Source organism: Calidris pugnax, unplaced genomic scaffold (assembly GCF_001431845.1).
Source record: "Calidris pugnax isolate Ruff unplaced genomic scaffold, ASM143184v1 scaffold252, whole genome shotgun sequence".
NCBI classification, from domain to species: domain Eukaryota; kingdom Metazoa; phylum Chordata; class Aves; order Charadriiformes; family Scolopacidae; genus Calidris; species Calidris pugnax.
This window is the reverse complement of record NW_015091118.1, coordinates 2,280,996-2,353,084: the sequence shown is the minus strand read 5'-3', so window position 1 is coordinate 2,353,084 and position 72,089 is coordinate 2,280,996. Positions and strand designations below refer to the sequence as shown.

The window sequence follows — 72,089 nt, the reverse complement described above, 5'->3', positions numbered from 1 at the left end:
TAACCTGTTTGGAAGCTCTGTTGCACCATGTGTTGCCGTGACAGTATTTTGTTGACCCTTTCATGCTTTCAGAAGAGACCCCAGTGCCTCGTGTTTGTGAACAGCACTTGATGGCATGGCTTATGGGACAAGCATTAGGTTACGTGACAGCTGAATGCAGGAAGCTCTTGACATGCTGATATATGAGCATTGCTTGGCTGCAAGTGGCAGATGAGGGCAAGCAACATTCACTAGTTCTTTGACAGTCACAGCAAAAACTTGCTCCAGTGGCAAGTGGGACTGCAGTTATTGAAGTGTTGATGGAAGCCATCTCTGTGTCTGCAATTAAACAGTCTGTAGTTGCTGTTGGTGCATGCTACCAAAGTGAGGTGCCTTCTACAGTCAGATATTCTACACACCTCATGATTGCAGAGGAATAAAATAGCTGTTGCAGAGCTGCATTGATACAGTGACTGAGAGTTACCTCAACACTTCACATTCGTTCAAAAGTATTTGACCTCACTGGCTTGTTCACAATACAGTTCCCTCAGGGAGGGATTTGAGTAGGTCTTGCTTCCTCCTGAAACTAATCTCCTGAGATTGACACCCACTCAGCTTAGATGGAGACTATTTCAAATTGCTTAGCGTGAAGTAAATACAACTAGTAGGAGCCAGAAGACAACAGCTGAGTGTTACGTGATTGTTTCCTTGCCTAGAGTGTGATATGTTACTCAGAAATATTTTTCTTTTCTTCAGACCAAAGACTGCACCTCTAACACCTGAGTTACTCAAAAAAGTTTCAGGCTTGCCAGAATCCTGGGACTGGAGAAATGTGAATGGTGTCAACTACGTCAGCCCCGTTAGGAATCAAGGTAAAAAAAGCACAAAACTCTGAAAGAAATGCTGAAGAGCTCCTTTGATGTACTTTGTAATTTGCTATTAACAAGAAGGTTTTGTCTAGTGTCTTGCAGTTGACAGATTGCACCTTTACTATGAATAACCTGTGGAAACCGGGTGGAGTCCTGGCTGACAAGACTGTGCCAAAATAGAAGGTGGTACTGGCTTATCCAAACAGCAGTGTCTCTTGCTGGAATGAAAGCCAATTAACCACAGTGCCCTGCATAAAGACAGCTGTCAAGTTTTGTCCAAACAGGCTCAGTCATGGTTTTCTGCATGCTGACAGAACTGATGTACATTTAATTCTTTTCCTCATTGCTGCGGATGGAAAATTATCATGCAGCTTTAATGAATAAACCCATGAGAACTGTTTATCCTAACTCCAAATCTTATCACTCTGATAACTTTAGGAGTTACTTAAATGGCTAGTTGCAAGAAGAGGTGTCAGTCGCTATGAAAAGTGTGGGCACTGGTAAATATAGTACACTTGAAAAAATTATTTTTTTTTTCTGCCCCTGTGAATAGGCAGTATTTAGCTCAAAGTAGACTTAAAAGGACACTATTCTGGTATATGTTTATTTTATAGGGACTGCTTTTATAGCACTGTAGTGCGAGATATGAGTTGGATAGTTACATATTGGAGGCCAGGAGTGGACTCAGTTAAGTTTCCCTTCCCTTCCCTTCCAAATAAATTTGCATCTGCTGGTAACTGTCTGGTTGTAACTTTGAGGGGAAGGGAACATAACATTAACATGGTGGGGAGGGGATCACATAAATCACTGGTCCCTCATTTATGGCTTAGTTTTTATGCCAAACTGGACTCCTGGTAGCAGAAGAATCACAGAATTGTAGGGGTTGGAAGGGACATTTGGAGATCATCCTGTCCAACCCCCCTGCCAAAGCCAGTTCACCCAGAGCAGGCTGGACTGGAATGCATCCAGGTGGGTTTTGAATGTCTCCAGAGAAGGAGACTCCACCACTTCCCTGGGCACCCTGTTCCAGTGCTCTGGCACCCTCAAAGTAAGGAGGTTTTCCTCATGTTGAGATGTAATTTCCTGTGTTCCAGCTTGTGTCCATTGCCCCTTTTCCTGTCACCAGGCACCACTGAGAAGCCTGGCCCCATCCTCTTGACACTTGCCCTTTAGATATTGATAAGCATTGATGAAATTCCCTTTCAGTCTTCTTCAGCCTAAACAGACCCCGGTGTCTCAGCTTTTCCTCATAAGAGAGGTGGTTCATTCCCTTGATCATCTATGTAGCCTTCTGCTCAGCTGAATGCAGGAAGCTCTTGACATGCTGATATATGAGCATTGCTTGGCTGCAAGTGGCAGATGAGGGCAAGCAACATTCACTAGTTCTTTGACAGTCACAGCAAAAACTTGCTCCAGTGGCAAGTGGGACTGCAGTTATTGAAGTGTTGATGGAAGCCATCTCTGTGTCTGCAATTAAACAGTCTGTAGTTGCTGTTGGTGCATGCTACCAAAGTGAGGTGCCTTCTACAGTCAGATATTCTACACACCTCATGATTGCAGAGGAATAAAATAGCTGTTGCAGAGCTGCATTGATACAGTGACTGAGAGTTACCTCAACACTTCACATTCGTTCAAAAGTATTTGACCTCACTGGCTTGTTCACAATACAGTTCCCTCAGGGAGGGATTTGAGTAGGTCTTGCTTCCTCCTGAAACTAATCTCCTGAGATTGACACCCACTCAGCTTAGATGGAGACTATTTCAAATTGCTTAGCGTGAAGTAAATACAACTAGTAGGAGCCAGAAGACAACAGCTGAGTGTTACGTGATTGTTTCCTTGCCTAGAGTGTGATATGTTACTCAGAAATATTTTTCTTTTCTTCAGACCAAAGACTGCACCTCTAACACCTGAGTTACTCAAAAAAGTTTCAGGCTTGCCAGAATCCTGGGACTGGAGAAATGTGAATGGTGTCAACTACGTCAGCCCCGTTAGGAATCAAGGTAAAAAAAGCACAAAACTCTGAAAGAAATGCTGAAGAGCTCCTTTGATGTACTTTGTAATTTGCTATTAACAAGAAGGTTTTGTCTAGTGTCTTGCAGTTGACAGATTGCACCTTTACTATGAATAACCTGTGGAAACCGGGTGGAGTCCTGGCTGACAAGACTGTGCCAAAATAGAAGGTGGTACTGGCTTATCCAAACAGCAGTGTCTCTTGCTGGAATGAAAGCCAATTAACCACAGTGCCCTGCATAAAGACAGCTGTCAAGTTTTGTCCAAACAGGCTCAGTCATGGTTTTCTGCATGCTGACAGAACTGATGTACATTTAATTCTTTTCCTCATTGCTGCGGATGGAAAATTATCATGCAGCTTTAATGAATAAACCCATGAGAACTGTTTATCCTAACTCCAAATCTTATCACTCTGATAACTTTAGGAGTTACTTAAATGGCTAGTTGCAAGAAGAGGTGTCAGTCGCTATGAAAAGTGTGGGCACTGGTAAATATAGTACACTTGAAAAAATTATTTTTTTTTTCTGCCCCTGTGAATAGGCAGTATTTAGCTCAAAGTAGACTTAAAAGGACACTATTCTGGTATATGTTTATTTTATAGGGACTGCTTTTATAGCACTGTAGTGCGAGATATGAGTTGGATAGTTACATATTGGAGGCCAGGAGTGGACTCAGTTAAGTTTCCCTTCCCTTCCCTTCCAAATAAATTTGCATCTGCTGGTAACTGTCTGGTTGTAACTTTGAGGGGAAGGGAACATAACATTAACATGGTGGGGAGGGGATCACATAAATCACTGGTCCCTCATTTATGGCTTAGTTTTTATGCCAAACTGGACTCCTGGTAGCAGAAGAATCACAGAATTGTAGGGGTTGGAAGGGACATTTGGAGATCATCCTGTCCAACCCCCCTGCCAAAGCCAGTTCACCCAGAGCAGGCTGGACTGGAATGCATCCAGGTGGGTTTTGAATGTCTCCAGAGAAGGAGACTCCACCACTTCCCTGGGCACCCTGTTCCAGTGCTCTGGCACCCTCAAAGTAAGGAGGTTTTCCTCATGTTGAGATGTAATTTCCTGTGTTCCAGCTTGTGTCCATTGCCCCTTTTCCTGTCACCAGGCACCACTGAGAAGCCTGGCCCCATCCTCTTGACACTTGCCCTTTAGATATTGATAAGCATTGATGAAATTCCCTTTCAGTCTTCTTCAGGCTAAACAGACCCTGGTGTCTCAGCTTTTCCTCATAAGAGAGGTGGTTCATTCCCTTGATCATCTATGTAGCCTTCTGCTCGACTCTCTCCAGTAGTTCCCTGTCTTTCTTGAACTGGGGGGCCCAGGACTGGACACAGTGCTGCAGATGTGTCCTCACCAGGGCAGAGTAGATGGGGAGGATGACCTCCCTTGACCTGCTGGCCACACTCTTTTTGTTACACCCCAGAAGCTTGTGGGAGTTCTAGCTCATAATCTGACACATGGCATCACTGAAAGATGGCAACAGGAGATAATACAGTCCTGTGTAGGTGTCAGTTCTTTACTTTCTCTGATGTGAACCGTGAATATCCCAAGGGCTTGTTTACCTTCTAAACAGTTGGATGCTCGGTTCCAAACTTGCCTATTCTCCATTATATTGCTTTAGAGTTGCTCTAAATGAGAACTAGTCTGTTGCTTCCAATAATAAAGCTGCCTCCACATTTCCTGTAATCTGAGAATCCATGCTGAGTATGTTAAATGTCTGTGAAATATGCATTCTGCTCCATTTAATAAGAATTTTAGCTTTCAAGCTTTCAAAAAATAAAAAAAAAGACACAAAGCAAAATCTCCAAAAGATGATCTTGTGCAAAATAATACTGACATACAAATTAAGTCTTGCATGTGGTAGCTTGCATGATTTTCTGAGGCACTGGATATCAATGCTTCCTTAAAATTATGGTATTAGAAAGTCTTAGTTGTATATCATTAAGATTATTGGATAGCTAATTAGAAAATGCCCTGGGGGAGAAGGCTGCAAGCAGTAAGATGCAAGTTGTCTGGGACATGCAGAGAGAATTGTCTGAATTACAAGATCCTGGCTTCCCACACCTCGCATGCTTGTGGAGTCACAGCTCTTTACCGAAGGAGGAAAAAAAATACATCTGAAGTGGACAAGCATTAAAAGGGAAATGTGCATTCTCTCTAGAGTACCTTGAGACATGGCAGGCTTCATGCAAGTGCAGTTGTCCTGCTTGTTACCAACTACAGGGAGGAGAAGAGCAAAACCTACAGATTTTGTTAGCAGTAGAGTGCAGTTCCAATTTCTTGCTGACTGCTTTCTGCAAGCTGTTTTTGCAGATCAAAGTAGGTGAAAAGTGGGGTCAACTGATTCTTCACTGGATGTGCTGTGTCTTCTCTTTACTGCTCATAATGTAAGAGTAGAGTTAGTGGAATCTGATGCGGCTGAAGCTTTAATTGGCTCTGGAAGAGAATTTGAGGGAAGTCTTACAAAAGCAGCTACTCTTGCAGCTGTGTTGGCTCTCTGCTGGTGCAGTGTGGTTGTCATGCTGTCAGCCTCAGAAATACCACTGTGGTAGCGGGAAAGAAATTTAGCAACCAGCCCAACAGACTTCAGACTGAAATGGTTATGTTAATTGTAGTTTTCACGTTTTTGCATGCAAAATGCAACAAAGTGTTCTGCAGTGTGGCCCATCTTGGATGCTGTGAGTGTACAATGAGTGGGAGACACTTTTCACTGCTTCCGTTTGCCCTGCTGGGCAAAGAGCGTTCATGTACAGGCTGATTTTTGCCCCTTCTCTTCAGAAATACGTCGAACTGAGTGAAGCTGCAATTTCAAGAAGTCTTGCTTTTGTAATAGCTCTGCTTTTATACACCTACACAGTTCAGTGGAAAGTGTTTTGTTTTGTTCCTCCCTCCTTTTCATAGCTCTGCAATATTTGCCTTTCCCACTGTCAGGAAACAAAAGGAAATTGGGCACCTTGGTGACAATCAGTAGATAAAATAGGACCTCATCCAAGTAATTGTCCTTCTCCGTGATGCTTGTCATTCCACTTCTAAAGGCTTTTAATGTGTTCCGGGAAGCTCCTAGGGAGTGAAGAGGCCTAAAACTAGAAGCAATACTAAATTTTGATTCGAAAGTAAGGAGACTCAACTCTGCCAGGAAACAGAAGGGAAATTAAGGTGCCTCTGAAAAGCCAGTGTGAAAATTACATGCCTTCGGGAAGTAAGGGGAGCTGGGATGAATCCACTATGTCAAACCTGATATTTATACTGCTAGACTCTCAAAAGCCAGTTATTTTAGGGGTAGCTCTAGAGGTGGAATCTTTTTTCCACTGGAAATTACACTGTTAAATCCATTGATAGGTTGAAAAAATCTAGAACAATATTGCCAGCAGTCACTTAAAATAGTTGATTGTCCCTTAGCATATGTGCTCCATAAAGGGCTATAGTCTGAGGCAGTAGGTTATGAGCCTTCTCAGCCCTGCTAATGTGGTCCCCGTATGTTCTTTAGGTCTTAAATGATGCTACTGGAAAGCACTGAAAAGCAATATATTGTCTCTTATTGTTGAATAAGCTTGGTGTTCCTTTAAAAGTTGTTAAAACTATTTGTTTCGGGTTTTTTTAGTTGCGTGCTTAAAAGCTAAATGTATATTTAAAGTTTTTGTTCTATCAGTATTCAACTTCTAATCACTGCCTGGGAGGTTTTGACTCTTTCTGTGGACTTAGTTGTCCCTAAATGTAGGTGACTTGCCTTGTTTATGTTGCTGACTGCTCTTCCTGATTCCTTTTCCTCCTCTCCACAGCCTCGTGTGGCAGCTGTTACGCGTTTGCCTCCATGGGCATGCTGGAAGCAAGAATCCGTATCCTCACAAACAACACTCAGAAACCAGTCTTTAGTCCCCAGCAGGTTGTGTCTTGCAGCCAATATTCTCAGGGTAAGTACAGGGGTGTGTACAAAGATAATTTTCAGTAATGATAATGCTGCAGAAGGAGACAGTATATTAAAAACTTCCATGCTTTATTCATCACCCACAATTTAGCTTTTTTCATGAAGTATCTGGCAGGCTGTACTTTTTAGTAGTTTGTTTTTTGAAAGACTGCAGAAAATATTCCAGAGTTGTTAGCCCACCTTACTGTAGGGCCCCGTGCTCAGGATGCTGTTGGATTTTAGGTAGATCTACTTGGGAGCCGGGGAATATAGAATATATCTAAGGAGTAAGGCTAAAAATATAGCTAAATGTTAATGCATGCCTAGAAAGAGTGGAACCAAATATCCTCCCAGAAGCGTTTTCAGAGGAAGGAGGAGCATATGGGGAGGGAGAGATAAGCAAAAGCAATGACTAAAGCTTTCCAAAGGACAGTACCTGTATTAGGACAGGCATGTAACTACCTGCTCATCTTGATGGGGGAGTGTCAGGAGCAGTTGGATGAGAAGGTGGTCCACACATTAGTGTTCCTGGTTATAGCTCCCATTGATGTGAATTTTGTCTTGTGTTTCAGAAACCTAGCTATAGCTAATGGGAATGTTAGGACTATCTGGGGTCACTGCAGTTTGTGTTCAATACTGTATCTAAAAGTGTTCCAAAAGACTGGAGTAGGAGTCTCCCACCTCAAATAACTCTCCAAGGGAATAAGCAGATATATGTTTTTTTGTTTAGGTTGCGATGGTGGCTTCCCATATCTCATTGCTGGAAAGTATGTCCAAGACTTTGGTGTGGTGGAAGAGGACTGCTTCCCTTACACAGCCCAAGACTCTCCATGCACTTTCAAGCGCAGCTGTTACCACTACTACTCTTCTGAGTACCACTACGTCGGTGGTTTCTATGGAGGCTGCAATGAAGCCCTGATGAAACTTGAGCTTGTGCTGCGAGGGCCCATGGCTGTTGCCTTTGAGGTTTATAATGATTTCATGCTTTATAAAGAGGGGATCTACCATCACACTGGGCTGCAGGATGAATTCAATCCTTTTGAATTGACCAATCATGCTGTCTTGCTGGTGGGCTATGGTACAGACCCCCAAAGTGGTGAAAAGTTCTGGATTGTGAAGAACAGCTGGGGCACCTCGTGGGGAGAAGATGGCTACTTCAGGATCCGCCGTGGCACTGATGAATGTGCAATTGAAAGCATTGCAGTGGCTGCAACTCCTATTCCAAAATTATAAATGCCGAGGTCTTCATCCAGTGCCTTGTCCCTGGCCATAAGAACATACTGATTTGTTAGGGACTGCAGTTAAAATCAGTCCCCTTGCTTGAGCAGGGGAGTTTTAATGAAATTTTCCAGAATAGAGCAAACAGTTTCCCTAGTTGAGAGGATGAATGCTGCTAGCTCTGCTCTGTGCACTGAAGGCTTCCTCTGGAGTCTGACAGTAGGTCACCTGGAACGGTGCAGTGGCTGTTTTGGTGACAGTGTTGATAGTTATTCATCACTAGGTACACGTCTTCAGGCCCCAGTTGCATTTTCTTCTGTGGGCAATCTTGAACTTCAGATCTCAGAGGGAAGCATCTGCTATGATAATCTGTAACTACTTTGAAAGGACACTGTAGTGCCTTACTTCTCAGAAATCAGGAAGTCACTGCAATTTAGAATGTAAGTGTGTATGGGGGAGGGAATGGGCAATTACACTGATTAAAAGGAAATTTTAAAGCTTTAAGTGTCGTGCAAAAACTGCGTGTCAAACCCTTATGACAGTAAAAATCAATTCTACATTCCAGGCTGCTACTAAATGTTCCAGTTCTGGATGTCATTGCTGTGCTTTGCAATTGATCATCTCAGATCATCAATAAAAATTACCCCACTCCTGGAGGAGTTTGTACTTGTGGAAGTAGTTGGTTCTTTATTTCAGTGACCTGTGTTAAGTTTTGAACTTCCTGTCAAGAACTTTTTACTTTAACAGGATCTAAACTGGTGGGGAAGGAGGATGCGAGGGGAGAGGAACTAGGAATCATCCAGCTGAGGCCAAGATTCTTACAGCAGCACCAGGCAAGGTTGTCCAGGAGTCCAGTAGTCCTTATTGTGGGTATAGGACAATTCATTGACTAAATTGGCTAATTTCCCACTAATCCTACTTAAATCTTCTATGTTGATCTGTTGCCATATTCCTTTCACATATACAAGGTAGAAAATTAGAGGTGAGGGTGGGGGGGATTTGTAACACTTGGAATTAACCATTTTTTGCTAGATGAAACTCAGCTGCAACAAAGTACTTGGATAATGCAGGATTGGTCTTTGCTCTTCTTCACGTGAGTAAATAGGACTGGCTTGGAAGAGAGTCCTGGTTTCATGGGTAGAAGATGACTTCTTTAGTAATCTTCTGTTAATATGTGAGCAAAGTAGTTAGTATTTTTATATACAAGAACCCAATCTTACCTTTTTGGTTGTTTTGGTTTTTTGTTTTTTTTTTTTAGGGTGCAGAGAAATTTATAAAATACAGAAAAATAGGACGGTTGTCCATATTCAAAATATATCCCATTTAACTTAGAAGGGAAAACTGCTTTTTACTTCAGTAGCAGAGTTTCATAAGAACTAATTCACCCTCCTTTGCTCAAATTGAGGGGCAGGGGAAGGATAGCTTCATGGTTTTGTCTTTCTTTTTTAGAAACCCCTGGCAGAAAAATACCAAGCCAAGTCTGGAAATTTAGAACTTGTGTTTTACTGGAATTTGAACAAGAACTTCTGGAATAGTTTATATTGTGCATTGGATTGTTCTAGCTGAGGGAACTGGGGGCGAGAGAGCAGGGCACGCGTTCCTTTCCATTTGGTGTTACTGCAAAACGGAGTCCCACAAGGACTTAACCCTTTGGCACCAGCTGCATGTACGTGATGAGGATGTACAGTTCTCCCACATGCCTCTGCCTAAAATACACAACCAAGCACAAACATTTTCTCTCACGCTTCTCCCTCTCTTCCTCTTTCTTCTCCTACACCAGTGTTCTCCCTGTGGAAAGTGTTTCTGGGGTGGGAGAGGCAATACTGCTTTCCCCCAGCAGTGTGTGTGTGGTTTGTGTTTGCTGTGTTATCGGGCGTAGTAACTATCGTCTCAGTAGGTCACCTGCCACCGGTTTTCCAGGCGTTGATTTGACTTGCAGTAATAAAACTGAAGCTAAAAATTGCTTGAAATAATCAAGGATGGAAGAAATTGTCGCCTGTGCTTTCATTTTGGAAGGTGAGACGTTGCTGGCTGCAGTGCAGTGCCAGCAGCAAGCTTCCTGCTATGCCGATACTACAGCTACACAGCTTGACCCAGCTTGGATGACAGCTGCTCTATACATCAGCAGCCACGTTGACACCAGCATAAACTCTCACAAGGGGCAGAAGACGGTCTTCTTTGTGTAGGCTTGTCTTCTTCAGGCTTGTCCTGCCACCCGTGGGTGCTTGTGGTTTCGCTGCATGGATACAGCGCATTTTGAATATCCTAGGCATTTGGAAGTGTCAGTTCTTAATAGGCAGGTATTTTCCTGAAGTTATGGCTTTGGATGAATGTGCTAGATTCTTGGATTTCTTTAACATCTGTTGCACTTGATCTTGAGAATAAGGGTATAAAACTAGGTATTAGTATTTTTACTGTCCTTCAGCCATTAGGAATTGACTATCATCAAACTGCTGCTGACACTCATGGCACTACGAATATACAAATACTTGCTATTCACCACGCCTCGCATCATGGTAGCTACGTGCCTTTTGAATAACACTGTGTATTACTTTCTCAGAAATTCTCCTGTCTGCCTGTCTTTGGCTGCTTGTCTGTGGCAGCTAATGTGAGGATGGGAGAGTTCTGGGAGCGGTCTGTCACTGTCGTTGCCCCCAGTGACTGTCATCAGATGAACTCGTTTGCCTCTGGCTGACTGTGGTATGTGAATGTCGCTTCTTTCTGTATTTCAAGAGTTGTGCAGAGAAATGCCAGTCAGCCTGACGGAGATATGTCATGTTGGCCACATCCTATTTGGATTCCCAACTTTTGTTTGGGATTGTGGGCCGTGTACATTTGGCAGCTACGGGCTGAAGACCAGCCAGAGCATTTCCTTCCCGCAGGCCAAAAGGGATGCAACTGCAGGAGTTGGTAAACCTTGGAAGTGAGGAGGTACTGCTCCACTTTGTGATGGTGCAGGCTGTGACACAGCTTCACCTCCTGGTATCCTGGCCAGTTCCTTGGAAGTTGAGGAGTGGGGCTGAGAGGACAGGCTGATAGAGTTGAGGTTGTTCAGCCTGGAGAAAAGAAGGCTTCAGGGAGACCTTATAGCAGCCTTCCATTACCTAAAGGGGGCCTACAGGAGAGATGGAGAGGGACACCTTATCAGGGAGTGTAGCAATAGGATGAATGATAATGGTTTTGAACTGAAAGAGGGGAGATTTAGATGAGATATTAGGAAGAAATTCTTTACTGTGAGGGTGGTGAGACACTGGAACAGGTTGCACAGAGAAGTTTTAGATGCCCCGACCCTGGAGGTGTTCAAGGCCAGGCTGGATGGGGCTTTGAGCAACCTGCTCTAGTGGGAGGTGTCCCTGCCAACAGTAGGGGGTTGGAGTTAGATGATCTTTAAAGGTCTCTTCCAGCTCTAACGATTCTGAGATTCTAAACTTGGCTGTAAGGAGTCCACAAGACTGGAAATAAACTGCTGCCTGCAAAATAGACAATATGGAGAGATATGGGTTTCTGCAACTTCAATTTACCTTTTTTTAAGAGGCCATAGTTTGCTTAGATGGCTTCTGCCTATAAATGATGTGTTACCTGGAGCAGCTTAAAATGGGAAACAAGCTGTCACTCAGGAGAATAATTACAGGTTTGGCAAATATGCCTTGCAGTGAACAAGTAGGAGCCCCATCTATTTAACTTACCACGGAAGTTTAATAGATAATGTCATGGCTGATAAATACTTTCAGGGGAAACAGCTGATCATCAGCCCAGCAAACAGAGATATTAAAAGTTCAGTGATGAAAACATGCAGAGGACGAATAAGCTCTAGCTGTTTAGCAGCGAGTGTAATAAATCCTTAAATCAGTCAAGGGCTGTGGTGGAGCCTCCATCAGTGGAGTTGGGTGAATTTCTGGTTTGAGCACTTCCCCTGACACAAGAATGGCTCAGGGAATCCTGTGGTTGCTTTCTATAGACAACCTAGCAGGGTCATCCTGACTCCTTTGTGATCTGGGGACTTGAAATGCAAGGTGACTTTTAACTTCCAAAGTGTCAGTCTAATTTTGCACCATAAACTGCACATAAAGCAACAGCAGAGACATTTTCCGACATTTGTTCGAACTGCTGAAATTGAGGCTAAGTAATTTTAGAGTTGAGTTGGTCCAGGGGTCTTGGGAAGACAGGGAAAACTGCAACGTGCATCAATGGAGCTTATTAAAATAGCAAGCCTGGGAGAACATTATACTTTGAAAGCTGGGGTTTTTTGTTGGTTTTTTTTGTTTTAATGAGCTGCACTCTCACCCATCGCTTTCCTCTCCATTGCTGAGGGTTTGGAACTACTTTGTAAAGCAGAGCTAAGATCATTGAGCTGCTTTAAAAGTTCTCTTGCTAACATGAGACTTCCTATGACCTTTTAAAATACTAAGCTATATTTCTCAACTTCTTGGCTTTCAGGATGTGGCTAAAACCAGGTTGAAGGTATCTTTAATGGAATACTTGCAAGGATGTCAAATGGAAAATTTTGAAAAGCATTTTTTTCTCAATTTTTATGTTTAAAAAGGGGCAAATGCTGTGGTTTTTTTTCAGAAGAAAACAAAAAGGAAATGGACTAAGGAAGCATTTTTTCAGTGATTTCAACGTACAATCTACAGAATCTTTACCAAGATTTTCAGGTTTTGCTTTCTTATTCTTCCCTTCGCCTCCCAAAAACTATAGCATTTTTTTTTCCAACAAATTATTAATTTCTTCGGAAAAGCCATTTTGATGTGTGTTAAAATTCCCCTTAAAACATCAAAGCTATTTCACTTTCATCTTAATGGATGAGGCTTATTTAACTCTGCTTTAGGTGCTGAGCAGGGACAGAGCCACCTGATAGAGCTGGGAGTGGCTCACTTTGGGTTGAAATAACGTGGGAAATGGTGTGGGCTCCAGAATGTGCTGAAGAGTGTCTCCGGAGAGTAAGACAGCACTTGGTTTGTGAAATAAAGCGTGTTCAGTAGGTTAGAAAGCCTGTGGGTGCTAACACTCTTATGCCCAGACTGATTCATGACTGACTCTGGTTTCCCCCAATGCAGTGGATTGCGTGTGTAGATGTATCTCTACCTACTAAAAAAAAGTTGATCTCAAGTTGATCTCAATTTGTGCCTTGAATTAGAAATTTTGAGGGAGAGCCCAAGTGTATTAAAAAAACCCCACCATACCATATTCCAAACAGTATGGGTAGCATGTGATAACCGAAGAAGATTTGGTTACAGTATGAAATAATTATAGAAACATAGAATGATTGGAGTTAGAAGAAACTAATCTAATTCCAACCCCCCTGCCATGGGCAGGGACACCTCCCACCAGACCAGGTTGCTCAAAGCCCCATCCAGCCTGGCCTTGAACACCTCCAGGGATGGAGCATCCACAGCTTCTCTGGGCAACCTGTTCTGGTGCCTCACCACCCTTACAGTAAAGAATTTCTTCCTGATACCTCATCTACATCTCCCCTCTTTCAGTTTAAAACCATTATCCCGGTCCTATTGCTCCACTCCCTGATAAAGAGTTCCTCCCCATCGCTCCTCTAGGCCCCCTTTTGAATAAAAAGTACTCTGCTACCCCTTCTGAACAGTGAGTTTTCAGTAAAAAAGGCTCGCACTCTGTTTGGCTGAGAGTCTTGTGTGATGAGAAGAAAGTGTTGGGGAATGCAGGTCCATCAGGCTGAGGTTTCTCTGCTGGTTGCTATGGCTTCTGGACGGGCTGCGGGCTGAAACAGTGTGTGAGCATGTGTGGGTAGGTTCAGGTTTCCAAAAAAATAAGCGTTTAGTGGCAGCTGGGTAGTTACTAATGACCTGCAAAATTAGGAGGTGGTCAGGTGCAGTACATTGACAGAGCATTAGTTTTTATCAGTTTCCTCTGAATTATGGGGTGGGGAGGGGGGCAAGAAGGAAGGGAAGTTGAAGTCTTTCTGTACAGGTTATGGAGAAGCGGGCATGTGCATATGCAGGATTTTTCTCTATCTGTAAGGGGAAAGACACAGACTTCTGCCAGTTATTCCTAGGCACGTCATTTGGATCAGCTGACTTGATCCTGCAGATGTCATTTAGCATGAGATGCACAAGTTGAGTTAATACCTCTCTCTCACGGTGACATGGTACTAGGCTGATATTTCAGCTCTTTCTTCACCAAGCACATTTCGGTATTTGCACTTTAAGATACATATATGCATGTTAATACTTGAAGTGTTCCCTGGGACCTCTGGGTTACCTCATTAAATAGAGAATATTTTTAAGGGTTGTGTAGAGGGGTGATATCCCTTTAGCAATATGACAGGGGATAAACTTTAAGCACTGTCATCAGCACCAAAAATATTAAAAGTGACGTCTTTGCCCTAGGAGGATTTCAGAAGTTTGGAAAACATTGTGCATTCTTAAATGTCCAGGAATTCCAACCTTGATGCTCTGCAAGTAAGGTGGGAAAATTTTTCAGAAGTGTTAACTAACTGTATAGAATCCTTATGATTATTTTTAACAAAGTTTTTTCTTTCTTAATTCTTGATATTATATACAGCATGTGGATTTTTTAAAGCCTCATTTAATTACCTTTTCTATTACTCCCTTTATTTATTCGACACCTGCGAGAGTAATAAAATAGAAAATGATGGTCACTTCTATTGTTCTGTTTAGCATTTAGCCAGAATAAATGCCATTTTTGGTCTCGACTGTATGTGGGATTCCCTAAGATTTTTTCTCTCATTAGCACTGCCTGAAGAAAACTGAGTATCTCAGAAGATAAATCTTCCTTAAAGCAGAGATGCTGTGAGCTCTGGGAGGCCATCACTTCACCTGGGAGCTGAGATACTCAAAACAACATTCTCCAGACTTTTGGCTCGCTGCTCCACTCTTGGTCCTGCTGTGGCCACTTCTTTTTCCCAGCCCCTTTGTGAGCCCCACTTCTGCATCACGGTCCTGGTACACCTCTTGAGCCCACAGAAAATCCTGATCCTATTTTGGAAGCCTCTCACCTCGCCCTGTAAGTGTTTAGGCATGAGTAGGAATATTCCAAAAGCTCAATGTTTGCAGATTGGGTGACTAAGTCTGCAATCTCTACTGTACTGTTGCTTTATGCAAAGATTTCTTTCTAAATCTCATATATTAATAAGGCTGCTGAGGCTCTGAATTTTGTCACTCAGTTACATTCATTTCTCTCTCCTTTCCTGAAGCCCTCTATTAACCTTGGGATTATATGCACAGGTTTAAATTTCAGCAGGATAATAACTGCAGGAAACTGCATCCAGTTGTGGGGAAAGAAAAAAAAATCAATTACAAGAAATTGACTAAAAGGCCAAATCAAATACATAAAACTCAGCAGTAGGATGATAAAATATAAGCAATGCAATGCTTCTTTCCACACAACTTATCTATTTTCCATATGCGCTGCCCTGAGGAAAAAAGTAGAAATAGGGTGATTGCATCTTTCTTACTGCTGGGGGCTGATTTTTCAGCTGTAACACTGAGAGGGTGATTTCTTTTTTCCTTTTTTAATTAAAGAGGCTGGCAAAACAGAACTTGATGTTAGCTATATCTTATCCATTAGATTTGTAATAGCAGCATTAAAACTGCTCCGAATGGCAAATGAGTGGGATGATTTGGGTGTAGAAGAACCAGAAGATGGAGTGGAGGAAAGGCAGGTGCTGGTGGTACCTGGGTTGAAGGCATATCAAGTTCCCAGCACATCTTCTGCATGAAGTCCATCAGGGGACCCAGAACAGGTAACAAAGGGCAACCTAAAGCAAAGGAAATCCTAAAAGAAGGAGAAATCTTAAAAAAAAAAAAAAGGTCAGATCACCTGCCTGTATCATTAAGGGGTGATGTTGAGAAAAAGGCAGATCTATTCTGCAGCTTCCAGGTAAAATGGCTAGATACTTTAATAGATACTTTAATAAGCAAATCCTATTGCTTCACAAAAGTGGGACAGAATGGAGAGGCATTTTCACAACCATTTTCAGATCTGAAATAGTACAAGAAACTGGTGGCTGACCTAAGGGTGAGGAGACCAGGAGGGCTGGAGAGCCGACATCTCTTTTCCCTCCTGCTGCTGCAAGAAAGCCTGGCCAAAGTACTGGGATATACATGGCTATAGGTGTACAGGCTATTTGACCATACAGCATGGCACCTGTAAGAAGGTGAGTGTGAGAGTGTTGCTGTATGTTTTGAAATAAAATCACTTTCCCTTCCTATAGGCCTTGCGTTGAGTTTTGCTACCCTGCTGCTCCAGGGAAGCAATGTTAATTACTGCAAAATCTCTGGCTTAAGAGTTCAGCTGCAGGTCTCCCAGCACAGCTCCCTTCCTCAGCATTCATCTGTGTGCTGTTCTGAACCTATGAACGATCACGTATGGCAAAGCTTGTGTTTACCTTCTAATTCGTTAATACCCTTCCCTCCCTGCAATCCCGCTTCCCCACAGAAAAGCAATGCTGGCTCTGCCAAGACAGGCCATGGCCCTCTTCCTTGTGCTATGGATCAAGTGAAAAATCATAGCTGGGAGCCTGGTTCCCAGTGGAAAGAGCAGCTGTCTCTGCTAAAATGACTTCCACAATGGGTAGGGTGTTTTTTTTTTTTTTTTTGAAAAGAGTGCTAAAAAAAGGATAAGAGTGGTCAAAGAACGTAAAAAGCTAACCCATTCTGGCATTTCTGAATTACTCCAGTATTTTTTTCTTATTTTTTAATGTGTCCATAAAAAGCTACAAAAAGGGAAGATTTGAGAAAAACATAAAGTTTCAGCTGCTTCGCAACATGTCCTGGCATTCCTTTTATAGATATATTTAAAATAAACCCCACAGATATATATACATGTGTATATACATAAACAAAAAGAAAGGACTTTTTTCTCTGTATTTTTTTTTACATTTCAGAACGCAGCCAAACCTCCCAATCTGGAAACCCTTCACCAGATGGACTGAGATCCACGCGGTGCTACTTACCTTCCTTGTCTCTAACCTTCTCTTGTCTTGCCTGTTGAGATAAGGCTTCCAGGACCAGGCCTGGCCACCATCCAGAGTCTGAGCAGCGTTCAGCACACAGGAGCCTTTCTTGTTGAGCCCTGAAGTGCTATGCCAAGAGCAGGCTAAATAACGAGCAATAAAAGGTGGAAGGAGCTCAAGCCCAGCACTGTCTTTATAAACACATTTACTGTTTCTTATTCCCTTTTCAAAATCTTGTCTCTGGGCAACAGGAAGAAAAGTGGCCTCCTGGGTGCTGTTCTGGGGCCAAGTGATTCCTCCTTGAGTTGCTCCTTACTGGGAGCATGAATGAGGGTGGTGGGCAAGGGAAGACCTCTGGAAGGAGAAGCAGCAAAGGGAGAGCCTGGAGGATGAGTGAGGACCGATCAAAAGGGCAAAAGACAGCTAGTAAGCAGGCCTCACCAAGAAAATTTCTCTCGGTGTCCCAAGGAGTCTATAGGGAGGTTGCTGAGAGTGGGCAAAGCTTGAAAAGTTGCTGTGAACAAGATTAAAGGGAAGTGAACCTGTTCTGCAAGGAGATGGTGAGCATATTTTCGTCTCTCTGAATTCCCAAAACCATGGCTTTGTTCTAAATTCTGTGCTACTTACTAAAACCTACCTTTAACATCTCAGTTCCTTACAGTGGCCATCACATTGATTGATATGGCCAACACAGGAGTCCTGTCCCATGTAATGGTCAGCTCGGTGCTTGGTCCTGCCCTTGGAGGAACATGCAGACCTGCGTACTCCATTGAGCCATTGCGTGTCTGAAAACAAAGAGAGTTTTTTTGGAGCAGAAACTCTGAGGTAGCCTGGCTGAAATACACCAGGTTAGGAGCTGGCTCTCCAGTCAAGAGCCCACTCTGTTAAACCTTTCATCAGGCCAAAATGTCCACCGCTTTTATAAGAAATGCTTGCTGTGAGCAGGATATGGCTTTTCTTGATGTTTGACATTTGTGACAATGTTGTGCAGTTGGTTTGTGTGGGCTGCACAAGGGCAGTATTTGGCTGTCGCAGCAACAACATCACTGCATGAAGTCAGTGCAACTCCTCAGTCAGAACAGACCGTTCCCTTGTCTCTGTGGGGAGATGTTAGACCTGGGGAAACACTATGGTTTCGGTTGTATTAATGAAAAATGAGATCCTGATTCTGGCTAAGAATGAGTACAAATGAGATTTCTGGGCTTTGCTATATGATTAATAAAAGCTGCTATGACTGGGGACAGTATGAACATATAGTCAGATCTCAGGCTTTCACACATGCAAGTGAAATGCTGTGGCAATACATTTATAATGTGCCTTAAGAAATTATTTTTTTATTATTATTAACAATAGGCACTAATATATTTCTGTGTAAAAATGTCCAGAATTATTGTATTTCCTTAGGAAGAAAAATGGGAACAAAAAAAGCCTGTTTTTTCTAAAAAAACCACCAACCCTCATCTCTGCAGGTATAAAGCAATTCCTTTCTTTCTTGACCTTTCTCTTGAAGGGAGCAATAATAATGTTTCAGTTTCTCCTGTGAATGGCAGTATGATGTGTCCCCAAAAGGTAATAGGTATGCAGTTCAATACGTCTCTGCCTCTCTGCAATCAGTAACAGGGGAGAGGCTGCTGCTTATTTAGAAATTCTCTAAACTGGGTCATTACTCGTGTTGCATTTCACTCACAAGTTATGCTTTTACATCTAAATATTAAGGATTGGTCTGTGATCAGACACACCAGGCATTGGTATTCACTGGGTTCCACTGTGTCCATCCGTGGTTCTGAATCTTGAATAACCATGGAAAACTCTTCAGTAAGCAAGAGTGAATTTCTACAAATATTAAATTGCCACTAGAAGAGAGAAAACAGGCTGGAAGTTCAGGAAATCATCTATAATTTTCAAGGACTTTATTCTTGGGCAGATAAACGTTACTTTGAGGGAACAAATCTCTTTTCTGAGCAATGTCACTGGTTTCAGTGGAACTCTTCAGGCCACAAAACATCGGTCTCTATGTGTAGAATCTGTCCTTCCCTTTTTGGGTAGACAGATACCCACAGGCAGCAGAACTTACTAAACGTTCCAGATAGACAGATGTTGAAAATTGCCATCATCATTGGGTGTTTTGTACAACTTCTTCTGTGCAGCTCTCTTCAAGATTAAGGTTGTTCTGTTTCTTATTTTTTTTTAAAGCCTTTGTTGGTGTTTTTAATAATAATTTTCATGGGTCTGTCAGCCCTTTTTTCTACTTCTGAGTACGGTTTGGTTTGGATCAATACTTTATAAAAACTGTCAGTGGGGCCTCAGGAAAAGGAAGTTAATGGCACTGGTTATCTCAGACTATTGTATGGTGGCCAGGCATGCTCAAGACACCACAGACGTGACCAGAAAGGCTACCCCTCCCCTGGTGGATCATTTGGGGATTTGTAAAACTCTCCACACCTTCCCAACAGCACTTCTGTTCTTGCAAACTTGCTTTGGGAACCAAGGGGACATTGTTCCTGTCACCAGTGCTGCAACTTTGATGACATTTTTAACCACTTTTCTACGTAATGCACCCAGTGCTAGATGTTGTAGAGTTTTATGAAGCTAACTGAAGTCACTGCTCGCTTTCCCACAGCTCCGCTACACTGGATGTAGCAGCATCTGTGGCTGAGATGAGATCTGAGGATAATGGTTTTCCTTCTCCTCATCACCTGAGTCCCAAGTGGGTGTTTAATTTTCTCTGAGAAGAACGACTCGCCTGGGCAGAACAAAAGCCTTGATACACAAGTGTTTCGGGATGTGATCTGTTGGCTGTTGAAGGGTTCAGCAATCCTGTTTGTAGCCTGGCATAGAGAGAGGCTAGAAAGAGAAACACGGGTCAGAAACAGCAGAGAAATGGGACTTTAGCAGACATAACAGCAGGTGATTCCTTACCATCTCGGCATGTGTCATTTACTGATAATGATGTTTTACACAGATAACCTGCCTGGTGTACTGTAGGGTTTTAGGGCCCTCGCACTGCTGCACAGCTCATGAACAGGTATCTCATAATTAAGCATCTCCTAGTGCATGACTGCTTTTCAGCCTCTGCAGACACAACATGTATTGACAACGGAGTATGAATATGACTTGACTGAAATATCAACTAGTCTATAAACCCATTGCACCAATAATCTGATTAATTCAGCGTATCAGCCAGCTATTACAAGCCTCTGAGCTCTTCTGAGGTACCCAGAGGTCTGAAATTTCTCTGACTTGGCAAGGTAGTGTGGATACTTCATGTCTTCCATGAAATAGTCAGGATCACATAGCATCAGGCCGCCTTGGTATTAATTATTTCATGCTAAACATTATTACATGGCCTATTCTAGTACTTCTAGTACTATTCTTGTGCTTTGGAGCTTTTCTCTGCATACCATACCCTCTGAAACAGCTGCAGCAGGAGACAAAAGATGCAAAGAAGATTGCAGCTGACATGTACTGTATGAATAAATTGCTTCATTTCTCATATAATGGGTAACCAGTGTAAGGCACCTAATCCATAATGACCTAAATAAATTGATGGAACAGCTCCTTAAAATGAATCTATTCCTGATTGCCTTTTTTCCTTGGTATTATAAATATTCTTTCATATTATGACCTTCCTCAGACATCTGGAATAAGCCTCAGGTTTGCAGGCTCTGGTCCTCATGGGGGACTTCAGTCACCCCAATATCTGCTGCAGAGACAGCACAGCAGTACACAAGCAACTTGGAAGGTTTCTGAAGTGCAGTGATGGCAACTTCGTGACACAGGTGAGTGAGGAGCCAATGAGGGAAGATGCATTGTTGGAACTCATGCTTACAAACCAGGAAGAACTGTATGTGATGTGAAAATTAGGGAAAGCTTTGGCTACAGTGACCATGAGAGGGTGGAGTTCAGGATCCTGAGAAGAGGGAAAAAAGCAGGGTTACAAGCCTAGACTTCAGCCTGTTCAGGCATCTTCTTGAAGAATTCTCAGGGAGGCTGTGGACAGAGGAGGGGTCAAGGAGAGCTGATTGATTTTCAAGAATCACCTCCTCCAAGCTCAAGAATGGTCCATTCCTGCATACAGGAAATAAGTGAGGGCAGCAGAAGGCCTGCATGGATGAACAAGGTGGTCCTGACTAAAGTCAAACATGAAAAAGAAGCATAGAAGCGATGGAAGCAGGAACGGGTGACTCACTGTCCGAGCATGCAGGGATGTCCATGTAAGTGCCAAGGGACCTGGCTGATGTCATTGTGAGACCACTCGTGATTATCTTTGAAAGGTCACGGTGATCAGGAGAGTTTCCTAAAGACTGAAAACAAGCAAATTTCACTGGTGTCTTCAAGAAGAGCAAGAAACATAATTCAGGGAACTACAGGCTGGTAAGCTCTACCTCGATCCCAGAAAGGGTGATGGAGTAAGTCCTCCCGGAAGTCATTTCCAAATGTAGGAATGACAAGGAGGTAGTTTGGAATAATCAGCATAGACATGAAAGGGAAACCATGCCTGACAGATAGGCACCTATGATGAAACAACTGGATGTGGACAGGCTTTTGATGCTGTCTCCCATAACATCTTGACAGGCAAATAGATGAAGTAGGGGGGTGGATGGGTTAGGTGAATAGGTAGTGAGGTGAATTGAAAACTGGTGGAATGACCAGGCTTAAAGGGTTGTGATCAGCTGGACAAAGCCTAGCTAAAGGCCATTAACTAGTGCTGTAACTCAAGGATCAGTACTGGGGCCAACACTGTTCAACATCTTCATTAATGACTTAGATGAGGGGACAGGTTGTACCCTCAGCAAGCTGTCAAATGATATGAGGTGACTGATACACCAGGTGGGTCTTCTGCCATTCAGAGGGACCTTGACAGGCCGGGAATTGGGCAGAGGTGAATTTCATGATGTTCAACAAGGGGAAATACCAAATCCTGTATCAGGAGAGGAATAGCCATAAGCATCAGTGCACTGTTGGGGCCAACCAGCTGGAAAGAGCTTTGGAGAGAAGGACCTGGGGGTCCTGATGGACAACAAGTTGAACCTGAGCCTTGCAGCAAAGAAGGCCAACTTCCTCTTGGGCTGCATTAGGCAGAGCATGATCAACAGGTTGAGGGAGGTGATCTTTCTCCTCTAATTAGCAGTGGTGAGATACACCTGGAGTGCTGTGTCCAATGCTGGGCTCTCCAGCATGAGACACAAGGAGTCCAGCAAAGGACCACAAAGATGATTGAGGGCTTGGGGCATCAAGGAGAGGCCGTGAGAGCTGGGACAGTTTCAGCCTGGAGACGACAAGGCTTAAGGGGATCTTATCTATGTATATAAATACCTGATGAGGTGAGTGATGGCCACAGGCTAAGATGGAAATTCTGTTTAAACATAAGAAAAAAGCTTTTTATTGTGTGTGGTCAAACACTGGAATAAGATGCCCAGAGAGATTAAGTCTCCATCCCTGAAGATATTCAAAACCCAGCTGCACATGGCCATGAGCAACCTCTCTCACTGACTCTGCTTGAGCAGGGGAGTTGCACCTTCCCGCCTCAGTGATTCTGAGATATTTTAAATTATAGTGAATGCAACTTACAAACGACACTCCTGATGAACTTTTATCAGGTAAGGGGAGTATCTTTTGTTAGTTTGCTCTGTGGTTTAAATTTGCAGTTTGGGGACCCAATATTTAATGGAAATTTTTGAAACTAATGCACATTAATTTACGACCTATTCTTATAAGTCTTCATTTTCACTGATGTGATTTGGCCCCGTTCTTAAAGAAGATTTTCTCTGTGGAGCACATGGTAGTCTCTAAGTTCCTGCTGTGAGGATTGCATACAGACCCTCATAGGAGGACATAAGAAACATTCTAGGTTGATGTAGCTGTACCTATCTGTAGCACTGTAACTGTTCGATCTTCATCAAAAAGTACATCACAGTACCTGAGGAGGGTTAAGCCTGCTGTGCTGTCAGCTTGGTCCAGGCTTTTCTTCGTAGCTCCATAGTAGCAGCCCTGCGATGAGTGTGGTGGTTCAGCCTACAACCTCAGCAAGTGCTCTTACGCTTCCTTTATTGAATCTGAGACATGACAATGTTCATTTGGAACTCACACATTTCAGACTAATTCTGTGCTGTACGATGCTTTCACTGCCATCTGGCCTCAGGGACAAGCCATTTTAATTTTCCCGGAGTATTACTGACCCCCTGTTATTAGATTTTACCCACGGCAGACACTCTGGTCCTTCCCCTTATTGCTTTTTCAAGTTGCACTGTGTTCTTGTATTCCCAGGTGACTGTTCAAATGCACTTGGTGTAAAATGTGCTGCAACCCATCTAAGGTTTTGCTGCAGGCTCCAAAGGATAGACCTTAACTTGGATTTTATTAGGCTGCGTGGATCTATACGAAAATAAAAAATAAAATAATTCAGCCTTGAGAAAGGCGATTGCATCAAATTATTATTTTTTGAGTCTGATGGAATAGAAACATGTGTTTGCATCTGAGCACAGACTGTGCTTACACAGGAACCTAAAACTACCTGAGATGCTCTGAGGCATCGGTACAGGGCTGGTGGATATGGAAGACATATTGGAATGTGCAATAAGTAGCAAAGCCCTTTATCTGACCAAGGGTTTGTAATTGTGAGAGAGCCACAAGCTCTCACTCTTTAAACTCAATGATTCATGCACCTATAGGCTGCTATAATTTGGGATCTCTTTCCCTGTATTCTCTCTATTTCTCTGCCTTGAATCCTGTCTTGCCTTGAGGTCTGATCTTGCAGGATCTCTAACTCTAGAAACAGATCCACTGCCCTTGGGGGCAAAATTGTACCCTCAACCAGTAACTCATGCCTGTTTAAGACTTTTTAGTAGTGCTGTAATTGTGCTAGAGGGAAAGGTTTCAGTTGTTTTCAAGGGGTGTAGTTGCTGAGATATAACACACACTGCCATAGACTATTCCATCCGGCCCTTGTTTTGTAGGACAGCTGGAGCATAATTCCCAAGAGGCTGCACTTGGCCATGCCCATTAAGTCTATATTGTTATATTATTGATAGAGTGCTTTCAGCCAGGGTGTAGACTGAACTTTTAATGAGTGAGAATAATTGAGTGCAGGAGTTACGACTCATTTCAGAACAATAACATGACATCTGGCCATAAAAGTTAACCAGTTCCACTGGTTGCATAAATGTTTGTTTAGATATTCCTTGAGGGATCTTTCATGGTAAAGTGTTTTTTCTGCTAAGTTCATGATAAGTTAAGAAGATCATAATTTAATCAAAGGAGAGTTCTTGCTATGTTTGGCAGGTCAATAACCATTCCACTATAGGTATGTTTGATGAGTCAACAGTAATTTTTAACTGAATGTCTTAATCACAAGAACAGTTGGAATGGAAGAAGGGAAAATCTAAACTAATTAAATCTTTCTAGTCTAAAAATAAAATTGGGGGAAATGCACCATTTTGTTAAAACAGTCTATTTCTCTGTAAGAGATTATTCTTGTCATGATTGACTATTCCCATAATGAAGGCAGTGCTATGACTAAAATGAGTATGACGATATATTAATAAAAGATGAACAGTCTTCTGTGTAGCTAACAACTTAGAATTTAATCCATACCCCAGGATTAATTAGGATATGGAAGTCTGGCAAAACACTGTGTAGAATTTCAATGTTTTTATTTTTCCTAAAACATAAAATAGTCTTCTATCATATCATATGAATGTATATATATGTACATACACACACATATATTTACCATTTCTCTGGATTATGGTGTCATTTATATTACATGATATATAGGCCGTATATGATATGATATTTGGCATAGGCCAATCCTGTCTAGACATTCAAAACTACCAGGTATAATAGTGACAGTTGTGTTGTAAAACCCCTAGATAATTAGATGTTGATCCTTTAAGTACATACATTTCTAATAATTTTAATCTGTTCCCTTGGGCAAAAAGTGTTTCTTCATGGTTTCAATAACTCAGACAACATTGTCATTTTTTAAAGATATTTTTGTTACAACCATGGTGCTCAGCCAAGACTGACATCCTTTTCTGTGGTGTGTGCCATGCAAAGAGTAATGATAAAATCCAGGATGCAGTTATGCTGTCCTTGACTCCTGTCAACATAATTGCATCTTTGGTTTTATCACTTCTCTCTGAAAAAGAGATCTCTACTAATGACAGAGAAATAGTGAGAAATTCCTGAAAATTACCACTGTAAAATGAGTTTCACTTTAATGCTAAGGCCAACACAGTCTGTAATGCCTCAATTTGATGGAACTTTCCTGGATGATACTGTCTACAACAGAGATATGTAGAGTTTGTAGCAGTTCCTGCCAATTAAAATATAGTGTTAATATACTCTATTAACATTAGTATAAGTGTTAAAATAGAGATAGCAGAGCATTGGATGACAGTATTGTGGCAAATAGCATAGTGGATAGGCAGGGAATACAAAAGCATAAATATACATAATGTCACATGGGATTTTAATTATTATTTACACTGATTTAATAAAGATTAAAATGTATGCTTTACCAGAGAAAGTGAAGACAAACAAAATATAAACACTGAAATATCAACTAAACTGGCATCATGTTTGCATCTTTTTATTGCCTGGACGTTGTTGAAGGACCCGAAGTAGCAGAATTAGGACTCAGAGATACCATCTGGTTCTCCCAGCTTAACAAGTTACTCCTTGTCAGCTGAACCCTGCTAACTACCTACCCGTGGGTGGCAAACACAAGCTAATATGGTTTATATTAACTGCCCGTAACTGTTGTCTTAGCTAAGAGAGATTGCATCACGCCGGCTCTAGGCTAAGTACGCGTCAAAAAAAAAAAAAAGGTCAGATCACCTGCCTGTATCATTAAGGGGTGATGTTGAGAAAAAGGCAGATCTATTCTGCAGCTTCCAGGTAAAATGGCTAGATACTTTAATAGATACTTTAATAAGCAAATCCTATTGCTTCACAAAAGTGGGACAGAATGGAGAGGCATTTTCACAACCATTTTCAGATCTGAAATAGTACAAGAAAAACTCACCCAAAACCAGCACCTGGTGGCTGACCTAAGGGTGAGGAGACCAGGAGGGCTGGAGAGCCGACATCTCTTTTCCCTCCTGCTGCTGCAAGAAAGCCTGGCCAAAGTACTGGGATATACATGGCTATAGGTGTACAGGCTATTTGACCATACAGCATGGCACCTGTAAGAAGGTGAGTGTGAGAGTGTTGCTGTATGTTTTGAAATAAAATCACTTTCCCTTCCTATAGGCCTTGCGTTGAGTTTTGCTACCCTGCTGCTCCAGGGAAGCAATGTTAATTACTGCAAAATCTCTGGCTTAAGAGTTCAGCTGCAGGTCTCCCAGCACAGCTCCCTTCCTCAGCATTCATCTGTGTGCTGTTCTGAACCTATGAACGATCACGTATGGCAAAGCTTGTGTTTACCTTCTAATTCGTTAATACCCTTCCCTCCCTGCAATCCCGCTTCCCCACAGAAAAGCAATGCTGGCTCTGCCAAGACAGGCCATGGCCCTCTTCCTTGTGCTATGGATCAAGTGAAAAATCATAGCTGGGAGCCTGGTTCCCAGTGGAAAGAGCAGCTGTCTCTGCTAAAATGACTTCCACAATGGGTAGGGTGTTTTTTTTTTTTTTTTTGAAAAGAGTGCTAAAAAAAGGATAAGAGTGGTCAAAGAACGTAAAAAGCTAACCCATTCTGGCATTTCTGAATTACTCCAGTATTTTTTTCTTATTTTTTAATGTGTCCATAAAAAGCTACAAAAAGGGAAGATTTGAGAAAAACATAAAGTTTCAGCTGCTTCGCAACATGTCCTGGCATTCCTTTTATAGATATATTTAAAATAAACCCCACAGATATATATACATGTGTATATACATAAACAAAAAGAAAGGACTTTTTTCTCTGTATTTTTTTTTACATTTCAGAACGCAGCCAAACCTCCCAATCTGGAAACCCTTCACCAGATGGACTGAGATCCACGCGGTGCTACTTACCTTCCTTGTCTCTAACCTTCTCTTGTCTTGCCTGTTGAGATAAGGCTTCCAGGACCAGGCCTGGCCACCATCCAGAGTCTGAGCAGCGTTCAGCACACAGGAGCCTTTCTTGTTGAGCCCTGAAGTGCTATGCCAAGAGCAGGCTAAATAACGAGCAATAAAAGGTGGAAGGAGCTCAAGCCCAGCACTGTCTTTATAAACACATTTACTGTTTCTTATTCCCTTTTCAAAATCTTGTCTCTGGGCAACAGGAAGAAAAGTGGCCGTTTTTTTTTTTTTGTTTGAAAAGAGTGCTAAAAAAAGGATAAGAGTGGTCAAAGAACGTAAAAAGCTAACCCATTCTGGCATTTCTGAATTACTCCAGTATTTTTTTCTTATTTTTTAATGTGTCCATAAAAAGCTACAAAAAGGGAAGATTTGAGAAAAACATAAAGTTTCAGCTGCTTCGCAACATGTCCTGGCATTCCTTTTATAGATATATTTAAAATAAACCCCACAGATATATATACATGTGTATATACATAAACAAAAAGAAAGGACTTTTTTCTCTGTATTTTTTTTTACATTTCAGAACGCAGCCAAACCTCCCAATCTGGAAACCCTTCACCAGATGGACTGAGATCCACGCGGTGCTACTTACCTTCCTTGTCTCTAACCTTCTCTTGTCTTGCCTGTTGAGATAAGGCTTCCAGGACCAGGCCTGGCCACCATCCAGAGTCTGAGCAGCGTTCAGCACACAGGAGCCTTTCTTGTTGAGCCCTGAAGTGCTATGCCAAGAGCAGGCTAAATAACGAGCAATAAAAGGTGGAAGGAGCTCAAGCCCAGCACTGTCTTTATAAACACATTTACTGTTTCTTATTCCCTTTTCAAAATCTTGTCTCTGGGCAACAGGAAGAAAAGTGGCCTCCTGGGTGCTGTTCTGGGGCCAAGTGATTCCTCCTTGAGTTGCTCCTTACTGGGAGCATGAATGAGGGTGGTGGGCAAGGGAAGACCTCTGGAAGGAGAAGCAGCAAAGGGAGAGCCTGGAGGATGAGTGAGGACCGATCAAAAGGGCAAAAGACAGCTAGTAAGCAGGCCTCACCAAGAAAATTTCTCTCGGTGTCCCAAGGAGTCTATAGGGAGGTTGCTGAGAGTGGGCAAAGCTTGAAAAGTTGCTGTGAACAAGATTAAAGGGAAGTGAACCTGTTCTGCAAGGAGATGGTGAGCATATTTTCGTCTCTCTGAATTCCCAAAACCATGGCTTTGTTCTAAATTCTGTGCTACTTACTAAAACCTACCTTTAACATCTCAGTTCCTTACAGTGGCCATCACATTGATTGATATGGCCAACACAGGAGTCCTGTCCCATGTAATGGTCAGCTCGGTGCTTGGTCCTGCCCTTGGAGGAACATGCAGACCTGCGTACTCCATTGAGCCATTGCGTGTCTGAAAACAAAGAGAGTGTTTTTGGAGCAGAAACTCTGAGGTAGCCTGGCTGAAATACACCAGGTTAGGAGCTGGCTCTCCAGTCAAGAGCCCACTCTGTTAAACCTTTCATCAGGCCAAAATGTCCACCGCTTTTATAAGAAATGCTTGCTGTGAGCAGGATATGGCTTTTCTTGATGTTTGACATTTGTGACAATGTTGTGCAGTTGGTTTGTGTGGGCTGCACAAGGGCAGTATTTGGCTGTCGCAGCAACAACATCACTGCATGAAGTCAGTGCAACTCCTCAGTCAGAACAGACCGTTCCCTTGTCTCTGTGGGGAGATGTTAGACCTGGGGAAACACTATGGTTTCGGTTGTATTAATGAAAAATGAGATCCTGATTCTGGCTAAGAATGAGTACAAATGAGATTTCTGGGCTTTGCTATATGATTAATAAAAGCTGCTATGACTGGGGACAGTATGAACATATAGTCAGATCTCAGGCTTTCACACATGCAAGTGAAATGCTGTGGCAATACATTTATAATGTGCCTTAAGAAATTATTTTTTTATTATTATTAACAATAGGCACTAATATATTTCTGTGTAAAAATGTCCAGAATTATTGTATTTCCTTAGGAAGAAAAATGGGAACAAAAAAAGCCTGTTTTTTCTAAAAAAACCACCAACCCTCATCTCTGCAGGTATAAAGCAATTCCTTTCTTTCTTGACCTTTCTCTTGAAGGGAGCAATAATAATGTTTCAGTTTCTCCTGTGAATGGCAGTATGATGTGTCCCCAAAAGGTAATAGGTATGCAGTTCAATACGTCTCTGCCTCTCTGCAATCAGTAACAGGGGAGAGGCTGCTGCTTATTTAGAAATTCTCTAAACTGGGTCATTACTCGTGTTGCATTTCACTCACAAGTTATGCTTTTACATCTAAATATTAAGGATTGGTCTGTGATCAGACACACCAGGCATTGGTATTCACTGGGTTCCACTGTGTCCATCCGTGGTTCTGAATCTTGAATAACCATGGAAAACTCTTCAGTAAGCAAGAGTGAATTTCTACAAATATTAAATTGCCACTAGAAGAGAGAAAACAGGCTGGAAGTTCAGGAAATCATCTATAATTTTCAAGGACTTTATTCTTGGGCAGATAAACGTTACTTTGAGGGAACAAATCTCTTTTCTGAGCAATGTCACTGGTTTCAGTGGAACTCTTCAGGCCACAAAACATCGGTCTCTATGTGTAGAATCTGTCCTTCCCTTTTTGGGTAGACAGATACCCACAGGCAGCAGAACTTACTAAACGTTCCAGATAGACAGATGTTGAAAATTGCCATCATCATTGGGTGTTTTGTACAACTTCTTCTGTGCAGCTCTCTTCAAGATTAAGGTTGTTCTGTTTCTTATTTTTTTTTAAAGCCTTTGTTGGTGTTTTTAATAATAATTTTCATGGGTCTGTCAGCCCTTTTTTCTATTTCTGAGTACGGTTTGGTTTGGATCAATACTTTATAAAAACTGTCAGTGGGGCCTCAGGAAAAGGAAGTTAATGGCACTGGTTATCTCAGACTATTGTATGGTGGCCAGGCATGCTCAAGACACCACAGACGTGACCAGAAAGGCTACCCCTCCCCTGGTGGATCATTTGGGGATTTGTAAAACTCTCCACACCTTCCCAACAGCACTTCTGTTCTTGCAAACTTGCTTTGGGAACCAAGGGGACATTGTTCCTGTCACCAGTGCTGCAACTTTGATGACATTTTTAACCTCTTTTCTACGTAATGCACCCAGTGCTAGATGTTGTAGAGTTTTATGAAGCTAACTGAAGTCACTGCTCGCTTTCCCACAGCTCCGCTACACTGGATGTAGCAGCATCTGTGGCTGAGATGAGATCTGAGGATAATGGTTTTCCTTCTCCTCATCACCTGAGTCCCAAGTGGGTGTTTAATTTTCTCTGAGAAGAACGACTCGCCTGGGCAGAACAAAAGCCTTGATACACAAGTGTTTCGGGATGTGATCTGTTGGCTGTTGAAGGGTTCAGCAATCCTGTTTGTAGCCTGGCATAGAGAGAGGCTAGAAAGAGAAACACGGGTCAGAAACAGCAGAGAAATGGGACTTTAGCAGACATAACAGCAGGTGATTCCTTACCATCTCGGCATGTGTCATTTACTGATAATGATGTTTTACACAGATAACCTGCCTGGTGTACTGTAGGGTTTTAGGGCCCTCGCACTGCTGCACAGCTCATGAACAGGTATCTCATAATTAAGCATCTCCTAGTGCATGACTGCTTTTCAGCCTCTGCAGACACAACATGTATTGACAACGGAGTATGAATATGACTTGACTGAAATATCAACTAGTCTATAAACCCATTGCACCAATAATCTGATTAATTCAGCGTATCAGCCAGCTATTACAAGCCTCTGAGCTCTTCTGAGGTACCCAGAGGTCTGAAATTTCTCTGACTTGGCAAGGTAGTGTGGATACTTCATGTCTTCCATGAAATAGTCAGGATCACATAGCATCAGGCCGCCTTGGTATTAATTATTTCATGCTAAACATTATTACATGGCCTATTCTAGTACTTCTAGTACTATTCTTGTGCTTTGGAGCTTTTCTCTGCATACCATACCCTCTGAAACAGCTGCAGCAGGAGACAAAAGATGCAAAGAAGATTGCAGCTGACATGTACTGTATGAATAAATTGCTTCATTTCTCATATAATGGGTAACCAGTGTAAGGCACCTAATCCATAATGACCTAAATAAATTGATGGAACAGCTCCTTAAAATGAATCTATTCCTGATTGCCTTTTTTCCTTGGTATTATAAATATTCTTTCATATTATGACCTTCCTCAGACATCTGGAATAAGCCTCAGGTTTGCAGGCTCTGGTCCTCATGGGGGACTTCAGTCACCCCAATATCTGCTGCAGAGACAGCACAGCAGTACACAAGCAACTTGGAAGGTTTCTGAAGTGCAGTGATGGCAACTTCGTGACACAGGTGAGTGAGGAGCCAATGAGGGAAGATGCATTGTTGGAACTCATGCTTACAAACCAGGAAGAACTGTATGTGATGTGAAAATTAGGGAAAGCTTTGGCTACAGTGACCATGAGAGGGTGGAGTTCAGGATCCTGAGAAGAGGGAAAAAAGCAGGGTTACAAGCCTAGACTTCAGCCTGTTCAGGCATCTTCTTGAAGAATTCTCAGGGAGGCTGTGGACAGAGGAGGGGTCAAGGAGAGCTGATTGATTTTCAAGAATCACCTCCTCCAAGCTCAAGAATGGTCCATTCCTGCATACAGGAAATAAGTGAGGGCAGCAGAAGGCCTGCATGGATGAACAAGGTGGTCCTGACTAAAGTCAAACATGAAAAAGAAGCATAGAAGCGATGGAAGCAGGAACGGGTGACTCACTGTCCGAGCATGCAGGGATGTCCATGTAAGTGCCAAGGGACCTGGCTGATGTCATTGTGAGACCACTCGTGATTATCTTTGAAAGGTCACGGTGATCAGGAGAGTTTCCTAAAGACTGAAAACAAGCAAATTTCACTGGTGTCTTCAAGAAGAGCAAGAAACATAATTCAGGGAACTACAGGCTGGTAAGCTCTACCTCGATCCCAGAAAGGGTGATGGAGTAAGTCCTCCCGGAAGTCATTTCCAAATGTAGGAATGACAAGGAGGTAGTTTGGAATAATCAGCATAGACATGAAAGGGAAACCATGCCTGACAGATAGGCACCTATGATGAAACAACTGGATGTGGACAGGCTTTTGATGCTGTCTCCCATAACATCTTGACAGGCAAATAGATGAAGTAGGGGGGTGGATGGGTTAGGTGAATAGGTAGTGAGGTGAATTGAAAACTGGTGGAATGACCAGGCTTAAAGGGTTGTGATCAGCTGGACAAAGCCTAGCTAAAGGCCATTAACTAGTGCTGTAACTCAAGGATCAGTACTGGGGCCAACACTGTTCAACATATTCATTAATGACTTAGATGAGGGGACAGGTTGTACCCTCAGCAAGCTGTCAAATGATATGAGGTGACTGATACACCAGGTGGGTCTTCTGCCATTCAGAGGGACCTTGACAGGCCGGGAATTGGGCAGAGGTGAATTTCATGATGTTCAACAAGGGGAAATACCAAATCCTGTATCAGGAGAGGAATAGCCATAAGCATCAGTGCACTGTTGGGGCCAACCAGCTGGAAAGAGCGTTGGAGAGAAGGACCTGGGGGTCCTGATGGACAACAAGTTGAACCTGAGCCTTGCAGCAAAGAAGGCCAACTTCCTCTTGGGCTGCATTAGGCAGAGCATGATCAACAGGTTGAGGGAGGTGATCTTTCTCCTCTAATTAGCAGTGGTGAGATACACCTGGAGTGCTGTGTCCAATGCTGGGCTCTCCAGCATGAGACACAAGGAGTCCAGCAAAGGACCACAAAGATGATTGAGGGCTTGGGGCATCAAGGAGAGGCCGTGAGAGCTGGGACAGTTTCAGCCTGGAGATGACAAGGCTTAAGGGGATCTTATCTATGTATATAAATACCTGATGAGGTGAGTGATGGCCACAGGCTAAGATGGAAATTCTGTTTAAACATAAGAAAAAAGCTTTTTATTGTGTGTGGTCAAACACTGGAATAAGATGCCCAGAGAGATTAAGTCTCCATCCCTGAAGATATTCAAAACCCAGCTGCACATGGCCATGAGCAACCTCTCTCACTGACTCTGCTTGAGCAGGGGAGTTGCACCTTCCCGCCTCAGTGATTCTGAGATATTTTAAATTATAGTGAATGCAACTTACAAACGACACTCCTGATGAACTTTTATCAGGTAAGGGGAGTATCTTTTGTTAGTTTGCTCTGTGGTTTAAATTTGCAGTTTGGGGACCCAATATTTAATGGAAATTTTTGAAACTAATGCACATTAATTTACGACCTATTCTTATAAGTCTTCATTTTCACTGATGTGATTTGGCCCCGTTCTTAAAGAAGATTTTCTCTGTGGAGCACATGGTAGTCTCTAAGTTCCTGCTGTGAGGATTGCATACAGACCCTCATAGGAGGACATAAGAAACATTCTAGGTTGATGTAGCTGTACCTATCTGTAGCACTGTAACTGTTCGATCCTCATCAAAAAGTACATCACAGTACCTGAGGAGGGTTAAGCCTGCTGTGCTGTCAGCTTGGTCCAGGCTTTTCTTCGTAGCTCCATAGTAGCAGCCCTGCGATGAGTGTGGTGGTTCAGCCTACAACCTCAGCAAGTGCTCTTACGCTTCCTTTATTGAATCTGAGACATGACAATGTTCATTTGGAACTCACACATTTCAGACTAATTCTGTGCTGTACGATGCTTTCACTGCCATCTGGCCTCAGGGACAAGCCATTTTAATTTTCCCAGAGTATTACTGACCCCCTGTTATTAGATTTTACCCACGGCAGACACTCTGGTCCTTCCCCTTATTGCTTTTTCAAGTTGCACTGTGTTCTTGTATTCCCAGGTGACTGTTCAAATGCACTTGGTGTAAAATGTGCTGCAACCCATCTAAGGTTTTGCTGCAGGCTCCAAAGGATAGACCTTAACTTGGATTTTATTAGGCTGCGTGGATCTATACGAAAATAAAAAATAAAATAATTCAGCCTTGAGAAAGGCGATTGCATCAAATTATTATTTTTTGAGTCTGATGGAATAGAAACATGTGTTTGCATCTGAGCACAGACTGTGCTTACACAGGAACCTAAAACTACCTGAGATGCTCTGAGGCATCGGTACAGGGCTGGTGGATATGGAAGACATATTGGAATGTGCAATAAGTAGCAAAGCCCTTTATCTGACCAAGGGTTTGTAATTGTGAGAGAGCTACAAGCTCTCACTCTTTAAACTCAATGATTCATGCACCTATAGGCTGCTATAATTTGGGATCTCTTTCCCTGTATTCTCTCTATTTCTCTGCCTTGAATCCTGTCTTGCCTTGAGGTCTGATCTTGCAGGATCTCTAACTCTAGAAACAGATCCACTGCCCTTGGGGGCAAAATTGTACCCTCAACCAGTAACTCATGCCTGTTTAAGACTTTTTAGTAGTGCTGTAATTGTGCTAGAGGGAAAGGTTTCAGTTGTTTTCAAGGGGTGTAGTTGCTGAGATATAACACACACTGCCATAGACTATTCCATCCGGCCCTTGTTTTGTAGGACAGCTGGAGCATAATTCCCAAGAGGCTGCACTTGGCCATGCCCATTAAGTCTATATTGTTATATTATTGATAGAGTGCTTTCAGCCAGGGTGTAGACTGAACTTTTAATGAGTGAGAATAATTGAGTGCAGGAGTTACGACTCATTTCAGAACAATAACATGACATCTGGCCATAAAAGTTAACCAGTTCCACTGGTTGCATAAATGTTTGTTTAGATATTCCTTGAGGGATCTTTCATGGTAAAGTGTTTTTTCTGCTAAGTTCATGATAAGTTAAGAAGATCATAATTTAATCAAAGGAGAGTTCTTGCTATGTTTGGCAGGTCAATAACCATTCCACTATAGGTATGTTTGATGAGTCAACAGTAATTTTTAACTGAATGTCTTAATCACAAGAACAGTTGGAATGGAAGAAGGGAAAATCTAAACTAATTAAATCTTTCTAGTCTAAAAATAAAATTGGGGGAAATGCACCATTTTGTTAAAACAGTCTATTTCTCTGTAAGAGATTATTCTTGTCATGATTGACTATTCCCATAATGAAGGCAGTGCTATGACTAAAATGAGGATGACGATATATTAATAAAAGATGAACAGTCTTCTGTGTAGCTAACAACTTAGAATTTAATCCATACCCCAGGATTAATTAGGATATGGAAGTCTGGCAAAACACTGTGTAGAATTTCAATGTTTTTATTTTTCCTAAAACATAAAATAGTCTTCTATCATATCATATGAATGTATATATATGTACATACACACACATATATTTACCATTTCTCTGGATTATGGTGTCATTTATATTACATGATATATAGGCCGTATATGATATGATATTTGGCATAGGCCAATCCTGTCTAGACATTCAAAACTACCAGGTATAATAGTGACAGTTGTGTTGTAAAACCCCTAGATAATTAGATGTTGATCCTTTAAGTACATACATTTCTAATAATTTTAATCTGTTCCCTTGGGCAAAAAGTGTTTCTTCATGGTTTCAATAACTCAGACAACATTGTCATTTTTTAAAGATATTTTTGTTACAACCATGGTGCTCAGCCAAGACTGACATCCTTTTCTGTGGTGCGTGCCATGCAAAGAGTAATGATAAAATCCAGGATGCAGTTATGCTGTCCTTGACTCCTGTCAACATAATTGCATCTTTGGTTTTATCACTTCTCTCTGAAAAAGAGATCTCTACTAATGACAGAGAAATAGTGAGAAATTCCTGAAAATTACCACTGTAAAATGAGTTTCACTTTAATGCTAAGGCCAACACAGTCTGTAATGCCTCAATTTGATGGAACTTTCCTGGATGATACTGTCTACAACAGAGATATGTAGAGTTTGTAGCAGTTCCTGCCAATTAAAATATAGTGTTAATATACTCTATTAACATTAGTATAAGTGTTAAAATAGAGATAGCAGAGCATTGGATGACAGTATTGTGGCAAGTAGCATAGTGGATAGGCAGGGAATACAAAAGCATAAATATACATAATGTCACATGGGATTTTAATTATTATTTACACTGATTTAATAAAGATTAAAATGTATGCTTTACCAGAGAAAGTGAAGACAAACAAAATATAAACACTGAAATATCAACTAAACTGGCATCATGTTTGCATCTTTTTATTGCCTGGACGTTGTTGAAGGACCCGAAGTAGCAGAATTAGGACTCAGAGATACCATCTGGTTCTCCCAGCTTAACAAGTTACTCCTTGTCAGCTGAACCCTGCTAACTACCTACCCGTGGGTGGCAAACACAAGCTAATATGGTTTATATTAACTGCCCGTAACTGTTGTCTTAGCTAAGAGAGATTGCATCACGCCGGCTCTAGGCTAAGTACGCGTCCCTGGACACCTCTGCCTGCAGCAAATCTCTGAGTCACCGTAACCTGGTTGCGTGCCTGAAGGGATCACCTGGCATCCTCAAATAAGTCTAGCAGTGATCTCTTAAGACATGACCAGCCAAAATTATTCACCTTCCTTCATGGCAGTTCTTAGTATTCCTGCAGCAGAGCTGCAAACGAGCAGTCCATCCACACCTCCCTGCCCCAGTGCCTTCAGATGCCAATGAAGTCAAACCAGTGCAGACACATAGCTCAGGACATGGCAACAGTCCTCCAAAAAGGTGGAGCAAGGCAGGGCTGAGAGCCTTATCCCACCGCAGGAGCATTCAGCAGACAGTGTCTATAAAGGCCGATTCACCATGGAGTTAGGAGATCCGGGTACAGCTTTCATTCAGCAAGACACTTCAGTCTGTGCTTCTCTTTAGCCCAGTGAATCATCCCTCTAAATGCAACAAAGCCTCCTACATGCTCACCCCACATCTGAACACCTCGCTTGTAACCCTACTGCCATCCCGGGGTGACCTTGATTAAACCTTTGAGGAGCTCATTGTACCAGAGTGATGCCGGGGCCAAGAATTTAGCCAGGTTCAAAGAAGAATTGGAAACTTAAACAAACAACATGATTATCCAGAGCTATTTCTAGCTAAAGCTAACAAAAACTTCGTAAGAGACATAAAGCCTCATGCTTCTGGGTGTATGCCAATCTCTAACTACACTTACTAATAGCCTAACACCTCCAGTTACCTAATACCTGCTCCCAGTGATCTTCCATGACCTGTTCTCTGAGCATTGGCCATCATCAAAGATGGATGAAAGATCAGATGTAATTTCAACCTCATCCAAAACACCAATTTCATCATTTCCTAAATTGCTAAATCCTCTCAGCCTGTTCTTTTTTTTAACCTCTAAAATGGGAAATCTTCAACTTTACAGGGAAATTGTGAGTGCTTAGAAGTGCTTAGGTATTGGATCCTCTCTGAAAATAGCAGTGCTTTGAAGGTAAGATTCACAGAGCTTATGCTACCTGTAGCAACAATAATAAGCTTCAATCATGCAAAGGTCATAGCTGATTTGAGTGCACTAGTTTGATTCTCAAATTGTAGTATTTGATGATGTCTGTAGCTAACAATGCTAAGTCCTTTAAAATTTTTTCTCCAAACAGAAAGATTCAAATTACAGCTTGTTTTTGGAAAGATAATTTATCTTATTGAAAAAAAGGCCTCTTATTAAAAATAAAAAGTTTTAAGGAAAGCAAGACATTTCTCTCCTCAATTTACTTGTTTCCACTTTCTCTGTGTGCATATATACAAACTTTGAAGTTTGACTTTAAAGACTGATTATAAAAGATCGCATAGCATAAGTGTTCTGAATTCTTTGTCTACTAGAATCCAGCTTTTTGGATAGATGACAAATTTCTAATACCATTTCAGTGTACATTCAGATAAGAACTCCATCAAATAATATTTCAGTAAAGTGTAAAATAAAGATCGCATAACATAAGTGTTCTGAATTCTTTGTCTACTAGAATCCAGCTTTTTGGATAGATGACAAATTTCTAATACCATTTCAGTGTACATTCAGATAAGAACTCCATCAAATAGTATTTCAGTAAAGTGTTTTCATTTTATCAAGATCATCAATAAATGTGAAAATAATTCATGGATGAGCTTCACATAATATTAAAGTACTGGGGGTTTGCTACCAAAACTGTTGAAAGAATCAATGACCTCTAAGTAGTGCACAGGGGTCTCCAGCTAAGCTGCCAAGTTGAAACTCTCACTGTGTTCTCTGTTTAAGTCATAGGGTCAATCGTGTCAGTGAAATTATTTACTCAAATGTGTTCATTTGTTTGCAAGTTTGATATCACTTATTTTGGAAAAGAGAAGACTGTTGAGACGCTGGCATTCATATGCTCTAATGCTGTTACGCTTTCATAACTTCTGATTATCGGAGTCATGGGATAAATCTGGATTTTTTTGAATTTTAGTCCATTTGTATGAAAAAAACAAAGCATGAGCTGTGTGCTGAATTCATTAGATGTGAGCATGCTTATAGGTACAGACAGACAATCACAATTTTGTTAATGAAACTTAAAAATATGTATCTGTTATAATTAAATTCACACAGCCCTGCTAGCATGAACACATAGAAAGATGTTTTATATTGCTATAACTGCCACTTCTAGTGATATAGCTGCATTCACACTGACTTACATTGATTAAAACCAAGTCACATCTAAAGTTAAAGTCACACCGGTTTAATTTTTGCACTTCACTGGAGGCGTGAAGCCTCTGAAAGGAGATTTCTGCTTTTTTGCAGTGACTGGCATTTTAAAGATGTCTGGAAACAAGCATAGGGTGATAAATTATCACCGAGAAGACAGTGATTAAAACAAGTATGTAAAACCAGTGCACAACAGAAACACTGTCCTTCCAGCGAGGAGCGAAACAGGGAACGGGGACTTTTGCATGACTTTTTCTGCAAAGCCTTTAGTAGCCAGACTAATCCCAGACACACCTCGTGCTGACCTTTCCACACATACGCACAAAACTTTCTGGGAGACTTTCTTCCCCCAGTCCCCTGCTTACTTCATCTCCCAGCAGGGCTGCCGGCTGGACCTGGTGATCCTGCTTCCGTACAAAGGCAAAGAGCCTCCACCTACCTTCTCTCCTTCCCTCCCCGGTTCCTCACTCCCTCTCTCCCCCTCGGGCTGGCAGGATTCCTCGGGCAGAGCATGCAAGGAGTTCGCAGGGAGCAGCCACAGCCACAGGAAAGATGCAGAAGTACAGTCAGAAGGAGCACCTCTACAAGCTGCTGGTGATCGGGGACCTGGGAGTGGGCAAAACCAGCATCATCAAACGTTATGTCCACCAGAACTTCTCCCCCCACTACCGGGCCACCATCGGGGTGGACTTTGCCTTGAAGGTGCTGAGCTGGGATCCTGAGACTGTGGTACGGCTGCAGCTGTGGGATATTGCGGGTGAGTACGGAGGAGAACCCTTTGCTCCATAAGACAATGCAAAATATAGACCCAAAGTCATTTGTACTAATCTTTTAGTTGGAAACTACCAGTGCCCACACAGTGGGGGAGAGGAGATTGAGGAGAGAAAAGCTGAAGGGCAGATTGAAATTTTGGAGCTTCCCTAAGGCCAGCACACTCCCAAACAAGGAGTGTCAGAGCGAAACCTGCCCTGTCGGGTTTTTCTCCCAACCCCTTAGACATGTGTGGGGACATGGGCACCTCTCTCCAAATGCCCCAGTTCTTCCCCTGCAGCTGCTGCTGTTCAGCTTCCCTCATTAGACTAACAGATAGAGCTCTGTGGTAGGAGGGAGAGCAACAAGAATTTCCTGTTACATCTACTTAATTTGGTGGAAGAGATGAGGCATTCCATAAGATGGTTAAAATTATTTTTATAGTTTAAAAAATAAGGAAAAAAACTATCACTGAGTTACTTTATCGAAATACCTTCTTTCTTCCTTTCCTTCCTCTCTCTCCTACCTTCCTTCCTTTGGCCCAATGAAATGTAAACAACTTCTGACATGCTTTGAAAAGAGAAGCGTTTCCATTTGGCAATAATCCTGGTTGCTAAAAATATATTTACTCATGTTTACTTGTCCTTATTCCAACATCAAGCAAAAAAAAAATAATTTACTCTCTGCTGGGAGAAGAAGAATAAAGAAGTCCAGCATGCTTGCATGCTTACATAATTAAAAAAATAAAGAAATTGACATTGTTGCTGTCAGTGCTTCAGCTTTTTTATATTTGGCTTCAACCAACCACAACTTTTTTTTTTTTGCCACCCCATTTACTAGGAATTAATCATTTTTGATTCAGTCCTCAAAATAACAGTTTATCTTGGTGGCATATTTCTCATGCTGTAAGCAATCATCTTCACTTTAGTGTATGTAGGAAGCCAAGTACAGCTAGAAAACAATAGGTTACAGCAAAAAGGAGGGCATTTTTAAAAGTCTATTAAATTAAGAAGTTAGGTTTGTTAAGTAAGGAATAGAGGTGAACATTATATCAGCTGTTAGGCAACTGTGCCAGCCTGTGGCCTGAGCTGCGGGTTCAGTGATCTAGTCTGGAACGGCACTGAGTAAAACTAGTGAAATGAGAAAATTCTTGACATTCTTATCGGCAGAAGGAGTGCCTTTCTTCTACACTTAGCTGCCTCATGTCTGAGCTCTGAATTTGGCACCAAGGTACTAAAACTTATGCAACAACACTACTTTATGCAAAGCATGCATAACCTCAGCTTTCTTCCACATCAGTGTAGTCTTGTGTGTTTATGGTCTTAAATACATATATGCTCAGTTTGTTTTATTAAAAGTTGGAATAATAGGGAAAGCATTGCTTTTATTGCTCACCGGTGACCAATTGTAATAATAAATAGATATGCATCCAGCAAAACTTTTCTGTATAAGAAAAGAACATCTAATAGTAAATTCTGAATGCATCAGGGAGTGAAAGAAAGAATTTTTTAATGCCTTGTTTCAGAGATTTATTACACTACTAATCATGTGCTGGCGGATCATATGATGTAGCTTTCAGTCAGGCTGCAGAAGCAATTACACCGAGTTGTAGTACTGAATGACTAGCATGCTTTCTGAGTTATCACACATGACAGAGAGAATTACAGCACCGTACTAAATTTCATATGAATTGCTCAATTCAAAGCACCTCTGTGAAGGTCAAGACAGCGGTCGGTAATAAAAAGAGTTCGTGTCTCAGTTTTAATGACTTCTGTGTAAGGAGCTTTAGCTGTTGATAGATACACATAGAAAACAAGTTCTGTAAGCAGCACACTGAATTCAGATTAGTGTGGTGCTGGCACAGGCGTTACCATGAGTAAGGCAACCAGCTGGTGAGAAAGAATGTTTAAAAATGAAAGTGGAGTAAAAATCATTAGAAATATGGTTGATCATACATCACCCCTTGTAAAACACAAATATGCGAAGATAAGGAGGAAAATAAATGCTCTGGTCTCAGAACACCCTCTCTTTTTTGGTAGATCTCTGATACTAGGTCCTGTTTATCTTTGGGGGCAAAGCAATAAATTTTTGGTCTCTAACCAAGCTGAAGGATGTTGGCTTAGCATTTAGGATATCTTGAATGTAAGCAAATGCTGCAAACGTATCAATGTATGAATAGATATGTATATATGTGCATGAATGTCTATATGTATATGTCTCAGGTATCATTTTAGATCTTACATCCTTTCCTCCCTCTCCATTATACAGCAAATGAACTTACTGCTAAGGGTAATGTGTGCTCTTCCTTGCACTTCACTGTGTGGGTAGTAAATTGTTTATAAAACTAGAAATTATTTTCTCAAATATGTTTTGAGTAAAACTAGTGTCAAGCTTATCTTCATAGGAGGGGGGAAATATTCCAGCCATGGTAAGGCAAGCAGTTTACCCTTTACAGACATAAGAAGAAAAAGGAAATTTGGTTCACCTAGTGCTGTCTAATTTCATAGTTAAATGTAGTCTCTATTTCTGTAACAGTTCATATTTCTATGTTCTTTAATTTGGTAAACAAAACTATAACAAAATCTGATAAAACTGTATTTATTTAGATCAAAGATAAATGTTGAAAATAAGGATAACTAGCATTAGAACATAAATTAAAGGATAAGGTAGGTCCTGCATCACATATTATTACATTGACTTGTGTTCCTTTAACACATAATATATTGCTGAAGCTATAGGTGTTAGACAGGAATAATTGGACAAAACATCATAAACAAAATGGTTTATGATGTTATGATATCTCTAACAACACACTGGCATTAAAATCTATGATTTTTTGTCTGATTCAGTGAAGTGCCTAAATTTCAAGTGACTGAATTTTCACTACTGTGTGTGGGCAGAGATATACACGGTAAAATTCTCCTCGTCTTTAATTTCCTCCCAACAGTTCCATTTTATTTCACTGAAAAGTCCCAAATTCCCAGTTTCGGTGTTCATGTCCCCGTTGAAGTGTGCCACCACCTCTACTACTGTGTCATACATCTTTAAGTCTTGCTCCTTGGTCAATTTTGGTTTTTTCCCTCATCTTTTCTGCTGCCTCGTTGTGAGTATACTACAAATTCACTAGCAGATTGTTAGAAGGAAAGCTTTGGAAGAAACTCTTAATCTTATTTTGAGCCAGGCGGCTGTGGTGGGGGTGGCCCTGCAGATGCGGGCTGGGACCACTTTTGAAGAAACCGGCTATTGCAGATAACTGATCTGCATGTATTTCCTGTTCACTTCTCTGCAAGGCTGCTCTCAGTGCTGCTGCCCCTTTTTCATGTCTGTACAGCCCTGAGATTTCTCTGAAGACCAGATTTAGCTGCAGATTTACTGCCGGGAGCAGCTCTGTGAGTGCAGCAGAGGGCAGAGAGCAGCACTTTGGAGCCTCCCCCCTCCACTGCTACTTTTTCACAGCCATGTCAGCATCACCGTTATCTCTCCTGCTGCGTATGTGTGGGCTGGATTATTCATCGCTACCAAAAATACATTGGTTTACTTTTACAAAGCTGGATCAGCCTGAAGAAGAGAAGACTCCAGGGAGACCTTATAGCTCCTTCCAGTACCTAAAGGGGGCCTACAGGAAAGATGGGGAGGGACTCTTTATCAGGTACTGCAGTGATATGACAAAGGGTACCTGTTTTAAACTGAAAGAGTGGAGATTTAGATTAGATATAAGGTTTTAATGTAAGGGTGGTGAGGCACTGGAACAGGTTTTGCCCAGAGAAGTTGTGGATGTTCCATCCTTGGAAGTGCTCAAGGCCACTTGGACACTGGATGGGGCTTTGAACAACCTGGTCCAGTGGTTTGTGACCCTGCTCATGGCAGGGGGGTTGGATCAAGATGATCTTCAAGGTCCTTTCCAACCCAAAGCATTCTATGATTCTATGATCTCACCTCATAAAGAGTTGGACCGATGCATTGGAGACATCCACACAATACCAGTGGCAAAAGAAAAGTTTCATTTCATTTCCCTGCAACTTTTACTTTTGGAAACAGCAATGTTTGCACAGATGCAGGCAAATGTTCCTGAAAATGTAAAGTTTTTAAGGCTGTTATGCTCCAGAAGGAGTAAATAGACTGTTCACTAATGCTAGGCACAGCACATCCTCAGCAGTTTAGCTGCTAAGTGTTGCGGTACATATGCATAAATAAGATAGTCATGGTGACTTCTAGGCTAAGTTACCTTGAAATTACTGTTCTGCAAACATAAATAAGTCCCTCACTGTGCTGATTTTATTTCAGTTTAGATTTGTGGGGGGTCACTGGGCCAGATTCTGCTCACAGCCTACTCTTCTACATCCTAGGGTGGTGAACACCACCTCAAGGCTGGCTTAAGTTTCAGTGCATAAAGACAATGACTTCAATTCAAGGGTGAAAATTCTAAAAGTTATTTTGAAGTGCAAGTTAAAAAATGTTTAAATATTCTCCACACATTCCAGCTTCTCAGTGTTGGCTAAAAGCCCTTTGTAAAACACAGTGGTTCCCAGAAGCTTTTGCCTCTTAGGATGAGGGATGGTGGCAAGAAGTAAAACCCGTTGTAAAACTGGTCATTAGGCAGCTTTAATCAATTTTTATCTTGCACTGTATTTCAGATACTGTGGGCACAATGGTGGAATTTGTCTGACTTGTAGCACTTTATCATTAGTTTTTATAACTTTATTGGAGACGATAGTGGTTAATGAATATTGTAGATTTCCGTACAAGTCATGCTGGCAAATTTATGTGGGGTGCATTTTTATAAACTGAAAATTCAGCTGTTGATTGCTTTCAGCCCATGAAATGATACCTTTCCCTGCTGCACAGGTGCCACTGAGATTAAGATAAATGTGCAGGCAGGTGCCATTCGGACAAGGGAGTCCTTCCTTTCAATGGAAATCTTGTTCCTTTGGCACCTTGATCTCACTGGTTCACTTCAAAGTGGGGTAGGATTCATCTGGTTTAACAACTAGACATCTTGTCCTGAGCCATCTGAGCATGAGCTACTCACCCTGGGCTCACCAGGGGATTGACGGTAGAGATTAAATACCTCCATAATGAAACTTACCTGACCACTCTTAAATGTCTACCCTTGCTGAGAATATGCCCTCTAGATACCTCTTCTCAGTCTCTGACTATAAAGGGACCCTAATCTTAGATATACCCAGCTAATTTTTCTGGAACCTGAATTAGGGCTGATGAATCCCAATGTAAAATGCCGTTTCCATGGGCAAAGGCCATCAAACCCATGGAATTCGATGCCAGGTGACAGTGGCCTTGCAAGGGATGCAGTAAAATACAATGGGCCAGATCAAACAAGCAAGTTTCTGACTTTCACAAGTTTCTGACCCTTCCAATGAAAAGCAAACCCCATCTTCCTCAGTCTTTCTTGCAGTAAAGCAGATTCTAATGTTCAAGGCTGCCTGCCAGATACCACTGAATACCTAATTGTTGATCTATTTTCTAGCCTAATTACTGCTTAAGCCATTGTGTTGCTGAAAACCTAAGGCCAGGTTCTGACACCTTTAATACATCAAACAGTGCCTATTTTCATGAGTAATTCTGATAAATGAAAAAATTTCAGGAACCTCATATATTAAGGTAGGCATTTGTTCATGTAAATGAGAATCTTTGGAAAAAAAGTCCTCCTGGATCCTTAGACACAATATTTAGCTCTCCAAGCAGAATGCAAACACTGGAGATAATTTTTTTTCACAATGTAAATTAAATAAAAGCAAAGCCATTACACAAATGACATAAAATTAATCGTCTGTGGTTTACAAACTACCTCTTTTTTCCATTCAAAGTTGCATAGTGTCTTTATGACAGGTATGTTCATATATTAATTGCAACTAATGGGAGAAAAAAAATATTTCAAGAAGGGTTTAGGCACGTTATTCAGCCAGCAGCACCGTTATTTATCTTTCATTGAAGTGATTGATAATGGAAATTTGTAATCTCTGTCCTTCAGCACAAAGCTGCTTTTACAAACACTGTGGCTTTTCTGTGCAGTGAGAAACCTAGGTATCTCCAAAAGCACCTAGAAGCAGTGTGTCATAACATCTGTCAGAAATTTATGGGCCACTACTAGATAGAAGATCACATCATAGGAGCCTTTTATTTTTCTAATAACTTTGTGTGTGATGAATGATTTTATGCTGCAACTTAATAATTTAGTTCATGTTCTATGACAATACGTCCCACCTACCTTAGAGATCTGTGTCACAATAAATATGTGTAAGGCCCAAGTTTAGCTGTTCTTACACCATCTACATCTCATCTACAGCTCAAGCATCTCAAGAACTTTGCATGAGAAGTATAAAGAATCACTGAAATACATTATGCATCAAAACCTAATTGTACATGTTGTTGCTTTCCTCACTGCAAAGTTTCTAATCAGACCTTGACTTTTGTTTGAAGGCACCTTCTTGCAGATGAAAAAAAATTTCTCAACAAGGAGATTATTGAATAGCACATGACTTAGCCATTCATCTGATTTAGCCCACTGATAGGAATCATAAGACATTTATATAAAGCATAGCCATAAGAAATTTTCAATATGACCTCATGTTCCCAGAAATGATACATTTCTATCTTGCTTTATCAATAGGATGCAGTGTTTTGTTTAAGGTAAAGAAAAATCTAACATGAATTTGGAGCAGACAGACATCCATTTTTTGTTTTTGTATCATGTGAATGGCTTTCTCCTTGCTGCAACAGTTAGTGCATAAAACCAAAGATAAATGTCGTTAACAGATGGTGTTGACCCCGTAAGTGCATTCAATGCTATTTCCATTAAATGAATGGTCTTGAAGCCTAGTAATCAACACCCTTCTCTTCTCAACCCAACCTTACATTTGACAGCACAATTTCCATCAGATAAAACCTCCACAGGTAACCTTCCTAGGGTCAGGGACAGACTGCCAATCTTCTTGTCTTTCTAACCTACTCAGAATTATGCACATTTAGAAAATAAGTCTAGAAACAGGTTTCCAATGAAAGTTGTCTGTTTTCATAGCACTTTTTCTCAGCTATGGAAGCATATGGTTAAATACAAGAATAGTCTTGTTTAAAGGCTGCTGTTGTGAGATGTTTCAGGAATTTATAATTCTTCTTTTTTGGATCACAGCTCAGCAGTAGACATCAATGGAAGTTCTATTTTTTCACTCTTGAAGAAAAATTATCTGTAATTTATTTCCATTCTTGGAAACATTTTTTTCAAAGTTACCATGAAAACAGCATTTATATTAACAAATGCACAGCTAATCAACATACCACATCCTGACATCAGGTGTGTTAACTTTTACACTGTTAATCATATAAAATGATAGATATTTACAAATGTCCATGCTTGAACATAATAGTATATTGTTAGCTCACAAAAATACTGTAAATAACTTCCCAGAAAACACTTTGCATTCAGCCAATAAACCCCATAAATCTTCTGAACTGATCTAGTGTGAAATGTCTCCTCCCAGATCTTTTCACTACAGCAACATAGCTCTTCATATCATTAGTGCTGTGCCATTTCTTAGAACACTTTCCACATTTGTAAGGCTTTAAATTCACCTTTATCACCTCTGGGTTTTAGTTTGCCAGTAAAGGTAAATTTACAATGACTCCAATGACTGGTATGGCTCCAGAGCTTAATTATGTTACTGTTGATTATTATCACTTGCATGAGAATATACAGCATCCCCGTCATGCACAAGCACATCAGTTGTGTTAGATATTTCCCACATAATGCCATATGTTTCTAAAGAGTTTCCAATCTGGTACCTAGATGTTTTGTTTTAAGTCTTATAACACACACCAAGACCCTTGGTATTGTTGACAGATCTAGAAATTTGGCAGCTTCATAAGACTGTACACTGGAGTTCAAGCTTGTCATAAAGTAATCAAATTTCCTTGGATGTTTGCTTTAAAACTCCTTTTTCATGCTGTACTCTTGCATTTTCATACAAATGAGTCTAGCATGGTACTTATTTAGACAAACAGTAGCTTCCCAGACTTAAAAAATGAAGTCCTACCTTCAATAATGTTCTCTTAGAAAACCTGCTATGAAATATTGAACTAGAATGGAAGCAGTGATTTTTATAAATTGGTATTATTTTCCCCTCCCACTTTTTTCATCACAGGTCAGGAAAGATTTGGAAACATGACCAGAGTATATTACAGAGAAGCCATGGGGGCCTTTATTGTCTTTGATGTTACAAGACCTGCAACATTTGAAGCAGTGACAAAATGGAAAGAGGATTTGGACTCTAAGTTGGTTCTTCCAAATGGCAAACCTGTGCCAACAGTCCTCCTAGCAAACAAATGCGACCAGGGAATAGATGTTCTTATGAACAACGGCATCAAGATGGATCAGTTCTGCAAAGAGAATGGGTTTGTGGGCTGGTTTGAAACATCCGCCAAGGTAACGTTTCCAATTCTTTTTAAATGTTTATCCGAGTACAGAGAAATTGGTTCATAAGGCAGTTCACACAGTCGAAATGTGTACCTTGCAGAGCTCCATTCTTGGAGGAATTAATTAAAGGTTAATTTTGAAATGAATACATTTCTAATTGTTTATTGAAAAGCAAACTATATGCAACGTTTTGAAGTGCAGCTGCTCTAATATGATTGGCCAGCAGTAAAGTATGTAACGGGCCAACAACTTACTGCGTAATAGCCTGGAGAGGAAGATGACCTTTGGCAAGATACAAAAGCTACCTCTTATGAATGATATGAGGATATTTTTCATAATTCTTAACAGTGAATATTATCTCTAAATATTTATATAACCACTTTGCCTGAGAAATGCTGATTCGAGACAACAGTTTTATTGTGTTAGATTCCAGAAAAAAAGTTAGTCTATTGTAGAGCTTGTATGATGCTTACTGTTGTAAGATCTCATTCTCAAAAGCCTTTTCAAAAAAGCCGTATATCTGGGGAGAGAGGAAGGAAAGATCAGTGGTCAAAGTGCTGAATGAGCTTCTCTGAGGTTCAGTTCCTTGCCTTGGTACAGATTTCCTGATCGCCTACAGGAAAATGGAGATAAAAACCAGAAAGGGCACTGGGACTTTCAGGGTAAAAGGCCCATGGTACAGTGCTCCTGTACATCAATTTGAGATTTCTCAGATAACCTCACTGTGTGCAAGATTTGGAGAGCTGGAATGTAAAATACTGATTTGAACACAACAGCTGAATGGATATTATGTTTACCGTGTTCTCTGATTATAACCTGGTGTCATCATTAACAGCTTTAGAGAATGTCTGAATGTTTTAAATGTGAACAGTTTGGCTGTGTTTGACCTAGATAGTAGACTGAAAGTCAAAATGCTGCATTCACTTTTAAAATTTATTTTGAGGACTTCAGGAAAGTTACTTAAATACCTTTGGAGTGTATAATTGTATTTTGCTTTTCTGGTCTTGTCTTCTTTAAGCATTAATACTTAAAAAAGTCTCACTAGTAGTCAGCAGAAGTAACACCAGGTGACTAGCGGCATGTCCTAGTCTGCCTCAAGCATTGCACAAGCTCTGGGCTGAGATGTATTTGTGGTCAGTGTCTTTGCTTTCCTACAGAATCAGCCTCAAAACTAGTCACTATTTCTTCAAAATGCAATTTTTAGGGAGACATTTAGGTCTAGGAGAGTGTGTAAATTATCTTGCTCTGCAGACAGGTTACTTCTTATTCCTGCATGTGCAGTACTTGATTTGAATTCAAGTCTGTGATGATTTCTGCTGAATGATTTCTCATTGATGAGGTCACCAGAATCCAGTGTTCCTCTCTACGCTAATCAAATATTTACTATGGACAGTGGCTAGTTCTGATTAAGAAAGAGGCCAAGACCTCTTACCTCAGATTGTGGCAGAAAGCTAATTATTCTAGGAAAAAAAAAAAGAAAACTTTGAGAGCAAAATATCCGGAATAGCAGCTGCAAAAAGAAGATGTGGAGAGTTAAGGGGATTATTACAGGACAAATTATTATTATTTGTATAAGAATTGCATATTCTGCCCCTTTTTAATATTTTGTTCATTGTCCAGCTGCCTTTCAGGCCACAAATAACATAAAATATTTGGTTGCAAGGTTTCAGGCTTCAGTTCAACAATGCTGAGTAACACTGTGTATGACTGTTTCCTTCAGAATTATTTTTTCTTCATTTCTGACATGTACGTGAGCCTACATTTCTTGGGGACAAGAACCAATTCACTGAAAAATAAGACCTGAGGGCAAATCCGTCACAAAAATCATGTGGAGAGAAATGAATAGCAGATTGTTTTAAAATGCCTACATCTAAGAGACTTCAAAGAGAATCAGAGGGAACAAGATGGACCACTGTTTAAAGGGTACAGGGCCATAGTTTCATTATTCTAGGTTTGGATCAGCAAAGTCATGCAGCTGGTCACTGCTCTTTGGCCGATGAGAAAAGAATCTGTACCATTAATTCCGTACATCAGTCCCAAGAAAGCACCTGCCACCTCTTAAAAAGAGCAACCACATTTATCATGCCAATGGCTATTGCAGGTCATGGAAGAGAACAAATGTAAAAATGATTTCAAAGGTGGCAGAGAGGTTTTACTGTGATGATGGAGCCAGTCTTGGGCAGAACTAGGGAAGTGTAAAGGACATGAAAAGTTTAAAAAAGTCACAACAGAGGGAAATTCAGTCCAAGTTTTTCTATGCCACATAGAATTAGGATTTTGAGTTATTTTAAACAAAATAAATATCTAGATATTTCTTACTTTATTTGACTCAGAAACTCAAGCAGTCCTCAGGTTTCCAGTGCAATCATGTAGAAACACAAAGAAATCCAGCTATGACAAGACTTGTCTTCAACAGCCGTTGTAAAGGCAGCCTTGAGAGTTGAGGACACCTGACTCTGTTAGCAGACTGTTCTCTGCTGCTACAGACCAAAGGCTGGGATTTGTTATTCTGCAATCCCCACACCTAATTTCCACCCAGAATTGGAGGCTCCTGACTTTGAAATGATGCAAAAAAGAGCAATTCCACTAAAGATGGCAGAATCACAACATTTAGGCTAAGTTAAAACTGAGCAATTTCCCCACTTGGTCTAAGTTCTGAACTAGAACCTACACATTTTTTCCTAAACAAAAGTTATTATTACTGTTATTTTTTAAAATGCTGGATATAACATGTTTCTAGTATTCTTTCAGCCTAGAGCATATTAAATAATTGAACTCAGGTCTGGGGGAAAAACCTAGCTATGTTTGCTATAGAGAATGGAAACTTTCCTGAAGCAGAATAACACTGACAGAGAAGTCTTCATATTGAGGTAGCAGTTTTAGCAGTTCAAATAAATAATATCTCTGTTTTGTAGTATCCTGGAATAATTAGATCTCCAGAGGTTTTTCTGGAGGCGTGCTTGGAAATCTTACAGCCTTCAGAGGAAACTGAATATGATTTATGCATTTAGGGAAAACAAAGGTGATTATTTATAAATACATCTTTTGGTTGTGGTTGCCTTGCAGAAAGTAACATGCTATATATGCACCTACCGTATTTCAAGCTGTCAATGGTTTGAATTTTTTACCTGTAGCATTGGCAGACTACACCAAAAATCATCACTGCATTATTCCCTGCTGTTGTTTTTCTTAAGTTAACAACTTCAATATAAAGATTTTGAGCCACCTAATGTATTCTCATGTATTAGTTATGATTCTTACATTAATCTAAAGGAAATACTCAGCTTGTTCCAATCTCCTGCTGCCTACAAAGATAGAACTTGCTCTGATAGTTTGCCATGTAAGAAGGGCCTTGTGGGGCAACAGCACAATCCACTGTAGTCGTAGGTTACACATATCACCATATACGCAGTGGGAAGCCTGGTCTCTTTTACATACGGTTATTTGGTTTTTTTGCATTGATTGCAGTCTAAAAGGTGCACCCCTAGATAGTTGAAAAATAACCTTAATAGTAAATTCTTTAATAAATTTCATTATCACAACTATTGTGGAAGATGCGGCTTTTTAAAGGAAGGAAATTTCTGTCACACATTTAATTATCGCACGTGTGGCCACGGTAGCTGAGAGTCTCACACACATTTCCAAGCCTTTAAACTGTTTTTACCACCATTCTTAGTTCAAAGAGGCAAGCTTTTGACTTGGACTAGAAAAGCAGCAATTTCAAGCTTATTATCACTTAATAACGAAAATGGAACTTGGGCATCAAAACAGACAAGTCAGGCAAAAGTAAACGTGCTTGAAAATACCTACTTCAGAAAAAAAACCTTGAAATACCTTACAACTGACCACAGTCGTGCTGTGATTATGCCTGCTGTAATTCTGCTGTCAGCAATACAGAACTAGGTGAAAAGACATTGACCAAATTGCCCAGAAGGGCTGGTAGCTGTGCTTTTCAGACCTCTACCAAAGTAGACCAAGCACACAGCTCCTTCTCTGCTGAGCATCGTGGCCTGGACACTGAATCACTGAGTCTCTGGGCTGTTTAGACACATCCTATTTAGACCATGAAAAAGCTAGAGAGTCTTTCCTCCTCTCAGAAACATGGATGATCTGTCCTTTCTCCAGCTTTTCTCTGACAGGCAGTCCACAGTGTGTCATAGTGCTCAAATGCTGGACTACTAATCAGGAGTTGTCTTTGCCACTGATTTACTTGGTGACCTTCAGAAAGTCATTCTTGCCTCTGATCTTCTTCCACAGTGCAAGGACAGCAATTCTGCTCATTTTACCAGTGAGCTCTGTGAATGTACCAAGATCTACTACCCCTTGCTTAAATCATATTATTCGGTTCTTCTGACCGGACAATTATTATGAAAGATGAAAAAAACCCCAAGCTATTCTGTAGACTTGCAGCGGAACAGGATACGTAGCTTTGATTTCCATAAAGACAAACGAGGCTTGGACACGTATTTGAATTAGGCTGACACACTACAGCTAATCTGCTGATCTGGTCACTGAAACCAAAGCAATCCATCTGAGACTGCCAGACCCAGTTAGGGATGTGTAGTTCCCTACATAGTCTTTTTAATTAACCCAAAAAAATGTCTAGCCAATCTCACTGCACAGTCTTAGAAAATATTTCAGCTTCTGCCATAAACCAAGAAATGAAACTGACACCTAAGACAGAAGCTTTCAGCTCAGATATACAGTCACTCCGTGCAGAATCCTCCGAAGAGTTTGTTTCCTGTGACCAAGAGAAAAGGATTTGCTTCGGATCATCCTGCAGGTATTAGAGCTGTCCTACAGCTCTCACTTTTATGAAATATGTTATTTAGTGCTGGCCAAAATCTGGAAATTCACAGAATCACAGAATTGCTGAGGGTTGGAGGGGGCCTCTGGAGGTCATTTAGTCCAACAATTTTCTTGGAGAATATTCAACCAGCTCTAAGAATTCAATTACAGAAATTATCTTGTTCTCAGGGTTGCAGTCACAGCAGTTCCCATCCATGAATTTCATGTTCATGCATCTGTTCATGCTTTTGACTTGTTAGGTTGTGTTTTCCTAGAAACGCAACCACAACAGTATGGCACAAGATCTTAATAAGGCTCTGCTGCCAATGGCTTCCCAGGGAGCTCTCCTAAGGGAGCATGTGGAGCCGTTCCCTCAGATTGCATGCTCCAGGGGAGTGTAGCTTAAAACATCTTGAAGGTCATATCCCTGCTCCTGGATTTTAGTGTATTATAGAAATAAAATGTGGAAACTGTGATTCTTACTAGGTTCCCATCTAATACCTGACTATTTCAGAATTTGTAAATGCTTACTTAAGGGAGGTTGATTTCCATTTACTCTAGCAGTAGAGTCTAAGGTCACGTCTCTCAGTGCTGGCTGAGACCTCCCCAGGTGCCCATGTTAGGTACCTACGCCTGCATACATGTTGTTCTTCACACTGACTTTCAAGGTAAGACTCTGAAGCATCAGATTCAGTCAGAGAAAGAAGGTAACCAAATGTAGAAAGGGAGCAGTTTTATACCAGAAAGCAACCAGAAGAGAAGAGAAGAGAAGAGAAGAGAAGAGAAGAGAAGAGAAGAGAAGAGAAGAGAAGAGAAGAGAAGAGAAGAGAAGAGAAGAGAAGAGAAGAGAAGAGAAGAGAAGAGAAGAGAAGAGAAGAGAAGAGAAGAGAAGAAGAGAAGAGAAGAGAAGATTCAAGTCTGAACTGCAGCAGTCATCACAATTCCTGTGGTGTTTTGTGCAGAGCAAAAGGTCATAAAGGAGATGACAGTTAAGGCATTTCAACATTAAGACCCACTGAAAGACGCCATTTCACTCTGTTGTCCCACCTGTATTTTCTTCCTGTTTTGCAATGTAATTTATTTTATTTTTAAGCATAACTGGAGCAGTTTTCCTGTTTTAGTACCATTATTAGGGTGTCTGTGATTATTCCTCTCTGTCCAATCTTATGCTCTGATTGTCGATCACTTTGTAGTTGTTGGGTGGATTTTCACCTGCTCCTTTTTCTCTGTCCTTCCCTAGATTGCCTTTCAACACCTCCTGCTCTCTAAAATTACCAGGGTTCTGGGTGTCTGTGTTTGGATAGCAGATCACCTTCTACTGTTTGCAGCTGCTTCACTGCCTAGCAGAATATTGATTTTTATTTTTTTCAAAGCAGACTGTGGGAGGAGAAGTGCAGAAATCAATATTTCATTATACAGACCAGAATACAGCCAAGTGTAATCCACAGACCTGGGACACCGAGCAGACACCGTAGGATTAGGGTTGTAACAAAAGGCAATAGTAACATCAGAAAGGAAGTGGTCAAGGCACAGGGCTGGGACAGTAGCAGTTGCTTTGTTTGCACGAGCACATGCTCCTTGCAGCAAGGGACTTAACATCTTACATCTCATCTGTCCCATGTACCACTGGTGATCTCAACCATGGGAGAAGGCTGGAGCTAGACACAAGCTCAAAAACAACTGTACTGTCTGCCAGAGTAATTCTTTCTCTCTTGCTCCCCTTCTACCCCAGCAGAAATTTTCATCCTTAGTGAACAGCTTAAACAGTTCATATGAACGTTCAGGATAAAAAAAAAATGCCGCTCTGATCTGACACATGCTATAGATGGGACTTTTAATTCTTTTCCTCTCATACAGAACAAAAGGCAGAATTTTAATTGCATGGGTACAAATGCTTTAAATGGTGAATACTTGCAAACCAGCATGCTTTACTTGAAGGAGTAAGAAGCCAGTCACAAATTTCATCAGGTGCCTCTGGAGGGATGGTTCCCGTGCAGAGAGGAAGGTGTGCATGGACTAGAAGCAGAAGGCTTTTCGGCTGGAATGGCCAGAGCTGGGGATGATCTCTGTCTGTATCTAATCCCATTTCACAGATATTCAGTAGGTCTGGGCAGACACCTACCAGGGAAACAGAAAATTAAATCAAAAATGCAATTAACAACATAATAAAGAATACAATCAAATACAGTATATCATTTCATTAATAAGGAGAAAGAGCAATGCAGAAAAAGAGAAGTATTTAACTTTCCTATTCCCCAAACTGAATATTTTGGGGATTTTTGTCAAAACAATACTCGCAAGTTAAAATTTGTCTTTCTTCCTCCCCAAAAGCTATAGAGGTATAAACTTGGTTTAATAATCCAGTTTCACTTTGGTTTGAGTTCTGGCTGAAGTAAAACAGCATCCCAAGAGAGAAGCAGCACATAGGTAAATGAAATGCTTATCAGTCCATTAATAAATGAAAACACAATGCAAAAGAGTTTTAAGAGCATTTTTTTGTCTATTTAAAAATTTTATTTTATCTTCAGCTTTCTAAGCAGTACTGAGATATTTTTCATTGTCTATTTTTTGGAATAAAATTTCACAGTGTCCTGAAAAAGACTTTTGGTGCATGCTTGAGGAATTTTTTTGTCTGGTCTGAGAGAGCCACGTGACACAGTAACATTTTAGCATCTCAGTACAGAGCTGATTCCCAGCTCCGTATTACTTTCTAGGGGTTAGTACATAAATGACTAGTCTAAAGATTTTGGCTTTTACATCCAACTGATATTCTTTACAGCTCAAAGTTCAAATGTTTAAGTTCATTTGTGTAGTTGGAGAAAACTGTGAAATCTTGGCACTGATTAACATTTTCAGTTAGATCCCCAGATTTCAACTCTATACCGTAGTGCAAAGAGATGGTCAATGGAGATTGTGGAACTTTGCTGTTGATTGCAAGAGTGTTAGAAATCAGCCTCACAGAACCCATTATTTTAGCTTTTGATCTTCATGTAATTGTACTATATTGAAGCATGCACACATGTACCTTTGTTTCCTTTTTTTTATAGTTGGACTTCATAATTAAACAACTCATCTGACTTTTTGGAACATAAAAGTGAAAAAATAAGTTTCACATGTTAAATTTGGCAGGTTATTTTATCAGTGATGCTGAATTGATGCTGAGCGTTTGATGAAGGTAGACTTCATGGCATTGTATGTGTGGGTATTGATGGTCTCAGTACAAGAGACTCCAGATTCAGCTTGGAAATCTGTGTCAGTCTAAGATTGCAAATGAAAACATAATCTTTATGGATCAAGGGGAGAATGTGCATACAGATATACATACATATTTGTATGCATTTATATATCTCTGTGTCAGTCTAAGATTGCAAATGAAAACATAATCTTTATGGATCAAGGGGAGAATGTGCATACAGATAAATATATATACCTACATATTTGTATGCATTTATATATGTATTTATGTAAGAGTGTGATACAATTTGCCAGAAGATGAAGCTACCGTGAGGTTTCTATTTCGTGTCATATAAAATAAGTAATCAATGACAGCAGTTGGAGCAGAAGAGTGTCTTTTATATCAGCCAGAAGATGAAGCTACCGTGAGGTTTCTATCCCGTGTCATATAAAATAATCAATGACAGCAGTTGAAGTAGAAGAGTGTCTTTTATATCAGAAAGCTTGACTTTTCATTCCAAGCATATCAGAGGCTGTAATTAAAAAAAAAATCCTTACTCAGTATTACTGCTTATTTTATATGCTGTGCTGAGCTGTGTTTCCCTGATCAGACTGTTTCAGCTTTGCTTATTCTACAGAGTAAGGGTTGCTGCAAGTTAAATGTGCTGCTGAAGTAAGGCACATGTAGAAAAAGACGTGCTTTGCCTTTCGTTCTAAATCCCTGGAGTGAGGATTTCTGTCTTTCAGATGAAACCAATGGTGATATATCTCTTCTGAAGCAGTACATTGGAGATAAGTCAGCCTCAACAAAAAATAAGTGACGTCTCTGAGTGATATGGAATTTTTTTTACTGTTTTGTGAATAATTTGGGGTTGTATCATTTATTCAATGAATCTGGTTCATTACAGCTTTCATTGTGAGCATTGTATACAGAAATCTTTCTGAAACTGTGGAAAAGGCTTTAAAAAATAAGTGCTGTTGATAGCTGTGATTTCTGATAGGTAATAAATAATTTGAAAATCAGGGTAACCGTTAATCAAGCAGTAAAATAGGGATTTTGGAGTGTTACTTCAGGCATCTGTCTTTAACAGCCCTCTGGCATTTGTTTGTTTAGTTTATTGAAGCAATTAAATCACCAAGAGTTTGGGGCAATTTGAAGTGAACTCTGTGTAAAATTTAAAGGAGATATGGATCATAATATAAAAAAACCCAAACCCTAACTAACTTAAAAACTACAATAAGCATTACTTAATACAGTCAAATTTTAAAAGCTGTTTATTAAGGAAAGTAAACTTTTGATGTTGCCTAGAAAAAAGTTTAATTATGCACAGGAAACATGCAACATGGTGTAATTAACATTGACTAATCAACCTCTCTTTCTCTTTGACTTTCAGGAAAATATAAACATCAATGAAGCTTCCAGATGCTTGGTGAAACACATAATTGATAGTGAGAGTGATCCAGTTCAGTCGGTTGAACCAGATATTGTAAAACCACACTTGAATTCCTCCAAGATTGTCAGTTGTTCAGCTTGCTTTAAATCCTAAGAGACTTCCAGACTACGGCAAGAGCTGAACTATGATTCACAATGTATACTTTATGCAACATACCCAGTCTGTCCAGATTGTCCATAAGCAGATTGCCATTTCCTCAAAAATATCCTTAATTTTTTCCATAATTTTTGGACAGCTAAAATTTACTATGAGCTGTTCATTGATAGCAACTTTTTAAAACTGTCTTTGGCTACTGATCAAATAAGACTCTTGGCGATGGCTGTATTTTCCTGGTTGAGTACCACCACCAACGGTATCAAAACCTATTTCTTTGCAATGTAGTTTCTGAAAACTCCTATTTGTGATGTAACTGCATCAATACCCTACTTGTCCAATGGTCGTGCAGCCTATCTTCTCAATAACCAGGCAATCATCATCATTACACTGTTTTGTCACCCCTCACACTTGAATGTCTTGTTTCATATGAGGAAAATGATGATGACAATGAAAATCTGGCTGTTCAGAGACAACAGGAATGCTCACAGTGAAATATTTCCACTGCAAATTCAGTCTCCTGGATGAAGTGGCAGGACAGAACATGAAGCAATCTTTCATGCCATTCAGTTCTTCAGAAGATCTCACCTTCTGAGACTGAATCCTGACATAGTATTAGCTGCCCCTTTCTGAAGAGTTACCCTCTCATAGCTGTTAGCATTGTCTTCAGGTGAAGGAACATGGAAAAAGTTGAGGGTGAGGGGTGACAAAACAGAGAATCAGGGGTACAGTCTCATAGGTCAGGCGGCTGAGAGTTTTAAAAAAGGTCACCTATTCTAGAAAGCCAGCAATTCTTCTGAAAAACATTCATTGATTTTGTTCCTTCCTCTCCATCCGTCATGCCACAAATGTTGTCCTTGTGTGTTTGAAATGTATATATTCTGTAAGTCCCTGCATACATCCCTCCATTATGTTGATTCTCATGGGAAAATTCACTGTCCACACTATAATGTAACAGATGAACTTTTCAGGAACCTTTATGTGTTGAACAGCAGAGTATTTGCTTTCTGACAACACTTTTCTAAAGAACACAATTGTATAAATGATCATAGGAAGCAAAATGAAACAGTCCTAAGAAACATTCCTGGAATATGTGTGGAATTTGTTGAGCTGTGCTGTGGAAATGAAATGGTTGATTTTCAAAGTCTCACAAAATAGGCAGGTTGGTGGAGTCATTCAGACAAGTGTGTCTAGACAAGAAGTCTTGACAGCTGGCTGCAAGCGAGACAAACTTTACCTGTCTCCTGCCATAGACAAATCATTTCCCTTTTCCTGTTCTTACTCAGCCTTTTCCTTCCTAAGCTGTGAAAACTCAGTGGCAGGAGCTGTCTACTGAGGTGGGTTTCTGTCCTTAGAGGTGTGTAACACCGTTAAGGGGAGGAGGCAGAATCTCATGACACCTTGTGTTTGCAGACACCACTGCAATACTTCACTGAATATTTGGAAATGGAGTGAAACTCTCCAAGGCTAGGAAAAACAAGTAGGAAAAATGACAAAATAAAATAAAATCCTCAAGGTGACCTTATCCTATAGACCTACGGGGTCTGTGTGTCTCTAAAGTTCAGCCTATTACTGAATAACGTGTTACTATACAGGCACTGTGGAGGAAAGCCAGGGACAGAGACATAGCTCTTTACGTGCTCTTCCTAAAGCCTGAAACTGATATATTTTTATCACAGAATTTTACAATAAGAAAACAAGCTCTGTGGTTTTAAAAATAAAAAGCCACATCCAGAATTAATCTGCACGCACACATAGATGTAAGGATCTGTATATATAATGAGCTGGCTTTTTTTTTGAGAAGAGTAATTTTCAAGTCATCTTGATCTCAGTGTTATCCTTTGACAGCCCTGTTAAACATCCTTTAACTCCTGCTGTGATCTGGGTCAAATACCTTAACCTTTCTGCCTCAGTTTCCTCATCTGTAAAATAGGGATTGATGTACACACCTACCTCACAGCACTCCTTGAAAGTTAAATGTTGGCACCGTGCTTTGAAGATATATCTTATACAAATGCCAAGCTCTATTACTGCTCAGAATGAAATATGAGTGCCCTCTAGCATAAATACATGGTGCTGTAATGCCTTAATGTTCTAATTCTATCCAGGGTTTGTCTGTGCTGCAACAATTAGCTCCAATTATTCCACCTCAGTTAACCTAGTCGAGGTTATAAGGAGACGTGTGACTGCATGGGATGATTCAATTAGCTGCAGATGGGTTGCAAACGGAAACTGTGGCTGCACAGATGTCATGGTACTAGTTTAATAATCCCAGCAACAGAGCTGCAATTCAGAACCAGTGTCAGGTCAGCTGTTTCAAGTGTAAAGCATTATTTAAGTCAAGTCATATGGATGCCTTATTAAGGATAACACTTAATTTATACCTTGAGTCAACACTGGGAGGAACACTAGCACCTAGATATTCAGACAGCTTCTAAAGGGCTAAGTTTTTATGAGTTGAACCCTGTGCTTTAATTATAAATCTGGATGCCTCAGGTGAAGCAGAGGAAGTTGTAATTTCTTTCAAAAATTATTTTGTGCTCAACTTGCAACTAACAGAACAGTTGCTAATGTGCTTTACTTATCTTCAGATCACTTGTCTTTGGTGGCTTCAAGCCAATATTCACTAAGCATAATGATAATTTTCACAAATGTTTGAGAGCTATGGCTAAAGATCTGGTATAACACTAATTTAAAAACCACATAAATAAAAAAGCAGGTTTGTATAAACCTGCTTTAAACTATGAACTCATCGTCTGTTCCCCTTGTTTCTGTTGTGTCAGGTTTCACTGTATTCAGTTTTGGGGTATATTTTCTACCTCTGGCAGATGATGGACAGAATTTGGCCAGTTTCTAGACTGAGGACTATACAAGTTATAAGTTCCAAAGTTGTACATATTTACACCATAAGAATTAGAAGAGTATCATGAAGAATCAGGCTTCCTTAGGAGGTTACATAATTCCAAATGTTCATTTTTATTTGTACTGAAGTGATAAGAACCTGTCAAGTCTCTTTCTATAGCGCAATAAATGTGTGAATGCCACCTGGGTATCTAGCAAACAGAGCCTTCTTAGAAGGGGTTGTCATAGGCAGGCCAGAATAAAAGCTTTAATGTAGAATTAATGAGCTCAGTTTGTGCCAATACACTTTCAGGAACAAATATAAAATTTAATTATACTGTGTCAGTCCCTAACAGGTTGGATTTCCTTGTTTTATATTGATACATTCTGTGCTAAGTCCTCTTTGCTTGTCATTAGGGACCAAGCTCCTTAATTGCATGGCCATTTCAAAATGAAACATTTTCCCCATCTGTTTGCAATAGGTAATAAAAGACACAAGTCTCTATTGCCATCCAAGTGGGCAAAGGTACTGCAAAGTGGACTTAAAATTCATTTTCATTCTAGTTCTCCATAAAAGCCCCTCTGGGCGTCTCAGCACCTGGAGCCACAGGCTGATGCACAGGTGAGGTGCTGGGCATGAGGGATCAGCCCAAAACACTCATGAAAAATGGTGGTTGAGCAACTCCACCCCAAGGCATCATTTACCAACTCAGCCACAACACCAATAATGACAGGATGTCTTTCATTTTCCACCTTTGAAGCTGCCTACAAACAAAATCTCATGATCCTAAATACCCTGGGAAGCATATACATATTACTGATAGGAATATGGGTGGAGTGAAAGGTAAATATTAGTCTATTATTCCAGAAAGATCATAATTTATTTGACCAAGTTGAGCTTTCATCAGAAAGCCATTTGGACTCTGCAAATTAGGCTTTGTTCTCCTTTTTTTTTAGATCATCTATTTTCATTGAACTTTTATATTCAGGAATAGTTGTTCCCAACAGTACCTTGTGTATGCAGCTTGAATTGTTGTACATCAATATTTATCTGCAAACTTTTTTTTTTTTGCTTCTATTTTAACCTACCTGACCATATAAAAGGAGGAGGGAGAGAGAAGGTGCATGTTTAAATAGCAGTTTTGGTTTACTTCTTAAAACAGCTTGTCTAGCTGGTGAAGTGAAATTGGTAAAGACAAATGTATGGGAAATGCAATTTTATGTCAATTGCCAGGAAACAAACAATGACAATATATTTTACTGCACCAATATTTATGCATGTGGCTGCAGGTTCTACTGTAATAAAATATGATATTTCTGACAAAACATGGAATATGAGTATTTTGTAAAATTAATTCATTAACCAAAGTAAGTACATACAGGCAGAATTGTAGAATCGTAGAATGGTTCGAGTTGGAAGGGACCTTAAAGATCATCTAGTTCCAACCCCCCTGCCATGGGCAGGGACACCTCCCACTAGACCAGGTGGCTCAAACTGGTCTGAAAAAATGGCTACAAACTAATTCAGCTCTCCTCATATGTAGCCAATCTTTGATGTATATATATGTATATTGATAGTTTCATTTTGACTGTTTACTTTCTATACAACCTCTCTTTTAAACCATCTAGGTTAGTGTTTGACATTGATTAAAGGTTACATACCTGAGACAGAAGCTTTCCACCTTTTCTCCCTTCATCATCCTGTTTGATATGCAATTCCAGATGCAGCTTTTATGGATGCAGCTCTTCAAAGAACCTCAGTTCAAAGTCTAATTTTACAGGCAGACTTTTTGGCTCACAAATAGATGCACCATCAGTTTGGGGGCTCATTATTAACCACATGCTCAATTCTTGGAAGTCTGGCTGGGTAATAAATGGCCTATATTTGCAAATTGGGCAGCTGCATGTCTAGGGTGTAGGAACTGCATTTCTCTTCAGCTGTCAGGGCAAGCTGGTAACTGCAGCAATATTACACATTTGACCTTTCATTATTCCCTAGAAATATTAGATTTTTTTATTAATTGAGAAAAAAAAAAAGAAAAAGAGGAGATGCTTCCCTGCAGAGCGAGTTTAGTGTTTATTTTACAGGTTTCAGCTTTTCTGCAGCCACAAAAAGAAAATAACATTCTGGTTTTCTTGTCTTTTTTCATGAAGCAACCTGACATTCTCACACCCTATGGCTGGAGGTGCTGCAAGACCCACAGCCAAATCCCCAGCATTTGGTGACACTGTCACAGCTACACTGACCCATCAGCTCCATAATGAGGAAATATCTTTGACTGCACAATTTGGGAATGCTCATTTTCTGAAAATCATCTCCTTTACAGTGGCAGTGCATCAGCTGTCCAATTATGATTGGAATCTCTGTGTTTTATGTTTCAAATGCAGTAATAATAATTTACAAAGATAAGATATAAAACTGAGCAAAGCCGCAGCACGGGACTCCCCAGGGTGGAAGCTGAACAAACGAACATCTCCTGGTAGACTTCTCTGCATTTCAATAGCAGGAGAAAGTCATTCTAGTCTGATATTTGCCTGTTTTCTTCCAGGAAATGAGCTTTCACTTAAGCCATAGTAGCTCAGTTCTCCAGCAACTGGTAATATTTGCATCTGGCATCTACAGAGTTTAAGTAGTTTTAAAAGACAAGCAACAGTTTCTTTCAGAAATGGCATCTTTGTTAAAGGTTTAAAAGTCAGAGGTTATTTTGGTTGTCTAACTCCCATGCCCATCTATCCATGTGTCTTCTGGTTTTGTGAATTCGTGCCTTTGGCTTTCACAAACCATGCAAGGAAAGGGAAACTGCAAGATGGTCCTTTAGCAGAGACTCTTCAGGTACATCCAAAGTCCTGCAAAAGAGATAAGCATAATGAACAGGAAGGCAAGGAATACAACTGCAGGGAGCCAGGGTGAACAGAAGCATCTGGGACTGGGACAGAACCAATCCAAGAAGCACTGAAGGATGATGAAAGATGCTTAATAAGTTCCTCAGCGAGATTCAGAAATCACTTACTGAAAATCTGATGCAGCGTTAAACTTTTATCGCTTAGAGGTCTATGAATTTTCTAGGGCATCAAGAGCTATGTTTTTACCTTGTGTGCCTTGAAATTTGCTGCTTTACTGGCTACCTTGTCAAAAAGGCCTAACTTCTCTCAGGAATTCTCTCTCTTTGGCCTTTGGTGCCGTCTTCACACTTTAGTGAGGAGTTTTTGCCAGAGTCATTAGGGCTGAGACTCACGCTGCAGTCTTTCTGCACTTTGCATCAGATGATGCCTCTAAAGGCCTCTTTTCATCCTGCATTAGCATTTCTGATCACCGGTGACAGTCAGTAGTGCTGCAACACATGGCTGATAAAGAGGAAAGATACTTTAAACCATCCATAAACCAGTCTGCAGGCAAATTGTGCTAATGTGCCTTGTCTGAGCGTGGCTGGCATTTGAATAAACTAAAAAAGTTAGAAACATGACAGAAGCTAGAATGAGAAGTTTCCCAAAGGCAATTGCTTCTGGAAGTCTATGTCTTTTTCTGGGTAATATACAGCTAATGGGTATTTAAGGCTTCAATTGAGCTGGGTTGGTATGTCAATCCCACCCCAGGTATTTTAACTGTGGGAGGAAAAACTTGATTCCACACCTGAGTGTGATGTAGAGGCTGGAAAACACACAGCATACAGGCAGCATGTGAGGAGAAACAACAGTATTACACATATTCTGCATCATTTCACAAATTTCTTTGATTTTGCCTGACAAAAGCAATATATCGACAGAAGTAGACTATTTGACAAGACCCTGCATCTTCCCTGGGAACTGTGTATGCAAAAGGTGTTACTTCCAGGCGGAAATAAATCTCTGAGAGGTCAGTTATTACATGTAACATGACAACCAGAGAGGCCTCTCAAACCACTGACTGACTGTTAAAGTGAGCCTTTTTTCCCTGTTTGCTGATGGTTGTGTGCTTAATATGCAATGGGAGGCTCTGCATGTGACACCAGCTACACAGCTGTTTAGCCTGGATGTCTCCTGAACACAAAGGGAGGCTGTGGGGGGTTTTTATACCTGTTGTGATGGAATAAACCTTTCCTGTCATCTCATTGTGTTTTGAAGAGAAAATATAGTTTAGCAACAACTTTGCTTTAGTTGTATCTGCTAGATGAAAAAGGAACAGGAGTTACAACCTATTATTTTTCCCTTTAAATAAACTTGTTATTAGCTCATTTGGTCAATTAGTTCATAAAGCATAGCTTTTTATAAAGCATAAACTTCTAATTTTTTTAGCTAGGATGAATAGATTTCCTAAAAGATAGTCTGAATTGGTTGAATGAGCCAGGAGAAAAGGTATGTTTCACCTAAGCATTGCAATGGGACAAGGGGTTGTTAAATGATGAGATCACCTCACTCCCTTTAGATATTTTATAAACAGGATGTATATAATCCATAAGCTATGTAGGAGGATCCATGCATCCTAGGCAGATGAAAACATAAGCGCTGGACTGTAAAAATAGCCAGCATGCACAATAAACTTTTATGGTAATAGACCTTTTCGGTAACATATGAGAATATGAACCTTCTGCCATAAAACACAACATCGAAGTTCTACAATTTTTTAACAAACCTGAAAATGCAGAATATAATACAGTGTGTTTTCCATCTGTGCAAAGGTCATCTGGAGGCTAGGCAAGCACAGTTTAGGTCTAAGTGACTTTAAAATGAGACAACTTATCAAGGTGCCCTTGAAGGCTGTGAGGTATATTAGCTATTTAGACATACAAAGTAAATAGCATCAACCATATTTGGAATGAAGTGGGAATTTAAATGAAAAGCAAATCAAAGCAAATGTTGAAAGGAATAGAGAAATTAACAGGTCGAAATAAGTTGTTTTGTCAGTCTGCTTGACTGGCTGTTACTGTGTGCACATCTGGGAAGCCCATGTGTGTGCATGGTTCAAGGGAGCCAGCGTGCCCTGCCAGGGTCACCAGCTGCATGGAAAGAGGTTTGGTTCAAATCTGGGGACAGACTGTCCAAGCAGCATTCTGTCAGGGTCATGGTGAAGGATGTCACCTCCAGCTGTATGCCAGGTCACGATGCTGCTCTGAGAGGCTCCCAGGGGTGCGGCATCTTTGCGAGCTTCAGCAGGACAGTTTTTTGCTTGGACAACAGCTCTTTGACAGGAAAAAGTAATCATAGAATCATAGGATGGTTTGAGTTGGAAGGGAATGTAAATATAATCTAGTTGAACACTTCCAGGCATGAGGCATAATCCTATGTATTAGTCTACATTCCTCACTGTGCCATGGCATAGAGGTTCATTCTCCCTCCAGACTAGCACGGATGGGCACTGTGATACTGCTGGGTTGTTTTTCAGCAGAGGTGATGAGACAGAGTTCTGGTACATCCTTGGTGTACCAGATGATGTGATGATCCTACCAGAACCAGCTGAAACTCTTCTTTTGAATTTACTAATCCCAGGAGTGAAGATGCACTGGGAGATGTGGAGCACAGCTCTTCAGGTGAATGCTTCCTCTCCCTCCCATGCACTGTCCAGGTCAAACCCAGATTTGTCTCATATGATCTCATCAGGCCCTTAACACTGCTTTGCTGGGCTAATATTGAGATAGCAGGCGTCAAAAAGTTCAATGGTGACACCAGACAATGGACTCACTTCTCAAGTGTTTGGGGCAGAAAATGCTGACAGTATGGATCCCCTCACATGAATCACGAGGAGCTCAGGATGTTGTGGCAATTTCTCTGTGCTGTAGCTCATCTCCTCTGTTTGTTCAGGGGGAAATCCAAGTCCCAGGTAGTGATTTGGGTTCTTGGCAAGTGGGAACAGGGACTGATAGCACACAACCTCAGCTCAAGCATGCAGTTGAAGAGCACATTACTCCTGTCTCCTGATGAAGCCAGCACATGGAAATGGATTCAACGTGTCATGCAAGCCAGCAGTTTACAACTCCTGTAGAGTCCTACCTGTGCTTTGTTAGCACAGCCCCATACCGCTTCAGATGCAGTCTTGCCCAGCACTGATGGAACTCTAAAGAAAAGAAAGTCAGACCTGAAAGGGGATGAAAGCATTCGGTGGAGGACACAGCTCGAAATCCAAAATTGCTGTCCTCAAAACACAGAGGCTGCTGCCAGCCCCGAGATGCCCAGCTCTGCAGTGCCGCAGCTCCTGGCAGTGGCAGTGCTCCAGGTGCCTCAGCTCTGCCTCCTGCCATGCTCACGGATGCCTCCATGGTGACAAGACTGAGTAGCTTAATACCCAATTAATTCTCAGTATTCCTCCACTCCACAGGTCCTCATTATGAATTTTTAAACAACAGCTTCAAAGTGTTACTGGCACCCTCTTTTCTATGCAACAGCCCACTGGTTAAAATGTTCAACCTTTTCTTCCTGGTGGGTTTCAAAGCCCCATCTCATGTTGCCCTGAGGTGGAACAAGCAATAGTACTGTTGCCTGCCTAGAATAAGCTATTTTGGGACCAGGGTTTGGACTGAATCAGTCAAAAGATTATCTAATCTGGAAGCAAAAGCACTCACTTGGAAAGTATGCAAAACTTGAATTGTTTTCCCCACTCTTTCATGCATTTTAGTCCATGTTTTTTTCTAACAGAAGGAAAGAGCAGAACTCATATCTCTTCCGTTCCTGTCTGGATGAAATAACCAATATGGTACAAAGTCACATGGCCACAGGTTTCCTTTTCCTTAATAAATCCTGAACTGCTTGACAGAGGGTGAATGCGTTTCATCACAGCTTTTATGAGTCTTACACATCAACTCACAAAGCCCATGGCCTGGTGATCTGGGGATTGTTGTGGAAGCACAGTTAAGAGTCAAGTCTAAGATTTAGAGATGCAAGTTCTATAAAATCCATAAAAAGTCCTCTGGGGTTTTATAACAGCTCTCTCTTCTCATTTTTATATATTTCCTCTGTGTGTTTATGCATCACAGGTAAACTCTGTGCATAGAAATGAAATAGCTGCATTTGCATTTCTGCAAAGCCAGGTTTGATTTAAGAGATACAAAGGCTATAAATATATCTGGATACACATCGGTCTTCTGATAACAATAAATGCATTTGTGATGTGATTTACCACCTAATAAAGAAATTGAGAAAGGAAATAAAAAAAATACAAATTAAAAATGCAAAAAGGGAGAAAATAATTGCAAAATATCTTTTAAGTGTTAAGGAAGATATAAGACACAATGGAGATTCATAAAAGGATACTCTCATTAAGTAAACAATTGAAAGTTAGAATAAATGCATATGTCAAACAGATGGGGCTGTCAGCAAGAACGTGGTGGAGCAATGTGTTGAGATGATTAAAAAAAGACGCAGAAAGTAGGAAGTAACATGATAAAATTATTTCAATTTAAACAGGAAAGAAGGACAACATTGAAAATTCACAAGGGAAACAAGAAAGTATTTTAGCTCTTCTTGTGACATATTGAGTAAAGATGCATCAGCAATACCAAATTACTGCAGCCGTATGATATTTATTAGAGAAGAAATTAGGATTGTAAATGGCACCAGAAATAATAAGGATTTAAAGCAGGTCTCCAATCTGTATATGCCTAGTATCCACACAACAGATATACTGAAGTATCTACAACAAAGAGTTCAAGCAAAAATAGGTTGAATTCTGGAACTATGGGAGCCCTGAAGTTCCTGCTGAGCTGTCAGTGGGTATGTTACTGTTATACAAGGGAGACACAGGAAATACAAAGTTGTCAACAATGCTTTTCAAGTATTCAAAGGTCATGAGGAAAACCATCCTCAAACAACAACATGCTGGTTTGAGAGTTATAAGATTCTTTCAAAAACAAAATAAAACCTCCTATTCTGATTTCTGAACGCTGAGGGATTCACACAATTTTTCTCTCATCTTTTCTCATCAAAAGAGATCCTGAATAATCCTTTTTCTAAAATTGACAATGAAAGACAAAATTCCCAGAGACCCACGTGATTCCAGAAACTGGGAGCTCAGTGGAAAGATTGCCACTAACTTGTGTTAATTAACAGCTTTGAGTGACTGTCCAAATTCAACTGTCTTTTCTGAAAACATTGGCTTTAGTACAATATACAGTCCAATATATATAGTATTTATAGAAACAATAACATACATACATATAGTATGTATAATTTATGTATAGCATTATCTATACAACTTAGTACAACATACAGCAGATGTTAGAGATATGTGTGCAATGCTAGACGTAGGGCTTCTAAATTTTCAAAGAGAAAGAAAGTTCCTGCCTGAAAGGCTTCTCCAGAGTGGGCTCCTCTCTGCAAGCCACAGTTCCTGCCAAGAGCCAGCTCTCTGGTGTGAACTTTCCACATGCTGTATCTTTCTTTAGGGGACTTTCACCTGCTCTGGTGTGGGGTCCTCCACAAGCTGCAGGTGGATCTCTGCTCCACTGTGGACCTCCATGGGCTGCATGCTTCACCATGGTCTTCACCAGGGGCTGCAGGAGTATCTCTGTTTCAGTCTCTGGAGCACCTCCTTCCCCTCCTTCTTCACTGAACTTGGAGCTTGTTGTCTGAAAGGTTGTCTCTCACATTTTCTCTCTCGCTTTTGACATTACTGTGCAGCATTTTTAACCATTTCTTAAATATTTTATCATAGAAGCACCACCAGAATCACTGATGGACTCAGTTTTGGCCAGTGATGGCTCCATCCTGGAGCCGGCTGGAACTGGCTCCATGTGACATGGGGGCTGTTTCTGTTGTCTTCTTACAGAGGGCACCACAGCAGCCCCACACCCCCTCCCCCCCGCTACCAAAACTTTGCCACACAAGCCAAATATAGTTCCAAATCAACTAATCCTCCTATTCACCTTTCCTCCCATCACAGAGTTTCCTCATTCCTCCTGCTTCTCCTACTGGTTGACCGGACAGACCTCTAGAGACAGAAAACTAGGACAGAGTTAGAAAATGAAAAGCAGTTACAGTGGATCAATGAAAGTTAGTGGTTTACATTGTAGCACTCTGATTAAAGTACCCTCACAAAATGTGTGGAAGGACAGTCTCCTGGGATTTATCAATCTCAGCAAGCTACAGAAAGGGTGATGTACAATTTCTTTCTTATTCCCTTGTGACTGTTATACAAAAGCAATACCCCTAATAGGGTGAAGATCAAAGGAAACCATCCTCTTAGATTAAGTCCCAAGTGTATCCTTCTTTTCTTGGTAAGGAAGATAGAAATATCAAGGGGAAAGATCCAGTAGCTGAGCTACTGAACTGTACCCATCATGCAGCACGTGGACCAATTCCCTAGGAGATCTCCAGTAGGGTATTTAAATCTCCGTCTCCCTGGGGCCACACTTCAACCCAGCAGCTGAATCTCTTTCTCTCACCTTTTCTTGTGCCTACTTTTTCTGTGCCGTATAAGGCACCGGTGAACAACTGGGCTCACAGAAATCTTCACTAAAACCAGAGGTGGTCTGGCAGCCACAGAAATCTTTGCAATCAATTGAGTCATTAGGCTGTCTAAGATTGCAGGCATTAATAAAAGATCTTTTCATTTGCTTGTAACGATGACAACAAATACAAGCTTTTCTCAGATCATTCTGCTAGCTTTTCTCAGATCTTTTCCCTAACACAGCAAGAATCTCAGGGCAGCAGGACTGTGTGAAAGCCAGGGAAAACTTTATGTGTACTCAGAGAACTGACAAATCAGTGGAAGTGGAAGCTACCAAAGAACAAGACACAGATTGAGACATTCTTGATGTAAGAGTATCTCACAGCTGAGGCAATATCAAGGACTTGAACTCTTCTTACTCTCCCTTCGTTGCTTTTGATGATTAGTAGAAATAGGCCACTGGACCCTTGGTCTCACTCAGGATGACTCTTTCTATGCCATGCAGTTAGTGGAATGAAGACAGCTGAAAACTTTTTGGGGGTCTACCAGCCTTCATCCAATGGGAAGCAGGGTAATTGGGCAACAATTTTTTGGCCTGTGCTCTGCAAAGGTCATACTGCATGTTAGGAAAACTGTTCTTCAATAATCACTGGGAGCTAAGAAATTCGGCATTCTGAACATTCATACTTTAATTCTTAGCAACATAGAAAATGTCCCCTTGCATAAAATGAGGTGGGTTGACCTTGACTGGCTGCCAGGTACCCACCAAGCCACTCTATCACTCCCCCTCCTCAAGAGGACATGGGAGAAAATACAATGGAAAAACTCATGGGTGAAGGTAGGGACAGGGAGATCACCCAGCAGTTACTGTCACAGGGAAAAATAGGCTTGACTTGGGGAAATTAATTTAATTTTATTGCCAATTAATAACACAGTAGGGTAGTGAGAAATAAGAACAAATCTTAAAATGTTTTCCCCGCACCCTCCTCTTCTTCCCAGGCTAAACTTCACTTCCAACTCTTCTACCGCCTCCTCTCAAGTAGCACAGGGGGACAGGGAATGGGGGATTGTGGTAAATTCATAATGTCTGCCACTCTCCATCCTCACTCTTTTCACCTGCTCCAGCAGGATCTCACCCAGTCCTTCATGAACTTCTCCAATGTGAATCATTCTCACAGGCTGCAGTTCTTCAAGAAATGCTCCACCATGGGTTGTCTCCACAAGGTGCAGTCCTTCAGGAACAGACTGTTTCAGTGTTCTTTCCCCACAGGGCCACAAGTCCTGCAGCAAACCTGCTCATGCACAGGCTCCTCTTCATGGGGAGGCTTCCTGCCAGGAGTCCGCTCTGGCACAGGCTGTCGGTGGGATCACAGCTTCCTTCACAGCACATCCACCTGTGTAAGGTCCTCCATGGGCTACAGGGTAGGTATCTGCTCCACTGTGGACCTCAGTGGGCTGCAGGGGGACAGCCTGCCTCACCATGTTCTTCACCACAGGCTGTAGGGGAATCTCTGCTCTGGCATCTGCAGCATCTCTTCCCCTTCTTCTTTACTGACCTTGGTGTCTGCAGGGTTGTTGCTCTCACATATTCTCACTCCTCTCTCTCACAACTCCTATGCAGTGTGCTTTACCATTTCTTAAATTAGTTGTCACAGATGTGCCAACAGCATTGCTGATGGGCTCGGCTTTGGCAAGTGGTGGGTCCATCTTGGAGATGGCTGGAACTGGCTCTATGCGACATGGGGACAGCTCCTGTCATCTTCTCAGAGACCCTGCAGACTTCTGCAGCCCCCCACTACCCAAACCTTGATACATAAACCAAATAAACGTGTCTCTGACATGACAAACATCAGACATGACCCATTTTCTTTTTCCCTTACAGTCAGTGATTGGATTTATCTCAGCCAGTTACTGTTTCCTAAAATGTCGACATCTAATCTAAGCTCATTTCCTTTTCTCCTTTTAGACTCTGGAGAGGAAATAAGATGTCCCAAGAGAAGATCTCACTTGCTTAGTCTTAGGGAGTCATGAATGTCTTTGAATATGATTTGACATTGGTTGTGGCAGAAGCACGCAAGACCAGCATAACTGGCTGGCTGACCTTTAGACACAAATTTGGGTGAGATGCTTTATCGCATGTTCTAGAAAACCTGCTTATAACAAATAAAACTGAAACCTTGAAAAGTTTAATTGCAAAATGGTTTAAAATATAAGGACTACAGCATACATGTGGAAAATTAGATAACCTACACAAGTCCTTTACCTTCTAATAATCTTAGATTAACAGTAAGTCCTGTAAGGGCATTTTTTTTTAATATATTTTTTTAGTGTTTTGTGTATGTCTCTGTTTTTTCCCCAGGAACTACAGATTTTCTATGAGGCAGATGAGTTCTGATTTCTATTCTTTTGTCCATTTGTTCCTAGTTTCCTTTAGTATTTGAAATTTTTGCCTTGCCTGCATCTCTTTAATGCCCTTTTATAAAACAAAGTGAGACATCAGGTTACTGGTGCTTGTCTTTTGTTAATAGTCAGTTAGGTCTTTCTTGGCTATATATTACATTCCTATATTTTATCTTTTGTCAGTCAGTAATAGATGAT

At 40.9% G+C, this 72,089-nt stretch overlaps 2 protein-coding genes across 2 annotated transcripts in view; both read left to right on the top strand.

Moving 5' to 3' along the window:
* Positions 1 to 8,659, top strand: part of CTSC (cathepsin C) — a 20,871-nt gene extending 12,212 nt beyond the window's left edge. The window contains 3 exon segments of the mRNA XM_014958356.1: positions 736 to 851; positions 6,646 to 6,777; positions 7,501 to 8,659. Coding sequence (XP_014813842.1) covers positions 736 to 851; positions 6,646 to 6,777; positions 7,501 to 8,003 — 751 coding nt within the window. The 3' untranslated portion in view covers positions 8,004 to 8,659.
* A 30,489-nt stretch (positions 8,660 to 39,148) lies between these two features.
* On the top strand, positions 39,149 to 61,389 carry RAB38 (RAB38, member RAS oncogene family). Its single transcript, XM_014958268.1, has 3 exons — positions 39,149 to 39,365; positions 47,515 to 47,795; positions 57,143 to 61,389. Exons 1-3 carry the CDS (start codon positions 39,161 to 39,163, stop codon positions 57,293 to 57,295), a joined length of 639 nt encoding a protein of 212 aa, XP_014813754.1. The 5' UTR covers positions 39,149 to 39,160; the 3' UTR covers positions 57,296 to 61,389.
* The last annotated feature ends 10,700 nt before the right edge of the window (positions 61,390 to 72,089 follow it).

Bases quoted from the DNA above. Each gene is read 5' to 3' on its own strand.
- RAB38 (XM_014958268.1), top strand. From the start codon at position 39,161: ATGCAGAAGTACAGTCAGAAGGAGCACCTCTACAAGCTGCTGGTGATC. The intron at 39,366-47,514 runs GTGAGTACGGAG...TTTTCATCACAG, and splicing joins GCAGCTGTGGGATATTGCGG to GTCAGGAAAGATTTGGAAAC. The intron at 47,796-57,142 runs GTAACGTTTCCA...TTTGACTTTCAG, and splicing joins GGTTTGAAACATCCGCCAAG to GAAAATATAAACATCAATGA.